The sequence below is a fragment of the Mercenaria mercenaria genome, chromosome 17, assembly GCF_021730395.1.
Source record: "Mercenaria mercenaria strain notata chromosome 17, MADL_Memer_1, whole genome shotgun sequence".
NCBI lineage: Eukaryota > Metazoa > Mollusca > Bivalvia > Venerida > Veneridae > Mercenaria > Mercenaria mercenaria.
In genome coordinates this window covers 23,128,265-23,184,123 of record NC_069377.1, presented here as the reverse complement: position 1 = coordinate 23,184,123, position 55,859 = coordinate 23,128,265, and the positions used below count along the sequence as shown (strand labels likewise).

The following is a 55,859-nucleotide window of genomic DNA, read 5'->3' as shown; positions in this document are numbered from 1 at the left end:
CTTGATTACTAATAAACAAGGAAATAAAGATCTATATATTCTGCGATAAACAACGGTTGACGCATGGACTGGTAAGAGACCATTATGACATCAATTATGACGTCAGATTACAGCATGACGTCCGATATATTACCCCTCGGGTAAATGAAGTCTAACATAATATTTATCTAAGTAGGTCAATCAAAAAATATGAGCCGTGCCATGAGAAAACCAACATAGTGGGTTTGCGACCAGCATGGATCCGGAACAGCCTGCACATTCTGGTCAGGATCTCTGCTGTACGCTTTTAAAGCCTATTGGAATTGGAGAAACTGTTAGCAAACAGCATGGATCCTGACAAAATTGCGCGGATGCGCAGTCTGGTCCGGACCCATGCTGGTCGCAAACCAACTATGCTGATTTTCTCATGGCGCGGCTCATTAATTTATAGTTATCAGGTATGAAACTCTAAGACTCCTTAAAAATATTTTTCAAGAAGTGTTTAACAAACTGGATGGGTTTAAAGCGGATGGGAGTTAAATGGAAAATCATAAGAAACGATCATTTATGAAATTTTCAACATTTATTTTATGTTTTATTATTAATAAATCAACAAATTATAGGATCTAAACACCAACTGTTACAATGTATAATAACGTGTCTTTCCTAATAATGCCAAAGAAGCACAGATGCAAATTTATTTCAATATTAAAGACTTATCCATCATTTAAGGGAAGAAATTCTCAGCAGATTAAGGTTATAGACCTATGTACAGAATTTATACAAATCAAAGCCACTAACCCACACATCCTGTGGTGAGAATTTATAAATTTACCTATATTCACCTTTATGTTGCATATTTGAAGTTCTAACAATGTACTTTTCATCCAATTCTGTCCAACACTGCTGTTTTCCATATAAAAAATCAAAAATACTTTAGACGAGAGTGCTACACATTAAATATCATCAGGATAAAAAATTCATTGTAACAGTCCCTTTTGACCTGTGGGTCACATACTAGTCAGGGCCAATCTCCATATCATGTTTGAGGGTCCTAGGCTCAAATGCTGCATTTTTGTACTGGCATGACTATTTCTTACCCTGGAAGACTTACATAACATTTTAAAGCAATCTCATTAGATGCTGCTGAGATATATATTCATTTACATAAAATAAAGGGAGGTTATTTGTCATAAATTCAGTCAAAAGTTATCTACCCTGATTGTCCGAGTCCATCTCATGGCATAAATGACACTTCAAATCAGTATCTTCATTGGTTACTGAGATACACCTATTTTAACAAGAAACGAAGGAATGTAACTTGGCATAAAATCAGTCAATATAATCTACAATAATTGTCTCTGTCCAACTAATGACAATAATGAAATTTCAAATGAGTCCTATATATATGCTTACTGAGATAAATCCATTTTTATAAAAATCAGGGAAGGTAATCATGTATTGGTACATGCATGTAGAAGATACACAGTACAAGTTTCACAATAATATATAAGAGAAGTATTCATATCTATAAACATTCAAGCAAGAGTTATCTAACATGACTATATCTTACCATGGAAGACATAAAAAACCTTTCAAACCAATTTCATTAGAAGCTGCTAAATATATTCATTTACATAAAAAATAAAGGGAGGTACTTTTGTCATAAATTCAGTCAATATGTATCTTCACTGACTGTCCAAGTCAATCTGATGGCATAACAGTATCTTCATTAGTTACACTGATGTACCCATTTCAATTTGAAATAAAGGGAGGTGATTTGACATAAAATCTGTCCATAGTTATCTACCTGATTGTCATCTACCTGATTGTCTCAGTTAGCATGCTCGACTATTTCGGTGCTGGATAGTGAGCCTGGGCACATCTGAGAACACTGGAGCTGTCACTGTTGTGTTTAATGACTCCAACGGCGGATGAAGATATTGCATAATAACTAAGTCTGTTTTAAAAATATTAAGTAATATGAGAGATAAAGATAAAGTGTATCAAAACACTATACAAAGTACATTTTAAGCAAAACGGGCACAATTCATTAAATTTTAGTGCAAGAGTTATGCATCTTGTGTAATATGATGTGGGTGATGATTGATGATGTTGAACAACTATTTTAAGTTATATTATTGTAATGGTAAGACTTAGTGTTGAAAGATTCAAAGCTATATGTCAAAATGTTTTGTCAAAATGTGGACTTGTACAAAAACTGAACCAATTTCAAAGTCCAAAAGGGACATAATTCATCCAAAATACTCTATAGTGTTATGAACTCTTGCCTATATAGAGAGACTATTATTATAAACAAGTGACAAAAGTTTCAAAGGGCCATAGTTCAGTCAAATCCTTGATGGAGTTATGTACTCTTGCCTAAAACTTGGTATAATGATGATACATTACTGTTTTAAGTTTCAATACTGTCAAAAGGTCCTTTTAAAATATGGACTGGTAAGAAAAACTTAAACCTGGTGTAATGCCAATGTCAATACCATGGTGAGTACGATAGCTCCCCTTATTTTTCAATTAATCTAACTTTAAACTGAAAACCTCCTAGAAACTGTGATTCTATAAAGTGCACACTTGAAGATAATCTGCTGAATATAATCATCATATATGAAAGTCCTCGCTAAATCAAATTTCACAAATTGAATAACAAATTCATCTTCTTTGATCATGTATAAAGGCCTGGCATATGGTATGAACTCCACTGGACAGCATGATGTGCCAAGAAAGCAACTTCAAAAGCTGATGTCTGACCTAAAATAGATAGAAAAATATTTTATAATGATGTCACTTAATTGCAGTATCAAATGACAAATATATTGCATATAGAAATGGTTTTATCCAAAACATTTTCCTTTTAAATCATTCTTGTTAACAAGTCTGCTTTTTGCTTCATAATATGCTACTTTATATGAAGGTCACACTGACATTCAACATTTTAATGTAGCAAAAATACCCCAAGAGAAACAAAAAGAGGGCCATGATGGCCCTATATCTCTCACCTGTTATCATTGCACTTAAGGACAAGTCTTCAAGGTCAAAAAATCATAATAAAAAGCAATCAAAAAGAATTATGAGAAAATATAGTTGAAATTTTCTTAAAGTAACTTTAAAAAACAAGATTTTAAAACTTTTTGTAGAGGTCCACTAGGCAATGCTACATGTCAAATATCTAAGCTCTAGGCCTTCTGGTTTTTAGAAAATTTTGAAGATTTTTCTATGTACAATCAAGTAACCCCATGGGGCGGGGTCATGATTTGAATAAATTTTGTAAAAGTCTACTAGGCAATGCTACATGGTTTATTTTATATAAATTTTTTGAAGATTTTCCTATGTAAAATCAAGTCACCCCTGGGGCGGAGTCAATTTTGACCCCAGGGGACATGATTTTAACAAATTTTGTAGAGGTCCACTAGGCAATGCTACAAGTGAAATATATAGGCTCTAGGCCTTCTGGTTTATTTTTAGAAATTTTTTGAAGATTTTCCTATGTAAAATCAAGTGACCCCTAGGGTCAGGGTCAATTTTGACCTCCGGGTCATAATTTAAACAACTTTAGTAGAGGTCCACTAGGCAATACTACATGTCAAATATCTAAGCTCTAGGGCTTCTGGTTTTTGAGAAAAATGACAAAGGTTGAATTTTTTGGACAAATTCTTAATTATCAGTCTTGTGGCTAGTCTATGAAATCACTAAATTAGACTGGCATCTGACACTATTACATCAAAGTAAGAAAAATGACAAAGGTTGAATTTTTTGGACAAATTCTTAATTATCAGTCTAGTGGCTAGTCTATGAAATCACTAAATTAGACTGGCATCTGATACTATTACATCAAAGTAAGAAAAATGACAAAGGTTGAATTTTTTGGACAAATTCTTAATTATCAGTCTTGTGGCTAGTCTATGAAATCACTAAATTAGACTGACATCTGACACTATTACATCAAAGTACGAAAAATGACAAAGGTTGAATTTTTTGGACAAATTCTTAATTATCAGTCTAGTGGCTAGTCTATGAGATTTGTAACTTATATAGTATAAATTACAAATACTTTTATGAAGAACCATTCACATAGCAATAATAATATATATTATAAGGAATGGTCAGTATGCATCAAACTGAAGGACAGGTCTAATACAAACTGCCAACAGTCTACTATCTAGCAACCACCTCAACCCCACAAGTAAGAAGATCCCTACCTATCCCCCTTATGAGCCGGATGTTTGATGCATATCATGGATAATATGAGGTATGGACCCCGAAAGCCCGAACAGCTCACCTCTCAAATAATGGCAACACGACTCAGACCTAGCCAAATATTATCCGACCAAACCTTACTTTTTTATTAGAAATGTGCATCGAAACATGAACAGAAAGAATGAAAAAGGGTATCAGTTTGGCTAAATTAGCCGTAAGAATCACTATTTAGTAAGTGATACTAATAGAAAAGCCCACAAACACTACATAATCGAAATATTGACGGAATAAATCTAATAACATAATCTAAATTGACCGATATAATGATACCTAGTTTTAGACAAAATTCTGAATTTGTGCTTCTACTCACGAACGCAAGAAATTCGGATATCATATCTCTACTTCTCGAGGGATCTATCAATACTATATGGGATTATCTTTGTCAAAAACTACAGTATTATAATGCGTAAATAAACTGAATGTACATAAGATAATGGAAAATATATTTAAGTTAAAAAATAGGTTTCTGATTAAGGAACAAAGTAAGAGTACGCTTATGCGCACCTGCGCGCACCTGCAATTTCATCATCCAATGAAATTCAGAAGTCGAGTAAAAGGTCTAAGTAGGTCAATCCAATTTATAAACAATTGCAACTGCTAGAAAATCAAAATAAAGACAATCACTGGAAACTCTTTCGAAGTAATATGGATGGCCCTTAAAAGGGCCTTTGTATCAGCGATCATATCCGCAAGGAACGCAATATGGCAAAATAGTATTGCCGCATCCCTTTAGCGTTTAAATGCACTTAATTGCGCAAGTAATGCTGAGGATATCTAACTGACCGCAACAAAATGAAATCTGATTTCATTTCTTTCAACAATAGCTTAACCAAAACTTTACGACCCTGTGCATAGGTGGTAGTTGTGGTACCGCGTAGTGGAGGCTCAATGACTCGAACGTCTCTAACACCGGCCGACTTCAAAACACCAACAAGATGCATCAAGTCATCAAGTACTCTTTCAGGGCTCTTCCCTCCAAGGTCCAAATCGTTCCCACCTAAATGCACAACAACCAAATCGGGAATACCGTGCCGTAAAATCGCGTCGATCCAGAAGCTGTTAACTTGGGCTATCTGTAACCCGCCTTTGCAAACCCATAACGGTGTATGCTCAGCCAAATCAGACCGACCGGTCAGTGATAAGCGTGAATCGCATAAGCGTCTAACAAACGAGTCCCCGAAAATAACAATACCAGGCATGATTAACTGTTATATCAGATATAAACAGAAACCACCTATTACTTCTTATTTTATATTTTCCGATAAATCTCGGGGCACTTGCACGCACCTGCTTTTCAAACAACCAATGAAAATCGAATGACCAGAACAAAGTGCTAAGTAGGTCAATCCGTTTATCCGCCAAACCTGATGACTATTTTTATTTTTTCTTAACGAGTAATAACATGCGATCGACCAAAGTGGCCATTCTCCCACAAAAATAAAAACAACAATTATAACCAAGACAATATAAGGAAGATTTCCCTATTTCGGAACGATTTGGGTGGCCCTTAAAAGGGCCGTTTTATTTTGTTGTAGGCATTCCACTATACCACATGATGGCGACAACAGAAACTCTGTTCTTCACCACTATACCGGTCAACAGCCCTTAGGAAGAAACATGGACATATGAGTCCATGATCTCCCTGTGTTAACAATACACCATTAACTGACCTAACAATCCTCATGCCATAAGAAATCATAGCATGAGTATTTAGGTACACTAAAATGGTAGAGCTGGCCCGCAGACCAGCTCTGGCTGATGGTGCAGAGGCAGCGTGCACATGCTGCCTCCCCATAAGGCGAAGTCCATCCCGTTGGACTATCGCCCAAGCACGATTTTCTGTTCCATAATCATGGTAGGGGGATGAACAACTTCCATCGTGGGGCAGACCGGCATGGAATGCCCCTGAACAGCCCTTACTTGGAGAAACGGACGGGTCCGTAACTCCAATCGTCCTTTTCGATCGTCTCTAACAATCTTGTATAAATCGGATGGCTGGAGTCCTCTGAAGCGGGGTAAACGAGTGATGTGGTCAAAAGCCGCGAAGCCCTCAGTATCGATAACCAACCCCTCGGCTTTTCCGGTATGGCGCAATAACTTAACTAGTGCCCGATCCATGGTTTATCAAAGAGATAATGAATACATGAACAAAAAATATCATTATATACCGTGCCGCCAAATTGAGTAACTACTGCCAATTAGACCAGAACAATGAAGGTGCAAAAAAAAATTTTCACACCTGATATATCACAAAAATGAATATAACGAAGAAAAAAGGGTATCAGTTTAGCTAAATTAGCTTTAAGAATCACTATTTAGTAAGTGATTCCAGTAGAAAAACATACAAACAATGAATATTTGAAATATTAGTAGAATCAACCAATTACTAAAAGCAATAATGACCGATAAAATGATACCCAGATTCATTTCCATTGTTTACATTTTCATACCGAACACGGCAGATGAAAGGAAATCTCAGATTGGACGAGAGCTATTGTCTCTTCTGTCGTGATTGGTCAATTTACTATCCGTTTTTCAGCTTAAGCTAAAAGCACCAAACAGTAGGATCATACGATACTAGGTATTATTTGAATTCTCTTTTCATTGCTTAATTATGTATATATTAATAATTGGAAGTAAAGATATTATTGTAGGCATGATAAAATATGCATCCAAATAACTTTAATATATTTTAAGACCAAATTTTGCACCCATATGGTATCATGTATAGCAGAAACAAAGTCTTTGGGTTTTCGGATTTCGACAAAGGCTAATTCTGATTATACCAATTTCAGCTGACCAAAATTTAATTATATTGTGAATAGGCAACCTTATGTCAGAGAAATGTATTTCGAACAATGAACATAAGGAAGAAAAGGAGGTATCAGTTTGGCTAAATTAGCCGTAAGAATCACTATTTAGTAAGTGATCCTAGTAGAAAAACACATAGACTATGATTATTTGAAATATCAGTAGAATAAGGCAAAAACTAAAACCAATAGTGACCGACAAAATGATACCCAATTTTAGACACTATCAATCTAATTCCATTGTTTACATTATCGCACCGAAAGCGGCATATGAAAGGAGTATTCTCATTGGATGAGAGCTCTAGTGTCTTATGTCGTGATTGGTCAATTTACTATCCGATTTTAGGCTTAAGCTCAACGCATTAGTGTACAGTACACAGTAGTATCATACTGTATAAAGTATTTTTTAGATTCTCTTTTCTTAGCTTTAATATTAATAATTAGACGTAAAGATAATACTGAGGGTATGGTCAAGTATGCATCCAACTGATGGACAGGTCCCACAAAATAGCCAACAGCCTATCATACTCCTAGCCCATCCTAATATAAATATGAGCTGGATGTTGGATGCATACCAAGGATGATACAAAGCAAGGGCCCAAAGGACTAAAGGCATCCCCACCCGCAAATAATGGCAACAACACCCCGACTAGCCTAGTATCATCCGACCAAACACCTATTTTTTGACTGCCTAATCATCAAAACCACTTAATAGTAAGAAAACATGCATTTATTTAATAATATGAAAGGTGCAGAAAGTTTTAAAAAAAAACAACATGAAAATGGAACGTTAAGATGACATATTACAAATATTCACCTTTTACTGTCTACAAAAGAATGTACCTAACGAAATGAAGAAAATGGCATACCGGTCTGGCATAACCAGACACAGATAATAATACTTAAAGGACTTATTCGATAAGAAAGTCCTCTCACATTGTGGAAAGAAAATATTGATGGAATTGATCAATATACTACAACAAAAAACGCGATCAAAGTAACAAGTATATTTTATCAGATTGTTTACATTTTCAAGCCGAACACGGCAAATAAGAGAAGAGCGCTGATTGGCTTAGAGCTCTTGTCATCTCTGTCGCGATTTGTAGAATTACTATCCGGTTTTTGGCCTTAGCTAAACTGTTTTCAGAACTCCAAAAGAAAACTGAAAACAGAATAAAAAGATTAAATCAAATATTTATCATAATATAAGTAATACACCAAGTAAGGTCAAGTATGCATCTAGCTGAAAGACAGGTCTGTTAATATGCCACAGAACCCCAAGCATATCGCCCAGACCAAAAATTCCTAACAAATAAAGAACCATGGTCGTCTCCTTATGAGCTGGAGGCCAGATGCATATGATGGGAGGTACAATACATGGTTTCCATATGTCTGCAGGGTAACCCAAATAATGTAAAAATGGCAACAAAACCCAACCATGTGGCGTACCTCCCGACCAGAATACTTGATATAATTTATATTAACCTGTCTGACTGCACCGAGTAATTACTATATTTCTTACACTAAAATAAAACAGGTAAAACAGATGTTCAGTCAGTAGAAGGACAAAACCGAAAAGTGCCACAGTGATACCCTGGCCCATATCTTTAAAAAAAAACACTTATGAGCTGGATACTGACTGTACATTATAGATGATATGAAACTGGGCTCCCACCGTGCACTGTTTGCTCCCTTTAAGGTACAATGAAAAGCACTCATAACAAATACCCAGTGGAATATCATCTTGCCAAACCTATGATGTATATTACTTAATTTAATAACGATTTAATGCAAAGAAGACACACAGTACTGAAGCAATAGCAAGAACCAATCAAATTAAGGCAGTAATGTTTTCAGCCAATCAGGAGACAGTAGTAGAATATTTCAGAAATTAGGTCATCAAACGATATTTCGACGATTTTTGTAACAAAAAGAAGAAAATGCATGTCTGTTACCAAAAAACCAAACAATGTAGAACAAAAGTAAGAGCAATTTAAGAAAGGTAAATACTCTGGTATTGCAAAAATCAAAACTGGAGCCTATATAACTGCATTTATGAAATATATAGCTTTCCAAACACAGCCTGTCGTTACAAATTTTTGGCCAAACAGCAACGCAAAGAAGAAAAATGACAGGCAATATAGAAAAAGTGCAGGTGCTACAATCTGTTTATACAGTATAACTATTTGGGAATTGCCCTGACACTACAAAAAATTATGACATAATGAAAATAAAGGAAAATCTACCATCCAGTGCTTGATTAGAAATAGGCTCCTATTGACTTCAGAACAAAAAACAAATCCAATTAAATTTTTGTTTCAAGCTCAGTACTTGTGTTGTCTTCGGTTTTTTTATATCTTGTAAATACATATTAGCATATTTTAAGTAATTATATACATATATATATTTAAAAAAAAAAAAAAATCTCTTTCTACTTTTGGCAACTTTTTTAGAAAAATCTTTTTCTCATTTGGCATACAATTTAGACCATTTTCCAAATTCAAAAATGAGTGGCTCCGAAAGGGACGTGTGGTGTGTTCTACAAGTGGCAAGAACAGTCGCTCCAGCCGTGGACAGAGATGGAACCTCATCAATCAACGACCCAAGCCTTAAAAGAGAAGGTACGCTCAACGTGCTTCTCTTAGAGGGGAGGGTGAAGACCGGTTGACACAGCACAGACCGAAGACAAGGGGCTCCATCAACGAATACGACAGGAGTGGTTACAAAATGCGTTCGCATTTCCTGGGTGGCATGGAATTGCGGGAGACTCCAGTGGTCCGAAAAACAACTCGGCTCGCCTTCGCCTTCTCCTTCTCCTACTATATTTTCTACGCTAGGAACGCGTGACCGGTCCGGTCCGAGAGCTTGCACTCCCAAAAACAGACTGTAACATCCTGACTGGAGTACGTTTAGGTCTCATTGGCCGCTGTACTTACAGTCTCAATTTGGCTACTAAATTTTTGCTTACTGACCGAAACCCTCTGGAAATTGCAGAGTGGTACTCAACACCCCTACATTAGAACCAAAACATACTTTAAGAACATGAAAAGGGGCATGTTCGCGGTCTATACTCTACGGGGCATTTATATGCTTCATTGTGTCTGAAAGGGCGGATAGACCGTAATTAAACTTAAATAACTGAACCGAACTAAAGAACCATTCACCGTGTTCATATATAGATCTGTAAGAATGTCCATCCTTACCTAAATCATTGAACTGTGGTGACAACCTGTCCAGCTGCAAATATTGGTTTCTTTCTCCATTAAATAAAAGATGGTCATCATGATCAACCATTGACTTTCAAGTACCAATCTGAAATATGCATTTATATGTGTTGATAATATAGGTTTGTTACAGTGGAGGGATCAGCTATGAGAAAATATCTGAAATGCAGACAACAATTTTATTTTATGAAAAAAAATGTCACCACTTGGAATATACTATTTTCTAGTTAATATTAATTTAACTCAATATCAATAAATGGGAAAGTATCAATGGTCATTTTCTTAGTTATATAAAGTTTCACCGTAGATAACATTATGTATAATGATGAAAGATTTTTTTTAGTTAGCATTAATTTTGTAGTAACTATATATACATTAAAACTCCAAGGTAAAATGATCTGGAACACATGCTTCATTTAATAAAAATGTATCAGTAATAACATGAGAGCCCTTCTGAAAAAAATGTTAATGTAGAAAATGTAATACTTAGGACTGGTGAATATTAGGTTATGACACCCCCCATGATTTCTGAATGAAAAGGAATAAGCTGAACAATAATGGTAGACAGTTAATGTAAATTTGTCTTAAAATTGGCCCTGCTGTTTCTGACCAGAACATTTTTAAAGTTTCCAATATTACAAATATGGAAAAAGTGACAATTACCCCTGACACCCATGTTTATAACATAAAAATAATTTGTAGTCTTTATAGAATGTCACAAAAGGCCCATTTGTGTTAAATTATTTCAAAACTGGAACAGCAGTTTCATATATTTACATATCAGGAAAAGTGACCATGCCCTCCGGCACCCATGTGTTCATACTCAGATGAGCTTAAAATGCATTTAATGTAAGAACATTTTTAATAATATTTGAAAAAAAAATACCAGTGAAATTTGACATGTATACAGAATAAGAAAGAAGACAGGGAATTTGAATAAGTAAGAAGAGAGGGAATTTGCCTATTAACACAGACCATTCTGCTTTTTAATTTCAATATACCACCAAATAGTTTTGCAAGAAGTTTTGCATATCTTTCTAAAATGTGTTTATTTTATAAATCTATTTTTTAATTTAGTATAGTTACTTAGACATGCACATGTGCAGAATAATAAAATGAGGGTTCCAAGAGACAAAATAGAAAGAAATTCATCATGTTCATCATATTTTCCAATTTGCAATCACAATTCAATAACATTTCAGTTACAGAATTAAGTATAATTACACTTGCTATCAGAAGTCTAAAAGTGAAGAGACTTAAACTGCATAAAAAAGTTTTATTAGTGTTTAAGAGATTTGAACCTGTTTGAAGATAACCATAGACTTAAAGTCACTTATACATATTTTGTTATCTTAAAAGAATAATGATGCACAAATTGTTATTAAGATATACAGTAGCATGGTATAGTTCAATCTTTCACCTTCATTTTGGTGTGAGGGGGCACTGTGAGTGTGGCCAAGTAGTTAAGGTCTCTGGCTTCAAATCACTTGCCCCTGATCAATGTGGGTTTGAGTCGCACTAGAGGCGAAATTTACAGATTTTTCAATATATATGTTTACATTATATTATGTACAAAACTTGCTGTAATGAGATTTTTCCTCTGGGTTTAATGAATTGTTATTAAAAGACAAAGAAAATCTCCTATATAAGTGACCCCTCCCCCCACCCCTCAAATACCAGACTTTTTAATCCCCAATATACAAGATCCTGTCTGGTCCAGTCTGATTAGGGTCCATAAAACCCCTGTAGATTTGACATGTAGCCTAATTATTGTCAGAGAATCATAAATTTTATTGCCTACAGATAAATTGGTTATTTCCTGTGTTTTGCATTGCTGTTTTTTTTTCTTTTTTCTTTTCATAATGTACACAAAATTATTTTAACTGATAATATACTAATATTGATTGCTCAGTCATGTTGAGTAATGTCCTGGCCAGTTAAATTATAACTCTTATAGGAAAGCAATTCTCTGACACTCCTTAACAATAAAATAATTATTTAAGAGAAATTACAAGTTTGTTTATTCAATGATTATGATCTTTTTATCAAAAGTAAGCAAATAAAACCAGAAAAAAATGATAATTGCTGAATTTTATTAGAAATTAAAGAAGCGTTCAGTTGCATTTTTAATAGATAAAAAGGGATATGGACAGAAGGATTTTATATATTAAAAATGCATAATTCCCCTAGTGTTGTCTAAATAACGTTTCTTTTATGTATAATAAAATCCAGCAATAAAGATATATCATTGTTCAAAATACACATAATTTATTATTTCTAAAAGCTAAGTGCCTGAATGCATTTTTTTACATTTTTGATAAAAAAAAAACAGCAATGATGAGATGTAAATCAAAAATATGATAAAAACACTGTTTTATCCTATCACTTTGTGTATTTAACCCTAATTCAATCAAGCTTTCTAAACTCCTTATACAGGTGAGAACTGATTTGCTACAAAGGTGAGAAATATCACCTGCAATTTATTTACTGCACAGTAGCTATACAGTAGCTTATTATGATAAACAGAAGCAAGTCTATCAATGGTCCAGACTTGTGTATTGGCCCTTACCTCCAATACCAGACCTTATCATCCCCATAGCCCACATACCAGGCACACCAGAATCAGTGTCTTTAATTATTATTTACTGTAACAGTGGAAACAGAATTAAGTTAGCTCTGTGTATTTAACTGTTCTTGAAAAAGGGTTGCTAAAAAGCTCTACCGAGCTTATGTTAACTGTTTCACAAAGCAAAGATAAATAAAAATTACCTTTACTATTCCAACTTAGTCAAAATAACTGGACGTTCAGATTGTTCTATATTTGGGTGGTTTTCAAAATAATGAAGAAAAAGTGGGACATAGAGTTGAAAACCTATTTCTTATGGTGGTCACCTATTTTATATGATAGCAAATACTTCAAATTTCAAGGAAATAACTTTGGGAAAGTGTTGTGAAAAACCAAAGAGCTATAAAAATAAATGTATACTTCTTTGGAAAAACCTATCAGAAAATAGTTCAGCCTTTAATTTGAAAGTTCAGTGAATTTCAATTGCAGTATGATGGGTGATAAATGTTGCAGTGTTTTATGATAAGGAAATATATTAACAGTTATATTTTCAACTTATATGATAAGTAATAGGTGTAATGTGTATGGTTTGAAACTTATTCAATCAAATGTTTGTGGAGATTGCTTTTTAAAATCAGCCTTTCTGCACAAATCTGACATGAAAATAAAACTTTGCCTAGAAAATTTGTTGCTTAATGAAAATAAATTAACATATTATTATAAAACCTATTTTTTCCTCAAATTTTGAATGTTTAAAACATGCCAAATTTCAAGAATGTCCAGTAATCTTAATTTCTAGAATTTTCAACTCAAAATTGAGTTATATTGCAGATGCACAGGGGACACATACTGAAAATCAGTATAATATTCATTCATTATTAGTTTACTGTCCATTAATTTTTTTCACAAGAAACACAATGCTTATTCAAAAAGCATGTGTTCCTTTAACTGAAAAATAAGTGACTTTAAACATAACCAACACATTGAAATCATTTATTCTACATGCATTGCCTACTGAGAGTAGAAAATGACAAAATGCCATGCATGGTAAAATGTGACAGTAAAATTCATACATATTTTATTATGTTACTATGAAGATGCACAGGGGACAAACTGCAGCAAAATATATATTCATAGAATATGTTCAAAGTAAGTAATTTTTTTTCAACTACACAGTATTCACTTGTGAACATTTACATAATGTGGGTAAAAAAAATGATGTTTTCCACTTCTTAACTTGAAAACTGGTTACTTCTGAAAAAATGCAAACAATGAATTCTAAATTGTCCAGAGTTTCTTATATAATGGTAAATTAAATGAATGTCAAAAAAGGTGCACAGGGGACATCACTTTTGGCTTGTGAATGTTGAACAGTCCTTAATAGTCAAGTTAAAAAGCTGCTTTTTTATCAACTGTAACTCCCTTTCAAGGAAAATGAGCCGTGCCATGAGAAAACCAACATAGTGGGTTTTTGACCAGCATGGATCCAGACCAGCCTGCGCTTCCACGCAGTCTGATCAAGAACCATGCTGTTCGCTTTTAAAGCCTATTAGAATTAGAGAAACTGTTAGCGAACAGCATGGATCCTGACCAGACTGTGCAGATGCGCAAGCTGGTCTGGATCCATGCTGGTCGCAAACCAAATATGTTGGTTTTCTCATGGCACGACACAAATAAAGTATAATCTAATTTTATTTTAAAGAAATAAAAGAAATCTGACATTAACAACTAAAAAGTTGCAAAGGGGACATTTTTGGGTGTATAGACATTCATCAAATGTCTGAGAAAGTTGATCTGTTAAACAAAAAAAACATATTCTGTCTTCACAGTTTGAAAGGATAAAGATCTTAGAAAAACCTTGTGACTTTAGAAAACTAATGGGTTTTGAAATTGTAGTGTTTCTACATTAAAATTTGTAACTTTTTCACTATATTTTTTGTGAAGAGGGTTCCATCACAAGATGTGAAATATTGGTGGGAGTAAGATGTTGGTAATGAAAAAAGAGTATTTTGCTTTAAATGTACAGAGTTTAAGCTTACTGGAACCACTCTAGAGTCTGCTTCTTGGAATAACCAGTACTAGTGTCATATGAGAAGTCCTGACCCCACTGGGGCTCGAACCCATGACCCCTGGATTGAGCTGAGCCAACAACTTACATACTACATAATTTAACATAAACCAATGAGGAACTCGTGCGGACGCATTGGTTGGTAGGGCTATTATGCTGTCCTACAGAGGTGAAGGCCCCAGGTTCGATTCCTGGCAACTCCCATTGCGGTGTGACCTTGGGTAAGGCACTTTATCACGATTTGCCTCAGTAGGCCAGTTGTAAATGTATATACTCGCAAATTGCTGGGGGTAAGGTATAATTGGCAGCGATGAAAATTTTATCTGAAACTGCTTCCAATATTTTGGTCTTTCGATTGTTCAACACAAGTGGGGACATTGCCCATACAGTATATCATATAAAAATATCTCAGTATCTCCTCTGTTCCATATGATATGGATCCCGTTTAAAATTTTTGGATTACATTCCAACTGAACATCTAATTACGGATCACTTTTTCGAATTTCAGTAGTTGAAAACAGCTAATAAATCACAATTACAGCTGCTTTGTAGACCTAGATCTAAAGTTAAAAGTAAATTTATGTCACTCTGGCCAGGCTTTGGCTGAAGAACTTCAAGAAGTCTTAAGAGCATCCGCACACTAGGTGATTATTTTAAACTGGTTGTATGTAATCTACTAGATCCATATTATATGTGGAAACAGATAAATAAGATAAACAAGTGACTGTCAATCAGAAAGATCTAGAATCTACAACATTTTATTTCAAAAGTGCAGATCTACTTACTTTCGATTTCGCAAGCTCCGCCATCTTGTCTCTTCAGGAGGCGAATGATGAAATTAAAACGTGCGAATGCCGGATCACGCTTTTCTCCAAAGATGTAATTACACCGATAACAGATATTTGCCTATGGGTATGTCAAGCAAGTTATTAGAGTCTTAAATTAACAAGAAGTTTTACTGAAGAATAATGGGACAGTTTTGAAATAAGCAACTCATTATTTGCACACCGCGGCCATGTTTTTCGTAGAGTTTTAGACAAAAAGGTTATTTTCAGAGCGTGTAAATCTTATTATTTTGAGTAGCTATTCACAAACAACAGTCCCATGCACAAGATTTAACACCTCTAGCAAGTTTTAAGACAATCTGATTCGTGAAAAAGATAAGTTATTGTGTTCTGCAAGTTTTTTCTGAAGCACCATAAAAGCCGGTAAAATACGTCAAATTGGGCATATTCAAATCAATATATTTAAATTTCAGGAAAATAAAATCAAAATTAAATTATGTAAGTTACAAAAGCTATCTTTGAGAATTTAATATGCAAAATTTTGCAAATATTGGACAAAGAATAAGCATTTGGGCAGGTTTTGAAAAACATATATAAACCGTGGACCTGGTCACGACCGCGTGATAATCACGCTACACCGGCACGCTATACGCTAGTGCGGTGCAGGGGGGAGGAGCTACATTTCAAGAATGAGTGACCATTACAAAGTGTATTTTCTGTTTAAATTTCCGCTATTTTGGTTACAGCGATACATTTGTCTCACTTAATCCTTACAGCATACACCATACGTCCTCCCCTGTGTAAGCTTATCAATAACATTTCTAATTAAGAAGAAACGAGGAGAACAGTCACCCATAGAAGAATTCTCTCGAGTATATGATTATTATTCTGTTAATTTGACTGTATTAGCATCTTATGTTATGGCACGACAGCTTTTCTCGAGCGCTGGACATATTTTGATGGCAGAGATCACAATGATGAAGCGCGAGACCACGACTGCGAAGAACAAGGTCACGTTAGCGAATCGCATACTTACTTCGCAATTTTACATCATGATTTCATTCTTCATACTTTAATTATCCGCGTACTGAAGGCGATGCGCTAAGTTAGACTGACTCGCGATTGCGTAGCTCGAAATCACTATGAAAGAAATACGAAAGCTTCAAGATTGGACACTGTGATCTTGCGCTTTGCCATCGTGTTTTTGCATTTAGGCATCGTGACCCCTCTTGTAAGGCAATATGCAAAATGTGCCATCGCAATGGAGAAGGGCGAAATACTAAACTTCCACAATTTGGTGCGTCATCGTCATGATCGCATGCTTCGTGTATCTCTAAGCAAACAATGCACGAAACGCTAGATCACAAATTGGAAACGCCAAGCTTGAGAGCGCTTTGCCATCGTAGTCTCACTCTTCGCCGTCATAGACTCGCCTCTCACCTGCATGATCTGACCGGTGCTGCGTGTGCATTATCAGAGAGGAGGCGATAAAAAGTAAGGCTAGATTGCCTGGAAGCACAGAGCATCCTAAAGACTATTATATTCAAATCTATTTGCATTTTCGTTCTGAAAAACTTAACAACGCTTAAATACCAAATTAAATCTAATTCCATGCAGAATGCATTCTAGCATTGAAAAAAATGGAATTTAGGCACCCGTTTTGCAAGAAAATGCGCGAAACATGAAAACATCGGATTTGATTACTCTAGTTTTTTTTGACAATTTGACAGAACGTATACTTTTTGACTGAATTACTTACGGACGTTCCCATCTTGGAAGGGACATGACGTCAATTTATAACGTAACTTGATAGAAAAAAATCACAAAATTTTATGTTTAACTTTTAGTTTTACAATTTTCAACCCTGAAAAAAACGTCACGGGATATTAGCTTACTAACCAGTACAAAGAAAACTATGTTTGAATTTACATGTAAAACCAGGTTATCGAAGGTTCAATTTGGTTGAGAACGATTTTAGAATTACTTTAGTCTGCTGTGCTTTCCAAAAGAAGTAATATGTAACCAACCTGATGCATTAAAAGAAACGAGCATTTTGTAATATTATCCATCTTATTATCATGGGAATTTGCACAAAGTAAAGCCTGGTTTGTGTTCAGATTTTTATCATATTATATATGTAGAATTAAGATAAGATACAGTTGCTTGCCAAATTAATGTTCACAAACCAGTGTTCCTAAAGACTTACAGGCATTTCCAACCTTTATATAACTGTCATATCTCATAGCGTTGTAACATGTATTACTCAAAATTTATATACAGTTAATACCTAATTCCTGGAATAAGCGTTATTCCCTGCTGAATACTACGAAATATCACCAACTGAAGAGGCATATGCGTCTTTGAATTGAAGTGTTGTAAGTCTTTTTTTTATATATGTTTCGTTTTCAACAATTCTAACTATAGTTCATTATTGATTGTAGCAAATGATACGTCATATATGATATTTATTTTTATGGGTGTATTTTAAATGTAAGTTTTTTTTTTTAAATAAATGAATCATAACTGAAATTTAAAAATAAGGATATGTTATCTTCCTTAATAATTTAATTTTTGAATACTGGTGAAAGATAGAAATTGCAGCACTGTTTATGAAATCGCGAAAAAAATGCATAAAAGCATTATATATAATATGATAAGTATATGGGGAAAATCGTTTCGGCGCATAACTTTATATAACAGTTTATAACGTACTGATAACATATGATACACTTTATACAACTTCCTTATCGGAAAGGAAAACAAAAACATTAACATTGTTTTGATGTCAACCGGTCAAACACATGCACATGTCTTTTCTCCTGAATTCATTTTCTAAATATGCTGTAAAGCTATAACGAAAAATGGCATTCCAAATAAATTAAAAGAACTATTTTAAATCAACTGCTACATATCATGTTAAGAAATATTACAATGTACATTGAAATAAGTACACAAATTCCGCATATAGCGAATTAGCTAGAATCAGTCACAGGTGGCAGTAATATACCTAGGATACAGTATGTGTCCATGAGCCATATACACTTAAATTTATTACAATTTTAATGTTTTATAGAGATAAAAATGACAAAAAGCCATTCTGAAAAACAAAATAGCATCTGTGACAATGAGCCATTAGAAAGGTAATTAAGAACATTTTGTCATGTGAAAAACTACCGTTTCGTACGCCGTTGCTCGCTCGTGATGCGTAAACGGTTTGGAAATGGGCTTTGAAGTAAGGTTTTTCTGAAAGATTATTCTTTTGCCCTAAAGACGGCCAATCATTGATAAGGAAATATTGTTTCGAAAAAAATACGGACCTGGAAGCAATGCACATGTCAAACTGTTCTAAATTACCTTTCTTATGGTTCATTGTCACAGATGCAATTTTTTTTCAAAATGGCTTTTTGTCATTTTCTTCCCCAAAAAACATTATAATTGTAATAAATTTAAAGTGTTTATGGCTCATGGACCCATAATGTATCCTAGGTACGTTACTGTCACCTGTGGAATCAATTACATTATGAACTGTTTTAGTAACCATAAAATCATATTTTTTTCAGGTTGCAAGATTTACTTATGGTACTGGATTGCACGTTTGACGACACTGGGCCGACCGGTCGGAGTTACAAAATATAGCATCACAAAACACATATATCCCCTCATGGCTGTTTGAGTACTCGAAACTTTCAAACACAAATCTTGTCGCATGCGTAGATTGAGAAATTATATGCGTGTTCGTGTTTACTTCACACCTGTAAGACAAATTATAGTTGAATTTATATGGAAAATAAACACAAATTTGAAATTGTTTCTTTGTAGCTTCTTTCATTGCATTAGCAAATTAAACATTGACTATTAACACATATTTTAACTGTTTTCTGGCAAGATGTTCTTTTTTATTTAAAAGATTTCCAATAAATGTTCTTTCTCAATTTAATGATTGTTTTTATCCAGATACGATATGATTTGAATCAATGTATATACCCATCCTTTATAAGGAAGTACTTCATGTGGTCATGCGCATGCTCAGTCGGTTTTGTGTAACACGTGTGAACCCGCATTCTGATGTTCCAGTCAGTGGCTGTGGTAAAAACCTTGACGTAGACTTGTGAACCTATCTTGGCATGCAAAGGGTTTCCTTTACCGATTTCTCTGATGAAGTCCTGATCATTGTAAAAGGAAACACTGACCGGATATTGACGGCTACCGAGGCTCTGAGATGTTGAGTTGGTAACACTAGTAGGAAATCCACCTTTAAAACCAATGAATTTATAATGTATTTTTTTATTTCAAAAGGAAATGAACAGAGAAAAAAAGCATTCAAAGAACGTAGCCGTACATACATCACCCTATATAAAAATAAAGGTACGTGTAAATGAATATATGAACATAGCGGCTGACCACATGTACACATTAACAAACAAACGAATGCAACAATAATAATAACTTAGAAGTAACAAATAGACACAAACATAGTGGGAGAAGGAACATAGCAGGTCGCCGCTTTGGAGCAGGCAGTGGCAAAAACTTATGTATTGTAGTAGCAACAAGTCTCACTCTTTACTCCTTCCATGTTCCTATACTACTAAACAGTGAAAAGCAAATGTTACCGCTTCGAACGACATACGAACAATTTAAGTTATTAAACTTTTAAAGACTTATGTTACAATAATACAACCCAATGTCTTTGTACAATTATGTCTTAAATGACATATGCAGATGGTAACGCCGAATATTTAATTAAGAAAGGCTAATGGTAAAGACATCAACAATTCAAAATGACTCATTTCATTTGGGAAAAGATACATGTATTGCTTATATCAAAGAAATAACTTTACTAGTAGCTGCTTTAACTTACCCTGATGAGAAAGGAAATTCTACGCTTAACGCACCATGAAAGATCCTTTGGAAGCATAGAATGCATCCCAACAGAATAATAGCAGACTTGGTTTTATTTAGAGGTAATGAAATGTGGAACACCTCTCGCGCCCCCAGCACCGGCTCAAGCGGAACTCTATTACACATTTATTGAATGGATTACATGATTACAAAGGACCAGAAAGTCTAATAAAATATATATGAGCATGGTATATTATCAAAATTTTACAAAAGGAGCAACGGTATTGAAAATAGACTACTGGTCACTAAGTAAAAATTGCAGAATGGCCGCGTGTATGTCAAATAATTGCTTACTTCGTTAAGAATATCATATAGATAATGTTATCCTTTCAAATTGTGAATTGTTCGTGTGTTTCACGTCACCACTTTCTGCTAATATTACGAAACCTTTAGTGTATTATAACCTTTAAATACATAGAATGTCGAATCATAATAATGTGTGTTGTACATAAATTCACGCTGATATCAAATTGAGAAACATGTTTTTAAAAACTTCCTGATAATCTGTGAAAATGTGTAAAGTTCTTTAAACCTATAGCAGTGCCGTTCTGTCTTACGTCGCATTCAACTCCGACTGTCCAGTTGTAGCTAAACACTATAAACAGGTATACAGGATCGTGTTCCGCATAAATTAATTCGTTGTTATACACTTTCATTCCGTCACCAAGCTGTTCAAAGCAAGCAGATAATAGATTACTATAATCTATATTGATTAATAGTGTCGAAAAAAAACAAACGAAATTAGGCATTTATATACTCATTAAAATACAATTTAATGTATTTAAATTTAAAAGATTGGAGGCCTTTGTGGCCGAGAGTTTAAGGACGCTGACTTCGAATCCCTGTAATTATCGTATGGGCTAGTTACGCATTTGGCCCGGGTACGGTTTTTAAATGAAATAAATAGATGTATTCTAAATGCATTTACATTCAATTGGTTATTTATGATGTTTACAGAACTGAGGATTCCTGCGTACGAGTAATTGTTGTGTAAAAAATATATGTGCTTGAATCGATCTTCCTAGCTCCGTGTAGACGGCCGGGTCTAAAATCTTACCTGAGGTAACGGAAGTCAGGCGAAATGGAAACGGTAATCCAGCCATCAAGATTCAGCTCAAATTTGCGGAAAAAGTAAACGGTTATGAGACACTTTTCTTCCCACTATTATTTTTGTCTCCATTTTTCCCTCAAAATTTAGTGTCATGAAACCGGAGTTTTCCTCGTTTTTATCATAGAAACAACAGAATCGGCAGGCTGAAAATGTTACATAGTAAAGTGCTAAGTCTATGCAATACATCCGCTCAAACTTCCCTAGATTTTCTCAAAAATGGAATTTTATATGAATTTTTCGCACTGATACCAGCGCAGATCTGTGAAAATTTCAAATCTACTGTCCACTGCCCCCATAATTTCATACTACATTGTATACTCACCATTTCACTTGTTAGGCATTCAAAAAGGCCATGTTGAAATATGAGATGATAACCTTTCTCTAAACCTCTACATTTGTTCTCTCCTAGGTATATATCAGAAGCCTTTGCTTTTGGGTAGATGTTGCGTATTTTGTCCATGTCAACCGTAATGAACCAATGATAGTCCGTGCATGCCACGTCAACAGCTTCCTTCAGACTGTAGTCTATGGGATTTAGGATGATATTGACAGTAGAATTTAATAGAAACTAAAATAGTTCATTGATTATAGATTACAGCTATATTCCTTCATTCAGTAAGAAAATCCTAGCATTAAGCTGAAAATGAGAAAAACAACTTTATATATTATAAATTCTTCATACGAATCAAGTGAAGAAGTATTTTTGTTTTACGTTTTGGAGGTTCCTGTGTAAAATGATGAAAAACTATTCATGATTTTATGGATCAAGTTTGGTCAATAATAATAAGTCATTTTCTTTATAAGACTTATTTCCATGTGTACAGCGGACAGATATCATCTGAATATTTGCAGAAGAGAAAAATGAAAATGGAGGAAACTACAAACATTTACACTCTTTCGTTTGAAGTTTTTATTTGAAAAAAATTATGTTAGTTCTCTGGGCCTGTATTCATAAAACTCCTAAGGAGAAAACTTAGCAAAATCCTTAACTTTGTAAAATTTCCTAAACAACATAGCACAAAAGAAAAGTGTAGACTTTTAGGATTTATTAATAATCTTTATTACTAAGCCAGATTGTATGTGACAATAGTGTTAGACATTCCAACTATCTCGACGATTGTCCACAAAATGCTTTGGAACTTTTCCCTTAGTTAGTCCCTTAGGGAAAATTTTCCCTTAGGAGCTTTATAAATACCAGCCCTGGTGTTTTTAATTTTTATACTGCTTGTTTTTGTAGAGCGGAATAAATAACTAATGAGATGAGACGCATGCCTGATGGGCAATTTACAATTATTCGAACATAAATATCTGGTAAGATTGTGTAAATAAAAACAAAAATATGCCTACCTGTCTGAACATTTAAATTCGTTGTTGCAGATATGCTTGTCATTGGACTAGATGTAGGTGCTCTCAGTACATATATAAATGTAGTTTCACGTACAGTGTGATTGACACCTTTATAAGTATTGTAAACAATACACGTGTAAGTTCCTGTATCTTTAATTGTTGCAGTTCTGATTATCAAGGACGGTCCGGCAATTTTTGAGCCGTTTGGTAGTTGCCACGTGTAGAAAGGTAATGGGTAAGAGTCTCCGCTACATAAACGAGATATAGGCTGCCCTTCCGCAACAGTAATATCGTCAATTGCATATACCCTTGGAGCATCTTAAAAATAGAACAAATTGGCGGAAATTAGCTCTTATATGCCATATAATTCTATAGCATGTAAAAATTACTGTTTAAATATCTGAATTTCTAATTTAAACAATTATTTTTATATTTAAACTGCTATTCTTAGATGAAGAACGGTTTAAAGATAATCTTTATAACTTTATTTACCTATACGAAACAAAAAATCTTTCAAACTAAAAACGATTCATATATTCCTTTCATAATATGTATTTTGATATGGACGTGTCATGAAAAGTTAGCTCAAAAACATTTGAAAATAGGGATGTATTGTAAAGGTGTTGTCCGTCCTTCCATCCAGTCAAATTGCATAATAGAATTGAGATTCGACTTCCGGTGTAAACAGGTATGGCGGTAATTTTGGGCGCTCTTCAAAAATCCGCAAAAATGCTGTGAACACCCACAAAAGAGGGAAGTGAGCTGAAGTATAATGTGATTAAAACTTAGACAATATATTCTTTAGATGTGAGCATTCCTAAAGTCTGCCCTCAAATGTGACTTTGCCGAATCGTTATCTGAATCGTTATCCCACCCACTCTTTCGACACCTTCATGTCGTGGGTCAAACCATCTACTCGAAGGAGGAAAAGAAACAAATCTTCACCCCTTGAAAAGGACTGGATAAAAAAACATAAGTCTTATAGAGACGGGAATGATTCTGATATAAGTGAAAACAGTGGCTATAGTGTGTTCAGTGATAGAGGTGAACTTGACCCAGAACTTGACCCAGAACTTGACCCTGAAAAACAAACTTTAAATATGGCCGCCAAATTGACCAGAGAAGAACTGAAAGAACTAGGTCAGTTTTTAGTGAAAGAAATTAAAGAGAACTTAATAGTCGAGTTAAAAAACGAAAATAAAGCCATGGTAGAGATCGAAACTGAAATCATGCGATCACAGATCAACGCTCTGAAAGAAGAGAACGCCTCACTGCGAGGGTCCTTAAAAAATGCATTCTTGCAACTTGACGACCTCGAACAGTACGGTCGCCGCATGTGCTTAGACATCTCAGGCGTTCCTGGAGACACTGGGGATGCGAATGAAAATGTTGAAAAAAAGATCCTTGATCACATCAGCAAAATCAAACTTCCGAACGGCCAGAAACTCAACATCTCCAGTCAAGATATTGACAAGTGCCATCGTAAAGGCCGTTTCAGGAATGACGTTAGCTACAACAGAAGAGTGATAGTAAAATTCACCAATTCTAAAGCCCGCCAGTGTCTATATGCCAACAGGAAAATTCTTGGTAACGGCATATTCGTTCAAGAAAACTTGACGAAACATAGAGAAAAGATAGCATATGAGGCCCGCCAGCTAGTGCATGACAAAAAACTCACAAAAACCTGGGTCGCTGGCTGCAAAGTGTTCGCACTGATGAAAATCAACGGAAAAGATGACATTAAAATAAATATTATAGACATGGATACAATCCAGTGCGTTAGAGAAGGCCGGCTGCCTAAACCCAGCCCGTACCCAGGACACGCCTAAATGTGCTTGTGCTAAATATCAGCAAATAAACTAAAATACAGTACGTTGTACTAAATTTTGACATCGCCTATATGTATCATAAACAAGTGATAAACTTACTTTATCAACATAATTCCACAGTTAACGCCGGTTAATTTTTCCAGTATCCTTTTTGACACTGTTTGATATATCCACCGTGTACAATAAAAGTTCACATTGTTTGTAAAACATATCTAAACGTAATTAAAATTCACATCTTCATAAATATTAGCACAAAATTTCGTGCTTCTGTTAAATTTAGATCATGTAGATTGTGTATCATGTAAAAACATACTGTAGAAGTTGTATATACCGTGTTTTTCACTCCATGCTCGAATAATACTTGTTACTATAAAATTTCCATTGAATGACATTCCTATCTGTACTAAACTTTACTATCACGATATTCGCGTGCATTCATTTTAACTCTCCCAACCTTCACAATTTTCTAGTACATGTATATGCTATTTATACAACACACGACAAGAGGTCAGTAGGCTATTCTTATACGAATTAATAAACCGGATTACTTTTACGGAATATTGTAGGTAAGCTTCAGAACTCATTTAGTATTTTTACTTTTAGATTTTTTAAAGACTTTATATAATTATGTTTTGAAGACTACTCACTTTTTTTCAAAACGGAAACATACATTTGTTGGTTTGTTTATTAAAAATATTAAGACGTTGACATTAAAAGTCTATTGTTCAGATCCATAATAGAATGTTTCTATCAACTTTTCTACTTCACGTACTAAAAATATAATGTTTGTTTTGACTCTCACGAAGTGTATGCTCTGTTCTGTTCATACATGTAAAGCGAAAGTCCGATCTAATGTAATTTTACGGTTTGTAAAATTTATAAGTTGTAATAATTGAAGTCATTCTTTGTGTATCTTACTAACTCAGGTAAAACAGAATGAAAATGTTGTATACACCCTGTATCTATTTTACGTCGTGCTTGAATAACAGATATTACTATAAAACTGCCATTGAATGACATCCCTGTCTTTACTATACTTTACTATCACGATATTCACGTGCAATCATGTCAACTCTCCCGACCTTCAAGTTCAAGTTCAAATACATGTATATGCTATTTATACAAAAGACAGGTGGTTAATAGTCTATTTTTAAACGTTTTTCTCTATATCAGATTATTGTGATTGAATATCGTAAATGAGTTTCAGAATTCAATTGGTATTTTCACCTCAAGTCTTTTTAAGGATGTATATATGTGATAAAGACCACCCACTTTCTCCAAAACGCAAACATAAGTTTGTTGTTGTCTTTTTTTACTATTATTATTCATAACGATTAGACATTGGCACAAAAAATCCATTGTACCCATAACCTAGAATGTTCCTATTATTTTTCTATTTTACCGTATTACACTATTCTTAGCTATAATATGTGTTTTGACCCGCTATGCTCTGCTCTGTTCATATATATGTACAGCGAAAGTCCTATTCAATGTAATATTACGGTATGTCAAGTTTATAATCTTTAATTGAAGTCGTTTTCTTGGGTATTTTCATGTGAACTCAAGTAAAACGCACTATAAGTTGCATACTCTCTGTATCAAATAGTCATCTTTGAGAATACTCTAACGTATTCTAATTCATGCTTGAATAACACTTATTACTATTACTACGAAATTGCCAATGAATGGCATTCCTCTCTGTACTATATACTTTACTCTCACGATATCCACGTGCAGTCTTTCTAAATCTCCCAACCTTCACCTATATGTTATTTATATACCCGACAAGCGGTCAGTATGCTATTTTTAAAGGAGTGAATTATTGGTTTTTCCCATATCAGATTATAGTGATCTTGAATATGTGTTAAGGTTTCGATGGAGGCCTTGAGAAACAAAAATCAAACAGCACCAAATCATAGAAAGAAAGAGTTGTTTGACATGAAAATTGAACAGCATGTAAAACATGTATATTACTTTACGAAACAAGTGTCAGTATACTGATATAAACATTGAATTCCGGAAAAGGGCTGCCAAAAGGGGCTCCACTTCCGGACAGTTAAACGCCTTTAGAAACTCACCATTTTCAAAGAACAGTTACACATGTTTGTTTTGATGCATTTGCAATAGCGTGCGAGTGGTGAAATTTCACGTAACAAGGTGGAACATAGTTTTCAGCAATTGTTTATCATTTTTTCTTTACAAATGGCATTCATTTTCAAAGGGAGACAACTTTTTCTCAAAGATTACTTAAAATAATCCGAAAAAGTTGTTTCCCTTTGAAAATGAATGCCATTTGTATTTAAAATAATCGGGAACAGTTGCCTCCCTTTGTAAATGAATGCCATTTGTAAAGAAATAAAGATAAACAATTGCTGAAAACTGTGTTCCACGTTGTTATGCGAAATTTCACCACTCGCACGCTACTGCAAATGCATCAAAACAAACATGTGTAACTGTTCTTTGAAAATGGTGAGTTTTTAAAGGCGTTTAACTGTCCGGAAGTGGAGCCCCTTTAGGCAGCCCTTTTCCGGAATTCAATGTTTATATCAGTATACTGACACTTGTTTCGTAAAGTAATATACATGTTTTACATGCTGTTCAATTTTCATGTCAAACAACTCTTTCTTTCTATGATTTGGTGTTGTTTGATTTTTGTTTCTCAAGGCCTCCATCGAAACCTTAAAGACTATACACTTGTTTGCTTGTAATGTTCATACTGTTTAGTTAGTGTCATTAAAGTCTATTATTCTTATCCATAATATAGAATGTTCTATTAGTTTTACTGTTCACATTTTATTATACTGTACTAGTAGGCCTATGTTTTGTCTCTTACGAAGTGTATGGTAAAGTTATATCTAATGTAATTTTACGGCATGTATTATTTACAAAATTTAATTGTAGACGTTCTTGTCACTGTACTATCGGACATTTTTGTATCGACGGATATACTGTTCGATTGGATCATGCATAAAATGTATATAATTATCTATGCAAAATTATATTTGTATGAAATATGCATGTGTTTTAAAGACAAAAGCAAACGAAGTTACTCCATGATACAAAGTTTTAGTATGAAAGAAGTGATATTCTATGGTAATGTATACCAGATACAATTTTACTTGCTATGGTTAAAAAAAATAATTAAGAAATGATTATAATACTCATAATATAAATATTACTATATAAATATTGTTTGCACCTTCTACTTGAAAGAAGCGACATTTAACTTCAATATAGCATAATTAAAATTAATAAAATATTCACTTTTTGGACAGTGATTACATGTTGTAAGTAAAGATGTACATGTAGCTCGCATTGTTTACAACGATAATCATAATAACGAAAGTTGTTACGATCCTAAATAACTTCCCACAAATTAATATTTCCTCAGGAAACTCTCATCTTTTTATGCTTCATATTTTTCCTTTTGCTATGTTTTTTGTTCTTTCCATTTTTTTGTTTGAGAATATGCTGCTGTACTATTTTTGTGTCGGCTTATGTGGTCATGTTTTGTGCTCTGGTCCTCGCTGGCTTCGGTGTGGGGGCTCGCGGGGGGATTAAATTTGCGCACTTGTTCTATTTATTCTTGCTAAGCTTGAACTTCACATTTTTACTCGTAATATAACTCGTGCGCGAATCGAGGCGACGACTCAAGATAGTATCAATCTTAAACCGTATCATAGCTGTGGCTTATTTATAAACAACGTTTTGCGATTTGACATTACATTAACATTCACAGATCGAATTGTTTATATATAGCTTTCTGCAGTTTGACATGGTTTTGATAAAAATAGAATCGATTCTATATCAATCATTGGTTGCAATTTGGATTGCTACTTTAATACGTTTGTCAGGAGATGTTCATCCAAATCCGGGACCAAACACCCCAGATAATTCTTTCTCTAGTTCATCTTCATCTGTGAACCTTCTCAAAGATGGCCTTAGTATAATGCATTTGAACATTCAAAGTCTTCGTCCGAAAATAGATCTTCTCGAGATCGAAGCCCAATCCTATGACATATTGATTTTCTCAGAAACTTGGCTTACATCAGATATCGACAGTAATGACCTTAAAATTCCAAACTTAGGTCTCCCGTTCAGAAAAGATCGAGTTGATAGAATTGGCGGTGGTGTTGCAATCTATTTGCGTGATACCTTACATGGTAATATACGAAATGACCTCATGATCAACGGATTAGAGGCTATCTGGATTAAAACAAATATAAATGATAAAAAACTACTAGTAGGCGGTTTTTATCGACCACCGAATGCCAATAACGAATACTGGTCACTCATAGAAGAGAGTTTTGACAGGGCATATAACACCAAACTTGAAAATATAATAACAGCAGGCGATTTTAATATAAACGTAGCTGGCTCGCATTCACATAAAATCGACAATTTAGTTGCGTCTTATAATTTTGAACAATTGATTACAGAACCTACCCATTATACGGAAAATTCGAACTCTGTTATAGACTTAATTATTGTAAAAAATAGCAACAGCGTACTAGCTAGTTTAGTAAATGACCCATTTATTCCTGACCTTACCAGATATCATTGTCCCGTTGTTCTAGTCTTAAAACTGATCAAAATGAAAAATGACAGTTTTAAGAGAAATATTTGGAAATACGACCAAGGGGATTTCATTCAATAATTACAGATCTATTTTAGGAAGTGTTCACTGGGATTCTATTCTTTCAAATGATAATATGGAACATATAGCACTAAGCATAAACGAAACCATTATAGACGCCGCAAAGAAATCAATTCCGAATAAAGAAGTAACTATCCGCCCAAACGACGTTCCTTGGTTTAAGAGTAATATCCGTAAACTAATTAGAAAGCGAAACAGATCTCACAAATAAAACGAAAGAAAATAATACTGAATATTATTGGGCAAAATTTCGAAAAATTAGAAATGAGGTAACGAAACAAATAAAAAAAGCAAAAGCGGACTATAAACTAAATCTTATAAACTGGATTAATGATATTTCATTAACTGTCAAGGAGTGGTTTAAAATTGCAAAAAAATATAACTAAAAACCAGAAAAACACTGATACTATCCCAACATTAATAACCCGTGATCTGACTGCCTCAACAAATACAGAAAAGGCGGATTTTTTAAACAATTATTTCTGTAGTCAGTCAAATATAGATGATAGTAATAAAATTTTGCCGAATATTGAACAACCCTTAAACACTCTTTTATCTACTTTGCAGATTTCGAGGCAAGATGTTATCGACGCCATTAATCAAATGGACTCATCCAAAGCTTCTGGCCCTGACCAGATAAGCCCAAAACTGTTAAAAGAGGCATCCGTGGAACTTTCAAGTCCTCTTTCGCAATATTTCAACATTCTTTTAGCGAAATCTTTCTTCCCAGATGAATGGAAAAAGGCAAATGTTACGCCAATTTTTAAAAAATCAGATCCCTCTAATCCTGGAAATTATCGACCTATATCTCTATTAAGTTGTGTGGGTAAATTAATGGAACGTTGTGTACATAAGCATGTTTATAATCATTTGATAAATCAAAATCTACTTAGCCCATTTCAGTCCGGATTCATTCGTGGAGATTCTACAACAAATCAGTTAGTTTATATCTATAATGATATTTGCAAGGCTCTTGATGATGGCAAGGAGATACGAGTAGTTTTCTGCGATATTTCAAAAGCGTTTGACCGTGTTTGGCACCGTGGATTAATACATAAATTATCGTCTTTTGGAAAAAGGGATTCCCTTTTACAGTGGTTTACATCATATTTAGAAAACAGAAAACAACGCTTGTCTTAAAAAACTCAAATTCAAAATGGAGGAACGTAATGGCCGTGGTGCCACAGGGCTCATACTCGGGCCTCTTCTTTTTCTCATTTATATATTAAACGACATTGTGAAAGATATTAAATCAAACATTCGATTATTCGCCGATGACACAAGCTTATATCTAGTAGTTGACGATACAAAAGACGCCGCATCTCAACTCAACTCTGACCTCGGTAAAATACATCATTGGGCAAAAACTTGGCTAGTTGATTTTAATCCTAATAAAACGGAAACTCTTCTCATTTCTAGAAAGTATAATAAACCTCACCATCCGAACTTATTCATGAACAATATTCTTATAAAAACAGTAGAAGAACATAAACACTTAGGAGTCATATTTTCAAGTGATGGTAAATGGCGCCCTCATATTTCATCCGTTATTACTCGTGCATGGCAGAGAATAGGAATACTAAGGTCGATGAAATTTATTATCAACAGACAATCGCTCGAACGCCTTTATATATCTTTTATAAGACCACTCATCGAGTACAGTGATGTCCTTTGGGACAACTGTACTGAAGAACTTAAACGCGAACTAGAAGCGATACAAACTGAAGCAGCGAGAATTATTACCGGCGCGACGAAGCTCTGCAGTATTAACAACCTGTATACCGACTTAAAGTGGGAAACACTATCTAACAGAAGAAAGAAACATAAACTTATACTATTCTACAAAATGAAAAATGACATTTCCCCAAGCTACTTATGTAACCTTATCCCTCCTTCTACACAGAATAGATATCAATTAAGAAATAACACGAATATTCCCTTATTAAATTGCCGTACACAATTATATAAAGATTCTTTTATTCCATCCGTGATTCGTGAATGGAACGCGTTGTCCGAAGAAATCAAAGCAAGTCCTTCGTTAGAAATATTTAAGAGACGCTTAAACAGTAACGTAACCAAACCCCCGCCGCATTACCTTTCAGGAAGTAGGATTGGTCAAGTACTACATACTCGTCTCCGTCTAGGCTGCAGTTCCCTAAATTATGACCTTTTTCGTAAATCAATTTCAAATAATCCTAATTGTATATGCGGTGAACCAGAAACAACAAATCACTACCTTTTATCATGCCCGATTTATATACCACAAAGACAATTGCTCCTAAATGAATTACCTTGTGCACCCACTATTGATAACTTACTGTTTGGTAACGAACACTTAACAACGACTCAAAATATATCGGTCTTTACTAAAGTGCAACAATACATCGTTGCCTCGAAGCGATTCTCCACGTGACCGGCATGCGGGTGACCATTGGCGCGGACTGGCCGCATGCAGCACATTCTTAGTACCAAGCAGCATTTCTCAACTATTTTCACAATGTTCATACTTTACTAACTAAAAAGATATAAAAAGAGTTTAAACTAACAAATAAATAGACAAACACCATATTCTTTTACACTCTATCCTTACAACATGTTTTACTGTCGAGGAAATGAATTAATATAAGTTTTCGCTGAAAACTTGTTTTCAGATCCTTTACATCATTTTGATTGTAAATGTTACTGTATATATTTATGTACATGATATATCTAATAAATACTGTTTAAACTAAATTGCATAATAGCTACAGCTTTCAACATTAAAGGATGACTAATCACCACTTTAGGAGGAACCCATTGGGGTTAATAGGCAATTTTCAATGCAACATTTACTTTTAGACTGGAATAGTTTCCGGATTTTAGGTCTTTACATATTACAGATACGGCTTTGTACCAAAGACATTGAATAAGTATACTTAGATGATAGAATATCCCTTTTTGAATTGGTATCATTGACTCAAAGATCAAGATCCCGGGATCTGAGTTAATTTCTGGTAGTTGTTTCATTTCCGGACTCTAAGTAAATAAAAAACGGCTACAGCATACAAACTTTACATAATGATCTAGAACAACTTGTGAGGATCCTGTTGTTTTTAGGGTCAATTAGTCAAGGTTACAGCTACTAGGAGGACGAAAATGATTTCTGTTCTGAAATATTACACAAATAACTACGAACCACTTGATGAAGGTAATTCTGGGTCAGTGGCTCACATCAAGATTACAGCGATATTCCCCACTTTTAACTTTCAGTTCAGTTTCTTGAACTAGTTTTGCTTTATGTTAAAAGAATTATGACGAATTGTATGCTTTTACATTTAGTAATTTATATATTTTGAAGTAACTGATGTTGAAAAGAAATCATTTATCTAAATTATGCAATGACATATGAAATCTATTTTGAAAAATATATGTACCTGTTTATATCTTATACTTCTAAAGGTTTTCTATCTTACTATCACGTTTCAGAAAAAAAAAATCGATTTGAAATATTTCCTTTTATTTATCGAAGGTGGCAAATGCTTTCGCAACGATTGAATTGGTAAATAGTTATATAAGATATTATTATAATATCTTTCGAAACTACACACGCTCAAGGAGCTTATAAATTTAGGAAATGTTTGAGATGCGTTAATTATTGAGTGCCCAGTAATACACTTACAAAACACTGGAATATTTTCTGTCTGTACGTGGCCATCTCCAAGCTGATCGTACTTATCCTGTTGCACTGTACATCTCACTATAAGATTGTTTAAATTCCTTGTCATTATTAGTTGTAGAGTAGTTGTGCGGGTATAACTACAGGTGCTTGACTGGTATACTGGAGCTGTTGATGTAGCTTTACTTGATGCGTTAATAGCATTTGATGTATTATTGTACAGATAGTAGAACCAGCCTAGGTGACCAACAGGCTCGTTACCAACATCCCCAGAGCAGGTGAATAGAACAGTATAACCCTCCTCTAGGTTAGTACTTGGTATGTAGGAAAGAGAACGATGGTCCTGTTGTCCAAACAATGTTTTTGCTGAAATCAGTAACAGTAAATATTTGTCAATAAACAAAATAAAAATTGATTGTCATGTCACTGTTATATTGTTCAGACAGTTATTGCACGGCCCATCAGGGCCGGGCATATAGAGGTGGTTTTAGAATGTGCAATGGGTTCGGATTTGACAGTTTTTTCCCTTCGAGTCATATTTCTGTTAAATTTTCGTTTGACACTCAGAAAGTGAATATTCTAACGTGTAATCGCAACAGTAATGGAATTAATATTATTTAATTTTGTTCCTTCTGGTTTATATTTTGCAATATTTGCAGAATTTGCATTATATTGAATCGGATTTGATCAATTTCAGCCTTTCAAGTTATTCGCCAGGGCCATTTGCGCATGCGCAGGGAAATTACGTCAGTCTTGCTGTACATAAAGTGTAGTCAGTGTAACGTCTTTTTTTAATTAAAATATTTTAAAGTGAATTTTGTCAAGAACAAGGTAAGATGTTACCAACAATATTGTTTTTGATAACAATGCATTTTGAGTGTCAATTCACATGCGTTGATCTAAATTTTAGAATAAACCAAACTCATAGCGAGTCACCCTAAGTGATGACCTACTTACACTATCAATAGGAAACATAAATAAATAGCATGCTTTAGAAGACTTTTTGGTTAGTTACGCATTTTAATAGGTTTATAGAGGTGAGTTGCAGTCAAAGTATCATTTTTAATGTGTATAAATGTGAAGTTTTTGAAGACGGAGTAGTGTAAACAACAGACCACGTGACCTTTGGCGCGATTTATTTATCTATCTATCTATTTATACTGCAGCGCTCCTCTCTGCGAGTATTATGTGCAGCTGCGCGCCTGTACAAGAAGTTAAAAGTAGATTGGATAGAAGGATAAAAGTAATATACGGTGTGTATTGCAGTATAAATACAGTTGATAGTGTTAAAAACAAGAAGGATTTACAGATAAAAGCAGTTTAAAAACAGGTCTATCATGTTAAGCATTGTGTACAAGTTTGGTCACACCCTGTTTAAACTGATTCAGGGTAGGGGCTTGCACAAGTTGTACTGGAAGGGCATTCCAAAGTACTATGGTGGCTGGGAAGAAAGAGTACTTATAGTAATTACAGGGAGTGAGGATCTGAGTATAGGAGTGGGGATGCATATGTCTTGTTAGACGGGATGGGGGGCTGACATGGTGGGGGGAGTGGCACAGCAACCAAACCATTCACTATCTTGTAGAACATAAGGAGGCGTGAATCAGATCTCCTATCTTCAAGGGTACGCCATCTCAGCTGACCTAGCATGTTTGTGACACTGCTGTAAGGGGAGTAGTCATGATTTACCCATCGCGCTGCCCTCCGCTGAATCATTTCGATCTGGTGGATGTTTTGTTGGGTGTAAGGGTTCCAAACAGAGCTAGCATATTCTAGCTGTGGCCTGACTAGTGATTTATAAGCTACTTCTCGAACTTTTGGGTTCTTGCATGGAATGTTTCGTTTAATGAAGTTTAGTGTTCGGGTAGCTTTGGACGTGACTAAATTGATGTGTTTATTCCAATTTAGATCTGAGGATATAGTGACTCCAAGGTACTTTGCATCAGGAACTATTTCCAAGACTTGGTCATGGAGTGTGTACTTTGATTTAAAAGGGTTTTTTGACCTTGTTATGTTCATAACAGTGCATTTTGAGGGGTTGAACTCCATGGCCAACTTACTTTCCCATATCTATAACCTATTTAAGTCTTGCTGGAGGATGTTTTCTTGGGCAGAACTATTTACAGTTAAATAGACAGCAGTGTCATCGGCGAATAACCGAACCTGTGAAATTAGATTTTCGGGCAGGTCATTAATGTAGAGTAAGAATAGAAGGGGGCCTAGGACGGAGCCCTGTGGGACTCCGGACGTTACTGGAACTTCTTCTGATGTTTCACCATTCACAAGGACAGACTGGCGCCTGCCAATCAAAAAAGACTTGACCCATTGCAACGTGGTGCCCTGAACGCCATGTTGATGAAGTTTATACAGAAGTTTCAGATGGTTAACCTTGTCAAATGCTTTAGAGAAGTCCAGAAGGATCAGGTCCGTCTGGTGGCCTTGAATTAAGTTTCGGGATAGATCTTCTACAAGTTCGAGTAACTGCGTTTCACATGACCTTTTTTCTCTGAACCCATGCTGTAGGTCATACAGGACATTGTTAACCTGGAAATGCTTGGTAATATTAGAGGCTATGATATGTTCCAGTAACTTACAAAGGATGCAAGTTAGGGATATAGGCCGGTAATTTGCAGGATTGCTTTTGTCACCCTTCTTAAATAAAGGAGTGACATTGGCCTTGGTCCAGTCAGCTGGGATAGTGCCCGTGTCAAGGGACCTTTGAAAGAGCTTAGTGACTAGTGGTGAGATTTGTTCACTAAGATTTTTAAGAAGGATCGGCTTTAGACCATCGGGACCACATGCTTTATCTATTTTTAGGGACGAAAGGAGTTTCTGAACACCATTTATGCCTATAGTGACCTTTGGCATTTTGGGATAATTTGGTTGGTAATCAGTTGGTATTGAGAGTAGAGACTGCACTTTCATTTTACAGAGTTGGCCCAGTTTGAGAGGTGACATTGGGGTGAACACGGACTGGAATTGACGATTGAGGATATTGGCCTTCTTTTTATCATCCGTATGAATTTGACCGTTTTCAAGGAGTGGGGAAATGCCTTGGGAGTCTTGCTTGGCATTTTTGGCAAGGGAGAAAAGTTTCTTACGAGAGAAATTTTGACCTGTTTGTGGGTTATCCGGATCATCATTTATCAATTTGAGACCGCGTCAGAACTTTTTACTCGGTGTCTTGGAGAGAATTTTCTCTTGTATACATACTTCTTGATAACAAGAGGCGCGAGGCAGTATAAAGAGATAGAATCATAGATAGTCGAAATAATCCGATGTATAAGCTTGTCTAAAAAGATAACAGGTCTAGGATATTGTATGTTCTGTAAAATTATAGATAGAAAAATCTTTGAAATCATGGATGGTCCATATATGTCATGTACAGTATATATATCCAAGAATAGACTATGTGACTTACGGCGCGAATTTACTACACATGTACATTTGTTACACCCGGCAGGTGACGCTGTTGAAGGTTTTTCCAATTATTAAAGAGAACTATTTTTAAACATAATCCAATGTTCTGCACAAGGGGACATTTCCTCTTATTACAAGATCCAATGATAGTCCAGATAATAGGCGATTTGAGACCTCATGAAAAATTTTGACTCGCTGTCTTCTGCTGGTACATACATGTACTTCCTGATGATAAATAACAACCACTACTTTTCTGCTAGTTTTGATTACAAGACGAAAATTGTGTTTTGGACTCTTGTAAGTGTATGAATGTATTGAATGACAAATCAATTGTGCTTCTGACATAAAATTAAAGTGATAAAGATTTATATAGGCCCTAGATTATGACACTAACACATTTTTCAGGTTTTTCTGCATTAGTGACAGCAGCTATAATTGCATATTTTGTGCTACATTTATTTGGTTTATTTGAAGATATCCCTAGTTTTTAACAACTGCTCTGACCTCCCAGTTATGATCAGAAATTAATTGTTGAATGTTGGGAGTATTTCTGTAAATGTAGATATGGATTTATAGGGAGATTACGCACCCACTCGATGAAAACGTAATTTTAGTCCCATTCAAATACACTTAGGTGCTTTCACTTTGAAAACAGTGTATAATTTCCAGTCTTAAAAATCATATAGTATTTAAGATACCCTGTATGACTACAATTTAAGTGTACATGTACTGTAAGGCCACAAAAATGTTTCCAATAACATGCTAAAGAAAAATAGGTAGGTAGCTGGTCAGTAATTTTTTTTTTAAAAATCTGGATTTTATTATCAAGTGGGACCTTTCGAAACTATTTTTGTGTACAAAAATACGAATGAGGGAGTTATTCCTTTAGAGCATCAGTAACAGGGATATAAACTAGCTATTTTTATTTAGGGGCCCAGACTGTCAAAAATAAATGTTTAACATTAGGTATATGGGCATTTTCTCCAACAATTTAGGGTCCTAGCCCAAAATCTAGGAACCATGGGCTACTGGGCCCCTGCTAGGGGTGTAACAATATGCTAGTCTCACGATACAATATGTATCGTGATACAGATGCAACGATACGGTACATATCGCGATACGAATTGAGTATCGTAAGTAAGCATTTATGTGACAAATTAAAAAATAATCAGTGTCTCTACTCCTGGAAAGTACTTGAAATTTTACGAAACTGTAATAAATGATACATTTCTTTAGTTACTATCTTTAACACTGATTGTATGAAAGATATCATGCAATATGTCTAGTTTTCACTTATCGTTTCTGTATTGTGGAACAGATGCACCTGTCAATATTTTGCCCGCCCAGGGGGGCGGCGGGCCGACCCGGGGGAATTTGACATTTCAAAAATTTTGTTGTCTAAATCCCCACCCTAGGGACAACCTTTTTTGTCTAAATCCCACCCTAGAGCCTGGTTGGTACATCAAATTTTTGTCAAATTCCCGCCTGTTGGGAATGGTCTTCTGTCTAAAGTCCCGTGTATGCCCGCCGCTCCCCCGGGCGGGCAAAATATTGACAGGTGCAAGACCTATGATTCGATACGCGTATCGCCAAACTTATGTACCATGATAAAATGAATTTCGAAATAACAGGCCTATAATACGATATGCGTATCGCCAAACTGATGCATCATGATAAAATGAATTCCGATGTATCGTTACACCCTTAGCCCCTGCTGATTTTTCCTTGAGTAAGTTGATTTTTAACATCACTGACTATGTTTAAAACATAAAAAGTGCAGTTTTTCAACTTTTTGTTAAAACATTAAATTACAAAAAAAACTTCTCCGAGGCAATGAAAAAGAATTAGGGTCCGGCCAAAAATTAAGGGTAGGTCGGGATACTGGAAACAAACTTTTTTTTCTAACCTTATTTGTATTTATTTGTGACAATGCTTCATTGCTTGTTTTAAATATTAAAAGAGGATTTTAATTAATATTTTTGAGAGAATCTCAGCAGACTCAATAGAAAAAAAGGTGGTAAATCAGCTTACATACAGAGTTGACTTGGTAGAAAAGTTGAATGATTACTAATATCCCCATTACCATTTTTTCCACATTTTCATGCTCTCTTTCAGCTTTAAAACCCGCAAATCGAACATTTATCTTAAGTGATATTGCTAGGATATTGCAGTTCCACTGGCCAGATAGCTCAATTGGCAGAGCAACCCAAAATTGAGGAAATTACATATGGTAATTTGTGTTTTGGGGAGGTTCCAGGTTCGAATCCTGGTCTGTCTGTGCAAACTGTCACGTTGTGAAGTTAACTTTTTCCAGTTTTTTTTTTTATAGAAGATCTACAGGTAAAATATAAAAATGCATTTTATTTACTTAGACTGTATTTACCTTGAAATTGTTGTAAAGTTGGATTTTTACAACATAATGTTACATAATACATAGTTTCAGTATTGCATTATATCATCTAACAGTCTAATATTTTATCATAAAATGTCTATTAAGGGCATTCAGCTAGTCTATTATCTAGACAGAGCATTCATCACATTCATACAGTTCAGTAGTATCATTTGATACTTTACTATTGCTCATATACTTAATACTCATCAGTATTTTCAGTTCATCTTTATTGTAACAAACTGCATTTAATATCATTACATATTTTCATTTGGTATTTTCATCAGCTATTTTTATTAAGACCAGTTATGAAAGAACTTTGAGCTATTTTTAGATTATAGACAAAGAGTTTACATAAACACTGTTAAGGTCATAGCTGATATGTAAGATAAATGTTGAATGGCTTATCAGAAAAATGCTGACCAATCAGAATGTACTTTACATCCTTCATGGTTGACTGCATTCTGGAAGAGTTTACGTCAGTAGAATTTCAGAGCCATTTCTTCACTCTGTAAGGAATTTTTGGACTGACAACATCTAAAAAACTCTCTTAGGGTTTAGTAATTAATAATTTATTATTTTTTTATTTATTTCTGGCTATATATTAAACCTAAGAGTTGTACTAAATTCATTGTAACTTTTCTTTAAATTAGTAAGTAATTTTCTTTAATTAAGTAACTTAAATTCTATTGTTTTAACAGCAATTATTTCAGATTTTCATCCTTAAATACTTAAGCATTTTATTAGCCCACCATCATCAGGTGGTGGGCTATTAAAATCACTTTGCGTCCGTGGTCCGTCCGTCCGTCATTCTGTCTGTCCGAGCTCACATATGGATACTTATATGGCTGTAGGAACAATAGGTAACTGTACTTTTTCTTTGATGTCATTCATTCCGTAAGGCCTTTATGTGGCTATTTTTCTCTTACGTGGCTAAAAGAACAATAGAGAGAACAAAAGAGTAGCCACATAAGTATCCATATGTAGGAACGTCCGTCCGTCCGTTAACAATTTCTCGTTATCGCATCTCCTCAGAAACTACTGGGGGGGATTTTGACCAAACTTTGTCAGAATGATGTATTGGTACCCTAGTTGTGTCCCCCTGAAAATCAGACTGGTTCAACAATTTATAAATGAGTTATGGCCCTTTGTTTATTTCTATAATTTACATAGATTTATATAGGGAAAAACTTTGAAAACCTTCTTGTCCAAAACCACAGAGCCTAGGGCTTTGATATTTGGTATGAATCATCATCTAGTGGTCCTCTACCAAGATGATTCAAATTCTTTCCCTGGGGTCTAATATGGCCCCGCCCTGGGGGGTCACAGGTTTATATAGACTTATATAGGGAAAAACTTTGAAAAACCTCTTATTCAAAACCACAGGGCCTAGGGCTTTGATATTTCATATGTGACATCATCTAGTGGTCTTCTACTAAGATTGTTCATATTACCCACTAGGGTCAAATATGGCCCCGTCCCGGGGGTCACATGGTTTACACAGACTTATATTGGGAAAAACTTTTAAATTTTTCTTGTCCAAACCACACAGCCTAGGGCTTTGGCATTTGTAATGTAGCATCATCTAGTGGTTCTCTACCAAGTTTTTTCAAATTTTCCCCCTAGGGTCAAATATGGCCCCGCCCTGGAGGTCACATGGTTCATATAGACTTATATAGGGAAAAGCTTTTATTATCTTCTTGTCAATAACCTACAACATTCAAATTTGAACCACATGTATGGTTTCGAGTGGCAACATGATCCTTGATTTTGACCTAGTGACCTACTTTCACATTTCTGTAGCTACAGCCTTCAAATTTGGACCACATGCATAGTTTTGTGTTCCGAAATGAAATTTAACCTTGATTTTGACCTAGTGACCTACTTTTACATTTCTCAAGCTACAGCCTTCAAATTTGGACAACATGCATAGTTTCGTGTTCCGAAATGAAATTTGACCTTGATTTTGACCTAGTGACCTACTTTCACATTTCTCAAGCTACAGCCTTCAAATTTGGACCACATGCATAGTTTTGTGTACCGAAACAAACTTTGACCTTTACATTGACCTAGTGACCTACTTTCACATTCTTAAAGGTACAGGCTTCAAATTTGGACTACATGCATAGTTCTGTGTTCCGAAATAAAATTTGACCTTGATTTTGACCTAGTGACCTACTTTCACATTTCTCGATCTACAGCCTTCAAATTTGGACCACTTGCATAGTTTTGTGTACTGAAATGAACTTTGACCTTAAGATTGACCTAGTGACCTACTTTCACTTTTCTGTAGCTACAGGCTTCAAATTTAGACCACATGCATAGGATTGTGTACCGAAACAAACTTTAACCTTGACATTAACCTGGTGACCTACTTTCACATTTTTAAAGGTACAGGCTTCAAATTTGGACCACATGCATAGTTCTGTGTTCCGAAATAAAATTTGGTCAAATATGGCCCCGTCCCGGGGGTCACATGGTTTACACAGACTTATATAGGGAAAAACTTTTAAAATTTTCTTGTCCAAACCACACAGCCTAGGGCTTTGGCATTTGTAATGTAGCATCATCTAGTGGTTCTCTACCAAGTTTTTTCAAATTATCCCCCTAGGGTCAAATATGGCCCCGCCCTGGAGGTCACATGGTTCATATAGACTTATATAGGGAAAAGCTTTTATTATCTTCTTGTCAATAACCTACAACATTTAAATTTGAACCACATGTATGGTTTCGAGTGGCAACATGATCCTTGACATGAGTTGACCTTGATTTTGACCTAGTGACCTACTTTCACATTTCTGTAGCTACAGCCTTCAAATTTGGACCACATGCATAGTTTTGTGTTCCGAAATGAAATTTGACCTTGATTTTGATCTAGTGACCTACTTTTACATTTCTCAAGCTACAGCCTTCAAATTTGGACAACATGCATAGTTTCGTGTTCCGAAATGAAATTTGACCTTGATTTTGACCTAGTGAACTTCTTTCACATTTCTCGAGCTACAGCCTTCAAATTTGGACCACTTGCATAGTTTTGTGTACTGAAATGAACTTTGACCGTAAGGTTGACCTAGTGACCTACTTTCACTTTTCTGTAGCTACAGGCTTCAAATTTAGACCACATGCATAGGATTGTGTTCCGAAACAAACTTTGACCTTGACATTAGCCTAGTGACCTACTTCACATTTTAAAGGTACAGGCTTTAAATTTGGGCCACATGCATTGATTTGTGTTCTGAAGTGTAATTTAACCTTGATTTTGACCTAATGACCTACTTTCACATTTTCAAGCTACAGCCTTCAAATTTGGACCACTTGCATAGTTTTGTGTATCGAAATAAACTTTGACCTGAAGATTGACCTAGTGACCTACTTTCAAATTTCTCAAACTACAGCCTTCAAACTTGATGCACATGCATAGTTTTGTGTACAAAGAACTTTGTCCTTGAAATTGATCTAGTGACCTACTTTCACATTTCTGTAGCCACAGCTTTTGAATTTGGACCACATGCATCCTGTTGTGTATGGAAATGAAATTTGACCTTGAGCTGGCCAGTAAGTCTTGAAATTTGGAACACTCAAAAATGGCACATTGGTGGGCGCCAAGATCATTCTGTGATCTCTTGTTGGTAATTAATTTATATAGTTGTTATTTTTAGGCACAGAGTCATACAAGTGCAGAGTCACAAAAATACATTTAAATACTTTAGTAATAACATTTATTTAGATTATTATTCACTTTTTGGCAGAACTTTAAACTTTATTTTTTTATTCAATAAGCTGATTTGTCATCTTTATCAGTATTTTTGGCATTTTCCTAACCTGTATATTTTGTAAAATGTTAGTTTAGAAAGATAAGTAAAAATTTGGTTGGTTTTCAAATTCATTTAGCATTTGTGTTTTTATTTTCCCTTTCAAAGTAAAGGGTGGTGTCATCCTGACGTGTCAGTTATTCTGACGTAATAATTTACTGCTAGACCACTGCTTCCAAGCAAACTATTAAACGAACATATAGACAGGCTGTTCTACAAGACAGCGGTTAACTGAAAAAAAAAATTATTCCCCACAACAAAATTAATTTATTCCCCACTATTTTGTTTACTCCTGGGGGGCATATTTGTACTCTTTGTTTTTTTAGCTCTTGTGGTCACCCGATGTCCGGCACCTGTCGTCTGTCAACATTTAGCTTGTGTATGCGATAGAGGCTTTATTTTTCAACTGATCTTCATGAAATTTTGTCAGAATGATTATCTTGATGAAATCTAGGCCAAGTTCGAAAATGGTTTTTCTGGGGTCTAAAACTAGGACACTATGTCAAATCAAAGAAAAGCCTTGTGTATGCGATAGAGGCTGTAATTTTCAATTGATCTTCATAAAAATATGTCAGAATGATTGCCTTGATGAAATCTAGGTCGAGTTTGAATATGGGTCATCTGGGGACAAAATGTAGGTCATAGGTCAAATCAAAGAAAAACCTTGTGTATGCGATAGAGACAGTATTTTTTAATTGATCTTCATGACATTTGGTCAGAATTATTGCCTTGATAAAATCTAGGTCAAATTTGAATATGGGTCAAACACTTTGTTTTTTTGGGCCGTGCGACCATCTATTTGCTGCATCTTGCAGCAATTTTTTACTTGTTTACTAATTATGTATTATTTCTGTGAAACTATGTGTTTGACTTGTGGCATAATGATAACTGCGTTATTGCGAAGGCAGATTTTTAAGGTACTAGAGAATATCGAGAGCAGAGGACATTGGCTATTTATTTATTAAAGGAATTGCGTTTTCAGAAATCTTCAAATTTTAATGTTATTAACCATGTAATATTACTGACAAGAAATTCCCTTTCTATACATACTTCTCAGACATCAAAGTAAATGACACTTCGTGTGTTCTCGTGAGATATGTATGTCAGTTTTGAAATATTTCTTAGATGCATTGTTTATATAAAAAATGAGTAGTGAATATATATATTTAACAATAAGTCAGTGTCGAAAATTGACGTTGATCACTTCATCAAGCAATATATTCATTCAGATGCTTGCATATCATTATATCACTTGGGATACACCCTCATATCATTTCTATAATTATTCAACGAGGGACAAGACTCTGTTTAGAACACAGAACATCTTACATGAGTGTTTATATTTCATACAGACTTTATTAAAAGTTTTGAAATGAAATAACAAATTGCGGAGATCTGTGGTCAGACACAAATGTATGATCCTTTTACATGTTAACATATTCTGCTGAACGATCGACATCTTGTCACGTTTGCTCAACTTCTATTTCAGACAAAATCATTTCGACAAACTTCTTCTACGATGATTTCAAATTTGTTGTGTTGTCAGACGCCATGTTTAATTATAGCACTTTTTGACATATAGTATCACCAGAAATAACAACAATCAAATCAAATCAAAACAAAATGTTAAACAATAATAAATAATAAAGTTAGACAACAGTTTGACACTGTGTTTAAAACTTAAAAATCTATACTGACGAAATATTCTTTTCCGAATGATGGACAGGATTTACCTTTCACAGTAAAAGCAGACGTTTTCTCAACATTCCTATTTGTTCCATCAGAGTAAAACGCATTCCATTTATATGTAGCTTTATCATCACACTCTATTCTGTTGAACACCAGTGTTGCTGTTTTACTTTCAACCGTTGGTTTTGTTGCTACTGTCCTCGATTCCAGTGAAGTGTCTGTATAACTTGCATTAAGAGGACTGAAAGGGTTCTGGAAAGTTACTATTCTTGTAAAATCTGAATCTGACTCCCGCTTCCTCTTCAGCTCAATAGTATACAACAGTTCCAGCGGACCTATTGTGTACGTACATGACAGTGTAAACGGGTTGTCACCCAAAATTGCTTTGTCCGCAGTCTGGTAAACACTGATTGTGAGTGAATATACATCTGAAAACATATTAAGTAAAACATTTAAGAAAACCTACATACATTTTAAATATTAACTTTTGTGTAGGGAGGCGCAGAGGTGTAATCGTTTTGCAATGATAAAGTCTGCGTTCAAACTACTAAAGTTTGGTTTATAGAATATGAATATATGACTTTGAGAACTATAAATCGATTACAAATTATTAAATGCTTTACTCATTTCGGGATGTTATTTTTGTACTTGATATTGATTTCTTGCATAACAGTCAGGATTTTCATTCGCTTTTACCGGTGCCTGAAAATCACGTCTTAAAGTCCGTGATGTAAGATGCCTTCCATGCTTTAATTTTTGGAATGATTGCAAAACTTCATTACGCTTCTATCTGTAATAAAATAAGCTTCTGTAATAAAATAAAGAGCTTAATGTATTTCCACACGTTCGTATCAATTTTTTCTACAATGTAGAATTTGATGACTGATATTTCAAAAGTTTAGAATTAGGCAAATAAAAAAAGATAGGACCGTGTGCACCATTTTGGCTGGACTAAAAAATGACCTCACAAAAAAAATAATTAAGATTACATCTTCGCGAATAGATGTTTTTACAATGTATACTTTAATGGAACATGTCAGAGTCGTAAATAAACATATGGCTGTTAATGTGATGAAATAAAATGTTTATGTCCAGTAATAGGAATAAGTTCGTGGGATCCGGAAATGTCAAGGTGACTTTATTTTAGACACTATTTTGAATACGTTCACTTGTCAACATTTTCATTTTACTTTTTCTTCAGAATGATAGGAACATTGTCGTTTTTAAAACGAATAGCGGATAATTCATTGATGCCATATACATATACCGCGTTCATTTATTATTTAGAGTTATTATATGTTATCCGGATAAATAACGTTACACCAACAAAGTGCAGAACTACCTTAAGGGGACGTAAGAAAGTGAACAAGTCATATTAAACTGAACTGCTTAATAAGCAAAAATACATATACAAGTTAAGCAGAAAAAAAATCTATATTCATAGAAATATTGATTATGCAGAACACAGTCATAAAAACATAAAACAATAAAAATTGTCGACGGGATTCGATCAAATGTCCTCCGATTCAGACATTCGCCAACACCATTTACGACAAAACAAAGTTTTGCATGATTTTATACATGCATAAGCAAGTACAATCATATATAGATATGGATGTTTGCAGTCTCTTAAGTACGGTGTTCCGTTAGGGCCAGCGCCTGCTCCCTGTGAACGCGAAGCGCGAAGGTACGACGGTACGATGGCGAAGCGTGACAGTACGATGGCGAAGCGCGACAGTACGATGGTGACAACACGACAGTGCGATGGCGAAGTGCGACATTACGATGGCGAAGCGCGACACTACGATGGTGACAGTCGCGCTTCACCATCGTAGTGTCGCGCTTCGCCATCGCACTGTCACGCTTCACCATCGTAGTGTCACCATCGTACTGTCGCGCTTCGCCATCGCACTGTCGCACTTCACCATCGTAGTGTCACCATCGCACTGTCACGCTTCGCCATCGTACTGTCGCGCTTCACCATCGTATTGTCGCGCTTCGCCATCGCACTGTCGTGCTTCACCATCGTAGTGTCACCATCGCACTGCCGCGCTTCGCCATCGTTCTGTCGCGCTTCACCAAATTTTCTCTGTTTATTTAAGGGCCGACTTTAATGTACAGAATTGTACGGTCAGACGGAGGGACGTGCTTTGGATATACTTACTAATAATCTTGTTTAACATAAATCTACATTTTTATCCAATACGTTTCTTCAATTAAAACTATAGTGTCAGTGGTAAAAAGACTGGGTCTGTCGGGTAAGCGGAAACAAACAACTGTATTCCAGACCACATTAACACTTTTGCATAAAATATAGCCAAAAGCTTTATAAGCAAAATGTATACAACAGTGTATTTTTATTATTTTTAGCTGACAATATATACTTTTAACGTTTCATGGCTTGAAATATATGAACTGATTAAACAACATTTTCTCACAAAACAAATAATTACACGTTAATTACATTAACATTTATTTTTCCACAGAGAGGACATGCCCGGATTCAGGGCCGGGCCGGGGGGGCCCGGGCCCCCCCCCCCCCCCCAACCCATTGGCTGAGAAGTGACCAATACTCAGAAATGCACCCTACTATTTTGGCAGAGGAATATTATTTTCTCCCAAAATTTAGACCCAGAAACACACCAGAGGCCACCATTTCTTACCTGCATTTCAAAATTTTCCCTGTCCACCAAATCAAGAGGGGAGTAACATACCCCTACAATACCTCATAATTTAGACCTAAAATGCACCAGAGGACACCATTTAATGCTTGTATTTCAAATATTTCCAGGGGAATAGCCCCCTGACCCCACCCCTCCCTAATATGAGGAGAGTACACCCACTAATAAATGCACCTGAGGATACCATTTCATACCTGTATTTCAAAAAAATATTCCAGGGGAAGACCCCTGAATCCCCTAACATGGGTATAAAGGCACCCTCTCCAATACCTTGTTATGCGCCTCTGCGGTGACGTTTTAATTCGTTCAAGACTGGTGCCCCCCGCCCCCAACCACCCCAAGTCAAAAATTTCTGGATCCGGCCCTGGAGGTTAATTTTGAATACAATGGTACATGTATTTTGTTCATAAAATGACACTCGGTTGGGTGATATTCGTTTTTATTATCCCTCAAGTTAACAAAGTAAAATAGCAATAGATCAACGGAACCTATTTTGGAATAATACATTTCAAACAATCTTAAGGTATAATATTTTTTTTTAATATCATCATACCAGATGATATTCATTTGAGTGACAATCTGCCGGGGAATTTTCATTTGAATAACATCAGGTCTGTTGATATTCATTTCAATAATACCCTTCCAATTATTTGATCATTGGACAGAGTTGACAATACTATACAGAGTTTAAGACAATAGAGAAAAGATAGTGAAACGCGACAGTACGATGGCGAAGCGCGACAGTGCGATGGCGAAGCGTGACAGTACGATGGTGACACTACGATGGTGCAGCGCGACAGTGCGATGGCGAAGCGCGACAGTACGATGGTGACACTACGATGGTGAAACGCGACAGTGCGATGGCGAAGTGCGACACTACGATGGTGAAGCGCGACAGTACGATGGCGAACTGTCGTGTTGTCACCATCGTCCTGTCGCGCTTCGCCATCGTACTGCCGTACCTTCGCGCTTCGCGTTCACAGGGAGCAAGCGCTGGCCCTAACGGAACACCGTACTTAAGACACTTTAGTCAAAGCCCCTGCGATCATCCCAGGCAGCCTCAATGTTTTCTATGTCTCACCATTTCTCTGAAGTCTTAAGCTAATACCACAGTCACACATACGGCGCAGATAGCTAAATCTAGCTACGGATAAACACGTAGTTGTCCGTATCGATCCGTACCTGAGCCGTACGGATTGATACGGGTTACTTCTTTAAGGTACGGCTCAGGTAAGCATCGATACGGATCGAAACGGATTACTACGTTTCTATCCGTGGCTAGACGTAGCTATCCGCGCCGTATGTGTGACTGGGGTATAAAAAAAAGGTGTTATAATTGGATTATTTTGGATGCTGACGTATCAACAACGTTTGAAAACTGACCTTGTTGCCTTAGTTAAACTACCGGTCTCCTTCCTAAATCCCTAACAAGAGGGTCAAGATGGCCCTATATCGCTCACCTGAGTTGACTTGCTTGCTTGAACAAATATCTTTGCTAAAGCTTTAATAATATCAATCTAGGTGAGTAAGTCATGGTAAAGATTATCTAAGATAATTACTGGAATCTGTTAAAAATATATATATTTGGTCCAAAATTCTATGCTGTACACTCAAAGAAACAAGAAAGTACTTCAGTAGAAAAAGATTAAGGCTATTCAAGATGCGTATTGAAATCTGTATAAAAATATACAGGTTGTCTAAATTTCTATGCTGTAACTTCAAAAATAAGAAAGTAGGTCAGTATGTCACAATTAAGACTATTCAAGACGAGTATTAAAGCTGTATCAAACATTATAAATGTGGTCCAAATTTCTTTGCTGTAACTTCAAAAACAAGAAAGTAGGTCAGTATGTCACAATTAAGACTATTCAAGACGAGTATTAAAGCTGTATCAAACATTATAAATGTGGTCCAGATTTCTTTGCTGTAACTTCAAAAACAAGACACTAGGCCAGTAGTTCATGATTAAGACTATTTAAGATGATTATTGAAATCTGTATCAAACATTTTAATTGTGGTCCAAATTTCTTTGTCACTAAACAAATAAGTCTATATAAAATAAAGGACCACCCGTTCGTGGCCTATATTGACCCCAGGGTCATGATTTTGAACAATCTTGGTAGAGAACCACCAGAGCATGCCACATACCAAATATCTAAGCTCTGGGCCTTATGGTTTCAGTTTTTTGTTGTGTATTAACGTCTGCAGAAGCCTGCGGGATTGTTTGTGACCGTCGCTATTCTTGTATAAAAAAAACATTACACGACGTCTAAATGTATTGTTTTAATATGTAATGACTTTACGATTCCGGAACATTTTTTAATTCTTGGAAACGGTAAACATGTTTTAAATATCCATAACCAGGGCCAAAAAATCAACAATATTACTAAAAGCACTTACTGAAGAATTTTACACGATTTTTTTTATCTCTCGTTACCACAAACATGAGATTACCCCAAATTATTATTAATATAACTTCAACATTTGATAAACAGGAGCACGATTTCAAGAATAATAACTTTACATTCGAGTTATTTTGAGCACGGACACATTTGGAGTACGGATGAGTACGAACGTAATGTCAAACTTTCAGGCTGTTTATAAAAATTCTTACAGAAATTAGATAAAAACATACCGACTGATACTTACCAAAATCATAAATATGATTCCTAAAACAAACAATTGCACAAGTTACGTGCGATTCTTTAACATTCACAGTTGTCTACAAAAAATACAATTTGACTAAGTACTCGTACATCTCCAATTAGCGCTATGTATATAGGATCTGAATACGTGCGATTGATAGCACGACCCTTCTGCTAGCCAATCAGAGCCTTACTTACATCATTTTGTATGTGAAAGTAGAAGTTCAAAATATCTATATTTAGCCTGGGGTTTTCATGTTTATTATAGCGGCCACATCATGACTGCGCCGTTGTGTTTTGAGAGGTATCATATGCCACGGTACGGACTTTGTCACGTAAAGAAAGAATATGTGTCAGGCAGCCAGTTAGCTCAGTCAGTAGAGCACTCGCTCTATAAACGAGGGGTCCCAGCTTCGAGTCCAGGACTAAATGCACATTTTTCTCATCCTGTGACATTCTACTCTATTTTGATGATTCAGTCAAATGCTTGTTGAAACGAGTCGTCTGAATAAGATAGATTTGAGAAAATATAAATAGCAATATCGGAAATCCAAAATATACAGAAGACGAATGTGAATGGGTCATTCTCAGATCTTCAATTAGAAGATTCAAGTACTTTAGTCAGATTGCAAAAAATGAAACGACCCTAAGTTCTAAAAGGGTGGGGGCGTAAACAAGGGAAAAAGCGAGTACGAACATTGTTGGGGGCAGCGCATTTGACGTTGGTAACAGCAAAACATTCTGCGGTTTAGATTGTATCTTTTATGCTACAAGAAGATTTTTTATGAAAGAAACAAGACGCAGATACCAGATGTCAATCTGCGCAGAAATACATATCCGTCCCTGGGAAAGCATTTCAAAAAATAAAAATCAGGTATTATTAACAGCTCGTGAATTGCCTTGTTTGCACACGATTTTTCTCCGGTTAATACATGGGCGGATCCAGTAAAACAAGAAGTGTTTATGCAAGAATAAAGGTTTACCCTACATAAGCCATTGTAAAAACTGTTGACCACGGGGCGCAGTCAATTTTAACTCCAGGTCATGATTTAAACAAACTTGATAGCTGACCGCTAGAAAATACTAAATGCCAAATATCTAAGGTTTGGGCCTTATGTGTCTGGACAAGAAGATGTTTAAATATTCAGGGTCATATTTCAGACTGAGCACCGCTAATTACAAGTATGGACATGCATTTTGTGTGATGTTCAGAAATTTCTATTCTGTAGAAAGCTATGTTGTCTATGAATATTGAGGTCACCAAAATAGCAAATTTTCCCCTTTCTGTGACCATTAACTTTAGAACCAATAAAGGAATATGGCTGGTTCAAGACAGGAACTGAGATCTTATGGTGATACAAACTGTGTGCACGTGTGGTTAAAATTCAGTTATGAATGAAACTGCTATTGTGCAGAAGAGACCGAAATAGCAATTTTCAGGCCCTTTCAGGGGCTGTAACTCGAGAACCATTGGTGGAATATGGCCGGTTCAAGACAGGAACCGAGATCTTATGGTGAAACAACTTGTGTGCAAATTTGATTAAATTCCAGTCATAAATGAAACTGCTATTGTGCAAACAATAGTAAAATAGCCAATTTGTGGCATTTCAGGGGCCGTCACTCTAGAACCCATACTGGAATATGGCTGGTTCAAAAAAGGAACCTAGATTTTATAATGATACAAGTTGCCTGAAAGTTTGGTCAAAATCAAATGATAAATGAACCAACATCGTGCAGACAAGTCCAAAATAGCCATTTTTGCCATTTCTGGGGCTGTAACTCTGAAACCCATAGTTGGTTTTGACTGGTTCAAGAAAGGAACCAAGATAGTATGGTGATACAAGTTGGTTGCAAGTTTTGTTAAAATAAAATTTTTAATGAAACCACTATCGTGCAGACAAGAAATTGTTGACAGACGGACGACGCACGACTGACATCAAGTTGTCACAAAAGCTCACCTTGAACCTTTGGCTCAGGTGAGCTGAATAAAATCATTCGGTACTCTATACATCCAGTCCAAACTCCTAAAAAGCAGCATCTCTTCATAAGGTCAGATATTTTTAATGTGCCTGACTATGAGTGAGACAGCTCTCGGAAGATTTTTTACTTTTCCATTTGGAACATATAGCAAACTTATTTACTATTCTGTCTGTCCTATCTGATTCGGACGTAAACATCTATGGGGAAAATCCCATTTTAACTTCATTTTACAGTATCAAAATGCAACATGTCTATTGACTTTCTGGTACTTACGATTCTACTACATACAATATACACGTATAATTAAATAATCGAGGGTTATTTATGGAATCTCTTCAATCTGTTGTGCTTTCCAAATACAAATAAAATGTAACAAACCTGGTGCAATTATCATAAACAGAAGCAAGCAGTTTTTAATACTATCCATCCTGTTGTCACGAGAATTTTCACAAAGAAAGGCCTAATTTGTAGTTTTCTATCGCTTATTCACATTTATCAGATTATATTAAGATAAAATACAGTTGCTTGCCAAATTAATGTTCACAAAACAGTTTTGATATAGACTTGTAAACATGCATTTTCAACATTTCTAATGTACGGATGTATGTATTACTCAATATTTGTATACAGTTGATACCTAAAAACCGACCCAAAAGGCATATATGCGTCTTTGCTGTAATTGAAAAAAAGCATTTTTTTAAAGCATTATATATAGCATAATAAGTATATGGGGAAAATCATTTTGAAACGTAACTTTATATAACAGTTGATAACGTAACGTTAACATAGGATTTATTTACATAGATGAAGTACTTTTATATGTAGACCTTATCTGTAAGTTAACCGCATAACATTATCTTGATGGTTGATGATACAACCCAGGTGCCCGTCCATGCCTGAAGTAATGTTCGGAGAGGCTCTTTGGGTCTTCCTTTACTATGCAATTCTGGAAAGTCACTATATTACCAATAATTTAATATCTCTGTGTCATGTTTAGCCCAACAACGACTAAAGCAAATAAACTAGACAACAAAGAGACGAAAAGTTGTTCTGCATAGAAAAGAAGTAGCGTTTTTATCTTTAATCTGTTCTTCGCATTTTAAGTTATTTTTCATTATTGCATGATGGAATTTTGAAACTTCCCAGGGCAGAACATGCTCATCGTTTGTGCAGCTTTCAAAATTTTATTTTTGTCATCACAAAATACAAATGTACTTGGATATACATACATTTAAGGGCTATATCTAGAAAGTTTCAACTTTGCAAATATAATATTTAAAAGAACTTTTTTCCCTCACAGCTAAACCCTAAAGCAATGTACCAATGTGTAAATTATGGAACTAAACACAAAACTACAAAGACATAACAAACAAATAACTTTAAGAACACAGTTAGGCATCGCCTTGGAACGTTCAGAAGCAAAATCATCAATGGTGCACCGCATCTCACTCTAAACCATGTTACCAATTCATAATGTGTTCTCTTCCACAACGAGTTACTTTGCACTCCAACCTGTTCACTTAAAAGAGACAATACACATTATTCTGATTTGATTTGCGTAAATACTTTATCCAAAGATCACTTTAAGGTATAAAAGTGCCATGACCCAAGCCAGAGGTGTTTATGATTATACTGCAAGATAATTAAATCATGAAAGTCTTTTTGTGTTCTTTTTTTTTAAGGGTTGGATAATAAACTTTGCCAGATATAGATGCAGCGCTTTCAAGACCCATTTGACTATATTCAAAGATCAAGTAGATCGTTAGGGACCAAAGACATTGTAGTCGTATTTATTCGTAGATGATTTAAAAAAAAATCGGCATAAAACTTGGGCGCATCAAGATCGACACATTTCTATGTTTATTCTAAACATTTCAAACAAAATTCAAACACATGTAGTATAATATATTACTAACGTCTCAAGCTCAAAGGACAAGACGATGCACTTTAACGACAGCTTGATATTAAGTGAAGCCTATAAAGTCCTAAACATTGCTAGAAGTTCAGACTATATAAAAACAGGGTATATAAAAAGAGGAGCATAAACTTGAAAAAAAATGTTTATTTCCACTAGTTTTGACATCGTTTGACTATCGACTCACCATAAACCAATTGGACTGTGTGCAACAGTGTCCAATTTTAAGTGCCCATGTATGTGCACTCCTTACCGAAATAAATCTATCTATCCAACAAATAGGAAGTGATTACTCAGTGATAGATGAATTAGTCCAGAATGAAATTACAAGTTTTTGATGAAAAATTGTATAATATACAATAGAGTCATATAAGGATTTGACCATTATATTATTGGTAAAAGTTTTATCGCTGATACCTATTTTCATTGAGTAAATGTCTACATACTCATGATTGCTCAACAGCAACTTTCATGGGAACATTTGTTTTAATATACTGGACAATGAAAGTACAAATAAAGAAATCGTTTTTACTAAAATACATTTACATTATTTACAGTGTTAAGTAATTTACAATTTTAGCGTATTGTCTAGAAATATACTTCAATGTCAGTTGAACGATTTTCTTTAAAGACGCTAAATTTGTTTATATTATTATGTAAAATGTCATTTACTATTGATGACTAGCTATGGGCAAGCTTGCCTTTTCTGTCAGCGTATTAGAATTTCAGGCTGTCTCAAATTCTATTAGACTATCTACTGTACATTCACATGGATTTCTAAATACTGTCGTCGTACACAATATGCATCTGCTAAATTGTTTTATCCATTTTTAAAACAGAGCTAAGTAACTGCCTATAGACTTCACTGTAATCAATTCATGGTACATTTGTAAGCCGTGCATCTCCAACGCCATGATATCAGTAACTCTTTATAAGGAGTGTGTCTAGTCGGTGGTTGCTTGCAGACTTCACTATCATCCATGATATGGCAAAATTGTGGGGGAAAAAATCAACAGAAAAATCTGACAAGGCGCATTAAAACGCATAAATGTAAAATCCTCATTTGATGCTTGCATATCGCAACATCTGTTCAATTTTCGCTTAATGTCACGGACATTCTTCAAGTGATGTTGCTCACTGCAGTCTGCCAGAGCTTTGACATAGCGGTCTTCTGCGTATGACCTGAAGTGATTATCAATCGGAGCGCACGGCAAAAAATACGCAAATTATTGCATAACAGCATGCATTTAGTGTATAATATGTTTAATATACTGACTAAAGGTAAGGGTTAGTATTACCTTGGTCACAACCTGTATACATTAAAGATACTTTTCGTTCAAATTGCTTGAATCAGGTATATACCGGAGTCTGTAATTTATACAGGCGCTCCTGGACAGTCTTCGTTAACAAGTGTTGCAGTCAGGAAATATCCGAATTTATTCGCATCTGCGTCAAAATGCGCTTTTACACTAAATAAGAGAAAAATACTTTGTTTCACCATTAATTCTGGCGATCATGTAAATAACAAAACATTTCAAAGTAAATGGCTGTTTTATTGTTCCTTCTCAAGAGAAGGAACACTTATGGTATGAAGGTATTAAATGCCTCCGCTACTATTTTCTATATAAAATTAACAACTTATAACATATTTTTATCAAGATTTCTAGCCTTTCACTTCCTGCGAGACTACCCTTGTCTTGAAGGTCTGTCTTTAGGCAATCAAAATATACCCAAAAAATATGGGGTTGACCATAATGCAGTGAAACCATGGTCACGTGACTGAGACACGTGATGAAAACGCTAATATTGCGTAGGTAGACATCAGGAAATACCTACTTTCACTTTCATTTTACAAGGCAGCTTCAAAACAACTTTTGAAGCATATAACGTAGCTTAAAATCATCTGCGGACATTCCTTTTTACAATAAAGCATCAATAAAGCTTATATCTGGCATGAAACTGGCCTTTACTAGGCGGGAAAATTGCACTATATATTGATATGGACTACATTCGAGTAGACCACGGAGGCATATCCGGCTAATTGCCCCCTTCATGCCTTATGGTGAACATGTCACACTTGACTGAGCAGGTAATAGATACAACGGTATCATCAGAGACATCCG

The 55,859-nt window shown here is 35.2% G+C and overlaps 2 protein-coding genes and 1 long non-coding RNA gene across 3 annotated transcripts; all 3 read right to left on the bottom strand.

Moving 5' to 3' along the window:
* Nucleotides 1–652: 652 nt before the first annotated feature.
* LOC123557813 (uncharacterized) lies at nucleotides 653–15,775 on the bottom strand. Its single transcript, XR_008368240.1, has 3 exons — nucleotides 15,708–15,775; nucleotides 10,268–10,376; nucleotides 653–2,748 (listed from the first exon to the last, which is right to left on the bottom strand). It is a non-coding gene; the product is annotated as an uncharacterized LOC123557813 (long non-coding RNA).
* A 3,350-nt stretch (nucleotides 15,776–19,125) lies between these two features.
* Nucleotides 19,126–23,959, bottom strand: LOC128549919 (oncoprotein-induced transcript 3 protein-like). Its single transcript, XM_053527701.1, has 7 exons — nucleotides 23,943–23,959; nucleotides 23,557–23,582; nucleotides 23,065–23,382; nucleotides 22,040–22,242; nucleotides 21,139–21,274; nucleotides 19,692–19,959; nucleotides 19,126–19,459 (listed from the first exon to the last, which is right to left on the bottom strand). Exons 1-7 carry the CDS (start codon nucleotides 23,957–23,959, stop codon nucleotides 19,282–19,284), a joined length of 1,146 nt encoding a protein of 381 aa, XP_053383676.1. The 3' UTR covers nucleotides 19,126–19,281.
* An 8,092-nt stretch (nucleotides 23,960–32,051) lies between these two features.
* On the bottom strand, nucleotides 32,052–52,337 carry LOC128549918 (uncharacterized). The gene is made up of 4 exons (XM_053527700.1): nucleotides 52,200–52,337; nucleotides 44,560–44,943; nucleotides 33,209–33,571; nucleotides 32,052–32,065 (listed from the first exon to the last, which is right to left on the bottom strand). The coding sequence occupies exons 1-4, from the start codon at nucleotides 52,246–52,248 to the stop codon at nucleotides 32,052–32,054; spliced, it is 810 nt and encodes a 269-aa protein (XP_053383675.1). The 5' UTR covers nucleotides 52,249–52,337.
* Nucleotides 52,338–55,859: the final 3,522 nt, after the last annotated feature.

Coding starts and splice junctions, on each gene's coding strand:
- LOC128549919 (XM_053527701.1), bottom strand. Junction 23,383..23,556: donor AGATTTTTTGTTTCGTATAG/GTAAATAAAGTT, acceptor TCTATTTTTAAG/ATGCTCCAAGGGTATATGCA. Junction 19,960..21,138: donor ACAGAACGGCACTGCTATAG/GTTTAAAGAACT, acceptor TTGGTTTTAAAG/GTGGATTTCCTACTAGTGTT.
- LOC128549918 (XM_053527700.1), bottom strand. CDS start 52,248: ATGGATAGTATTAAAAACTGCTTGCTTCTGTTTATGATAATTGCACCA. Junction 44,944..52,199: donor GTTTATGATAATTGCACCAG/GTTTGTTACATT, acceptor ATATGTTTTCAG/ATGTATATTCACTCACAATC. Junction 33,572..44,559: donor GTCTGCTTTTACTGTGAAAG/GTAAATCCTGTC, acceptor TACTGATTTCAG/CAAAAACATTGTTTGGACAA.